This window comes from Dipteris shenzhenensis, chromosome 1, assembly GCF_047967505.1.
Source record: "Dipteris shenzhenensis isolate YYH24624 ecotype China chromosome 1, Dip_SZ_1.0, whole genome shotgun sequence".
In the NCBI taxonomy this organism is placed as follows: Eukaryota; Viridiplantae; Streptophyta; class Polypodiopsida; order Gleicheniales; family Dipteridaceae; genus Dipteris; species Dipteris shenzhenensis.
In genome coordinates, this window is record NC_141596.1 from 46,236,687 (window position 1) to 46,308,775 (window position 72,089).

Consider the following 72,089-nt stretch of genomic DNA (forward strand, 5'->3'; position numbering starts at 1 on the left):
TCAGGTTTCCAAATAAACTGGCTGATCCAATGCTCAAAAGCACTCAGCCATAAAGAGGCATAAACAAGAATATATGCAGCCCAGTAACCTGCCAATGCCTAGCAATCCAAGTAAGAAATGCACTGAACCAAATGAGCAATGCCTGCTCAACCAATGGCAATAGGAGCCCAGCTTAACTATCCATAAACATCAGTGTGGCATCCACCAATGCAAATCCATAATGCATCAAAATGGCATTTACTGCATCACCAATGCATCACCTCAAGCGCGCAATTGTTTGGCAACAAAATCAAGCATTCACCACTTGCCAAATGTGCCAAAGTGACTTGCCAAAATGCCAATAATGCCCTTGGACTGAAGTGAGATCCCAATCACTTTCTGTAATTTACTGTGAGTTCCCAATTCACTGTTGTGCAAGAGAAATCCCTACAACAATACCTCACAGCCACTTTGGGCAAAATAACACGCTGTCCCTGTCTTTGAACAGCGATATCTTTTCACTGAAAGACCTGATGCCAAAGCTGTAAACAGCAAAGTTGTAGCTGGTAGAAAGATCTACAACTTGTCAGTTGACCTCAAGAGCCAAATCCTTCTGGATTCTCAGATATTCTCACTTGAAAAACAGCTTCCTGCACATTGGTCACAAATAGATAGTAGACTGCAACTTTTTGTGGTTTTGCAGAGGCTGTAACTCCTGGAGCTTATACCGGATCAACTTGCTTCCAAAAGCAAAGTTGTAGTATGTTTTGTGAGCTACAACTTTCCAGTTCGGCACAAAGTGCAATTCCACACCAGGAAAGAGATATTCAGTCCTGAAAATGAATGTTCTGTCATTTAAAAAAAAACAGCAGCAACTATTCAATGACCTGTCAGTCAAGAATATCAATCATTTTCTCGTGGGCTTCAAAGCATAACCAGATATTGAACATCTAATTTCTGAGCAAAATACTTGCATATACTGTGGCATCCAATGCATAAACCGCTTTCTGGAAATTGCATACCAGAGAATGCCTTTCAAGAGTCCCCAAAATGCATTTACTGCATGTATATGGCCTCATTATATTGGCATTCAAGTGAACATCAAATTGTATGCATTTGCCACTCACTTATGCATCCAAAATGCATCACCAATGGCATATACCAAGTGACATTTACTGCATCATTTTGCCAAAATGCATCAACTTGCCAAAGTGTATCAACATGTATGCATTTGCCAATATACAGTCTGCAAAATGGCTGTCTGCACACTGATCACGAACTGTCCCTATTTTGGATAGTAAATAACTTTGTACTGTAAACTCGGATGACCGAACTGTCAACAGAGAAAATGTAGCCCTTCCAAAGTTCTCCGACTCCTCTATTGGGCATCGAGCCTAAATCCTTATGGATTTGCAAATACTTGCTGTCGAAAATGGCATTCTGCTCACTTTTACTGTCTGAAATACTGTCAGATTTCCAGACTAAAAATAAAGAACTCACTCTTTTTCTCCAAAGTGGATGTTATTGCTATCACTGGGCTGCTCTTCCTTTGCTCACAGGAGGGATAAGGGTATGGAGAGAAAGAGACTCCTATCTACTCCATCTAAGAGCTCGCAGTGGCTCACGAGCCATCTGCAGCGGTTGCAGCTACAAAGAGCTTCCCTACAGCCCTCTCCAAACAACGCTCTCCAATGAAGGCTCAACCTCAACTCCAGCCTGCAACACACCCCAACGTAGAAACCTCTGCATTGAGCAACTCCTACAATGCCAGTCGCACGGCATCACACCTCTCTAGTCAACGTCTAACAACAACGCATCGCTCAAAGCTCTAGCCGTAGCAGTAGTAGCAAGCCTAAATGACGCTCCTACGATCGGATCTCCGAGTCTCCAAACACTTCACAAGCAAGCCCAAGCCTACGGCCGTCAACGATCTCCAGCAAGTATCTACGAAGCAATGCCTCCATCAACGAGGCAATGAAGCTCCCATGAGACAACGTCAAGACCAACGGACAGCGGTCTCCTTCCAACGCTAGGTTGCTAGAGCACTGGAGCGCTGGAAGATAATCCAAAGTGATTCTTGCAGCTGCATTATAGAGCAAACAGATTTGGATGATGTCTACCCAAAATCTCTCCGTGAATGAGAGAATCAAGCTCTCCAAAGCTCCCGGTAGATCTCTCGAAGCAGTGCCCGTTCTCCTCTCACCGAGCTCCTCGTAGATCGAACGCCATGGGCTCTGATACCAGTTGTGGGAGAGGAGAGCACACACAAAGGGATAGGGAGACACCAAAAGTGGTGGAGCAAAAGCTACTCCAACTTATTCCTCTATCATATATATATGAGTATACATGGGCACTGTACAAGTGGGTGGGCACACTGCCCTTTACCCCAACACAGAATTCATCAAGACCATCCCCCCTGTGGGGGTTAAAGGTCACTGTGCCTTTACCCCAGTTATGTACAATACTCAAACACATATATAAATGAATGAAAAAGAAGATTAGGGTGGTTTTCACCCACCAAAACTTGTGTGGCTCTTTGTCTCTCTCTCTCTCCTTCCGTTCTTGCTTCCGTTGAGAGCACTCTCAACTACTATCAAAGCTCGGGTGATCTAGCTGAGTGTGCGTGAATGCTTGAAGCTCAACAGCTCTGTGGAAGGAAGGAGAAGCTCTATGGGAAGCTCTGTGGGTGACTTTACTTGCATCCGAGTGTGTAGAGACCTTGGAGGAACCTTTGGAAAAGTCACTTTGGTTTTGCGAAGTGGTTTTGAGAGCTTGTTAAGTGTTTTCAAAGAAAAAGTCGTTTTTAAGCTTTTCCCTGTTCCGTTCGATGACAGAGACTCCGTATTGACTTGTAGAGGCAACTATTGCTTGCTTTTGGTGTCCACTTCACTTCAGGAGCTTGGAAACACCTTCATTCTTGAATTTGGGATCATTTCATCGGATTTCTGACTCACTGTGTCAGTTTCTGCGTTTTTTGCCCGAGTGTTGGAACTCAAGTTTGGAGTAACCATTTGCAGATCTGTCAGTTCCGGTGGACTCAGGAGGTCCTAAAACTTCTATGTTGCTCATCATTTGCACTCCGGTGGAGTTTACAAATAGCTCTATTTCCAAAAACATTTTTCAGTCTGTGTGTTGGACCCAGTGATTGAGACCACGGTTTCCAAAACCATCTGTCCCATTGCATTTCGGACACCCAAAACCACCTACCTGTCAGTTCTTGTGCAATTCAGTGGAGGATTTTCAGAGTTATAGATCTCTATGTATTCAATTTCGTCTCTCTATTATGCATTTTTCATTCTAAGGTTTTGAAAACTTAGATTTATGCCACATGGCAGTGGATAAGTGTTGACTCCCATTTCTCACTCATCGGTTGGGATTTTGGAGTTCTGGCAGAAGAGAGATATTTGTAGATTTTCTTGCTGATTCCGATTATGCAATGGCGCCTATGTTTTGAGGCATCTCAGGTTCTATTTTCAGTAGCGGTCATTACCGTGGGACTATGATTTCTTGAGCATACCTTATGCAGATCACTCTGGTTACAGTTTGAGCAGTGTGCGCTCATTTGTGGTATGCATTGGGTTGCAATGGATGATTTATAGGCCATTTGGATGCATTACGGTCCTATTTGGATGCGCTGATAAGCCTAAATTGCCTTGTGGGATGCTATTTTTTATGGACGCTTTGCACATGGATGCTATTTTATGTCGAGGGACAACTTTGACACATTGCAGGTGATGCACTAATAGTGCTATGCTCTCTTGGATGAGATATTATTGATGCATATGTCAGTGGACGGTGTTTATGCTTGAGTCATTTGGCACTTATTAGCATTTTCTTTTGGGCCAGATTTGCTCATATGGATGCATAGTATATGCACATGAGTCAGATGCATCTTTTGATGCTTTGAGCTTTGAGTTTTGGTGATATTTCACTCTATTGTGGCATACACATTTGGGTGCACCTGGTATTTGGTGTGATTCTCTCTTGCAGGCACTAGCATTTGGGATTTTGTTTCATTTGCATCATGGCATCCTCTTCCATGTTTGAAAAGGAGTTTTCAGCATTAAAAAGTTTGATGGGACAAACTTTTCTTTGTGGAAAGAACAAATAAGGGATGTGCTTATTCAAAAGAAGCAGATTAAACCCTTGGCAGGGATTAAAGCTAAGCCTGCAAATATGTCTGAGGATGATTGGAATGAGTTGGATGCATTAGCAAAGTCTACTATTAGACTTCATCTTGCAGAGTCAGTTTATTTCACAGTAGTAAATGAGCAGACTACGGAAGATTTGTGGAAGAAAATGTGTGCCACTTATGAGAAGGAAACTGCCTCTAATAAAGTTTACCTTATGAAGAGGTTGTTTGAGCTGCAGATGAAGGAAGGGGTCTCCATTGCTTCTCACTTGAATGAATTCAATATTATTTTCAGCCAACTTCAAGCTCAGAAGATGAATTTTGATGTATAGACTAAGGCAATATTTCTCTTATGTTCATTGCCATCCTCATGGGATACCTTCCGTATAGCTGTCAGTAAGTCTGCACCTGGTGGAGTACTGAAATTTGATGATGTTGTGAGTAGCTTGTTGGCCGAGGAGATTAGACGGAAGTCTATGGATGGCAACAAGTAGGATGCTGCCTTAAATGTGCAAAGGGACAGATCACAGTTCAGGGGGAAGTCCCAAGAAAGAGGGAAGTCACATAGCAAATCCAAGGCACGAAACATTTAGTGTTACCACTGTGGCAAGAAGGGCCATATGAAAAAGGATTGCTACAAGCTAAAAAGAGAGCAAAAAAATAAGAAAAAGAATGCAAATTTGGGTGCAAATCAAAAGGAAGAGAGTCCAAGGGAGGACAAAGGAAAAGTGAAGATCGAGGAGATCAATGCAGTCACACATGATAGTGACAATGATGTTCTCTTCATGTCTAGTTTATTTGCAGAGTTGCTTACCACTTCAGATGATGCATATTCCCAGGATTGGATTTTGGATTATGGTGCTTCATTCCATGTTACTCCCCATAGGGAATGGTTCTCCACTTATGACAGTGGAAAGACAGGTTGTGTGCATCTTGGAAATGACTATGCATGTGACATAGTGGGAGCAGGTGACATAAAGTTTTCTTTTGCAAATGGGTCTGCATTTGTTTTGAAACATGTCAGACATGCCTAAGCTGACCAAGAGTCTTATTTCAGTGGGTCAGCTAGATGATGCTGGTTTTCACACCAGTTTTGGCTTTCAGAGTTGGAAAATTCAAAAGGGCTCTATGCTTTTGGCCAGGGGTGCCAAGTGTGGGACTTTGTATCCCTTACATGTATCAGGGGTATTTGATCATGTTGTTGCAATAACCAAGCAGCCAAGGACTTCTTTGTGGCATTGCAGGTTGGGGCAGATGAGCCAGAATGGAATGAAACTCTTATGCCGTTTGGATTATGTACCGCTTTTGAGTTTCTCTGATTTTGAATTTTGTGAGCATTGTCTCTATGGGAAGTAGACTAAATCAGCCCATAAAAGAAGGGGAAAGAAAGAGTTTGAAATGCTTGATTTGGTGCATTGAGACGTATGTGGTCCCATGCCTACACGGTCATTAGGCGGGGCTGAATACTATGTGACATTCATCGATGATGCAACTAGGAAAATGTGGGCTTATGCTGTGGGCTTATGCTATAGCTCAAAAGAGTGATGTGTTCCAGGTATTTCAGAACTGGCTGGCCTTGGTTGAGAATCAATCAGGTAGAACACTTAAATGCCTACGGACTGACAATGGTGGAGAGTAGTATAGATGTGGGGCTAATGCACCATAAGAAGTATAGCCCTCATCATTTGGGCATCAAGTGTTGTGGAGATCATCATTCGATAGCACAAAAAGACCTCCAATAAGCTTAGTTGCTAGAAGCAAAGAAGATCATATGCAGCCATGATGTAGTCTTCAATGAGAAAAAAATGCATAAGACACCCATGAGGGATGTGGAAATGAGGAGAATCACTTTCCAGGATGTGAATCCACCTGCATATGTTGATAGACAGCAAGCTATCCATGCACCAAATGTGCAAGAAATGGTACCACCAAGTACTCCCACAGGTATACAATCAAGGGTAGATGATGGATCATCTATCAGTGGAAATGATGAGCCAAATGTGGCTGATATGCAGGTGGGACAGCAAGCTGAAGTGCCCTTGAGAAGATCTTCTAGAGTGTCTAAACCGCCTGATAGGTTTATTCCAGGGGTAGACTATGTGATGCTTACTGATTGCGGGGAGCCTTCTTGCTACAAAGAGGCTATGATGTGCGAGGATTAATGCAAGTGGGAGTATGCTATGCAATCAGAGATGAGTTCACTTATGAAGAATAAGACTTGGGACTTGGTTTCTTTGCCACATGGAAAGAAAGCATTGCCATGTAAATGGGTCTACAAAATGAAGGTCACAGGTGATGATGTGCCTAGGTACAAGGCCTGTTTGGTTGCTAAAGGGTTCAAGCAAGAGAAGGGTGTGGACTTTGATGAGATATTCTCTCCGGTTGTGAAGATGACCACACTTAGATGCATGCTTGGACTAGTGGCAGTAGAGGATATGGAGCTTATGCAGATGGATGTCAAGACAGCTTTCTTGCATGGGGATTTGCATGAGGAAATTTACATGGTGCAGCCGGAAGGCTTTGAAGAAAAGGGCAAAGAGCATTTAGTTTGCAAGCTGAAGAAGAGTCTCTATGGTCTTAAGCAAGTGCCTAGAGAATGGTATCAGAAGTTTGATGCTTTCATTCGGTCCTAGGGTTTTAGAAGGAGTGAAATTGATCACTGCCTCTACACTAAAAGGGCTAAGGATAATAGCCTGATAATCTTGGCACTATATGTGGATGATATGCTATTGGCTAGCAAGAATACTTATGAGCTAGATGCATTAAAGGCCAAGTTGCATGAGGCCTTTGATATGAAGGAATTGGGACTTGCAGGTCATATTCTTGGTATGCGCATCACACGTAATTGGAGTAGAAAACTCCTTTGGCTTTCACAAAAAGAGTATGTTACAAAAGTATTACAGCATTTCAATATGGAGGGGGGGAAGGCAGTGAGTACTCCATTGCCTCCATATGTGAAACCGAGTCATACAGATAGTCCCAAATCAGATGAGGAAAGGGCCATGATGGCCAAGGTTCCTGTATTGATGGGCATTGGATAGTATGCTCACTGGTTGTTCTCCCTTAAAGGCACATTGTCCTTTAAGTGGGAGGTTGTGGGGGTTAAAGGTCACTGTGCCTTTACCCCGGTTATGTACAATACTCAAACACATATATAAATGAATGAAAAAGAAGATTAGGGTGGTTCTGCACCCACCAAAACTTGTGTGGCTCTTTGTCTCTCTCTCTCCTTCTTCCGTTCTTGCTTTCGTTGAGAGCACTCTCACCCCCGGCTCCTTGTTGGCATGAAGGACTGAAAGCCCCATCAAAATACAAAAGAAAAGCTGTTGGTGGTGTTTCTTTTTTATCCTTAATATCCTCCTAACATTTCTTTTCTTCTCCCAGATCCTCCTATCCTATGAACAAATTTGCCATAGTGGACCTAGTGGTATTTTTAGTGACAAAAGAGAAAGAGAACTCCTGAAGCTCTAACAAACATGTTGCAAATCTCCCCCCAGGATTAGGCTTGCAAACTAGATATGCTAATGCAGATTGAGAGGTAAGAAAGAAAAAGGATCGAGGCAATAAATAGGAGCAAAGCAATCTAATTGAAAACACCTAAGAGAGGTCTTGTTGCTCCATTTCTTCATACCTTGTTTCCACATCTATAAGTTGTCAACTGGCATAATAGATGGGTTGCATTCTACTTGCCTCCCCTTTCTATAGCAATACAGCACCAACTGAATGCAAAGATACACTTGGATTTACATAAAAGGCTTGGGACCAATCAAGAAGCTTCAATATTAGGCCCTTACTCATGGCCTCCTTAAGTTGCTGAAAAGACTCTTGTTGCTCCACATCCCTTTGGAAAGAAACTCCTTTCTTGTCAGCAAGTTCATTGGATGCACTCTCTGTGAAATCATCACAAAAGCATTGATAATACTTACTCTTTCATAGAATTCTGCGAACACCAGTCACACTATCAAGAGTTGGCAATGACATGATTGCTTGAACCTTATCAATCCATCTGCAAGCCTTCTTCAGACACAATATGCCCCAACAAAGCTACTTTTGTTTGAGACAAATGACACTTGCTAGGATTTAGACACCCTTTTGCTTCATCAATCTTGATTAAGGACATATTTAACTTCTCCATGTGATCTATGCACCGAGAATAAATGCAAAAACACCCTCATGAACTTTCCTAAGTAAGGCTCAAGCACTTGACTCATGAACCTTTGAAATGTAACTGGTGCATTGGTCAACCCAAATTGCATCACTCCATAAGCAAAGACTTCCCAAGATGTGACAACTGATGTCTTCTTTTGATCTTCCTCTTGAATGCAAATTTGAAAGTATCTAGAATACCCATCACATACAAAATACATCACATGCCTTGCTACTTGGTCTAGTTTTTCATCTTAGAATGGCAAAGGAAAATAATGCCTCTTAGTACAAAGGACAAAAAGTCCACAAAAACCCGCCACTTATTTCCTTTCTTCGGTGTGACAACTACATGAGATATCCATCTGAATCATCAATAGGAAAGATGAATCTAGCCTCAAGTAGTTGTGTTACCTCTTCTTTAGTGCCTCAGCTTGGATCACCCCCAATCGCCTTAAGCGTTTCACGATTGGCTTGCTTTCTAGCTTCAACTCAATCTTATGCTCCATAAGCAAGACTGCTCAAACCTGTGAATAGCTTGTTACAAAGAGATATGGGAAATTATCTAACATATCCAAGTATTGGAGCTTCTCACTACCTGGCTGATAGAGAATCACCAAGAAGCTTTTCATTACGTTAGCATCATTCAGTGTGCTCCACATCCTCCACATGAAGTATCTCTGCAAGATCTTCTTATACCACCACCTTGTTCCCTTTTGACTCCTCCCGATCAGCACTAAGACAAAGACCAAAGACCACTCCTTTCACCTCATTCTCTGAGTTGGACTTCTCAAAGCTATACCCTATCTCTTCTTCTTCATCGGTTAAGTTAGAGCTCGAACTTTTTGATGTTGAAGACTCCTCCTTGACAACTTCCTTTCTGTGTCTTCGGATGTTGTAGCGCACCTTCTTATCTTTCCCCTACAAAATCAATTCCACAATATCCCACTTTTGAACAACCTTCACCTTGCATAGCCAAGGCCTTCCCAGAATCAATGGATAGGCGCATCCATCTAGCTTGGCAGGGATAACCTAAAAAGTAGTTGGCAACAAGTCATAGCTTCCAATGCCTTGTCCTAAAGAAAAGTCTGACTAGCTAATTCTCCTTCTAGATGCCTTCTTTTTCTTACTACAATGTTCCTCTTCCCTATGTCCCTCATCTACTTCTTCCTCACTTCCTTCTTCTTCTTTTACTTTACCATGCCCTCGTTTAGCCATCATTACCTCTCTTTCCTCATCCCTTAAAGAAGCTTATATCAAGGATTCTTCCTTTTCTTCTTTCTTCCTCCATCTAGGACACTCAGGGAAATAGTGACCTTTTCCATTACATTCATAGCAAGTGACCCCACTCTTATCTTGAGTCCTATCCTCATTCTTGGGTGCTCTAGGTTGTCGTGCATTAACCAAATCCAATTTCAAATCAACAAACTCTTCCATCAATTGGGAGATATTATGATCTAACGAGAGGACATTGATACCTGAGGATTTCGCATTACCTCCACCTTTGAAGTTGAAGCTGGTCAAGAAATAAAAGAGGATTCAATATGTAGAGAAGGTTCTTTCTTGGTTGCAATGCGGAGTGCCTCCATGTATGTTGTTGGATCTTTACTCATTACTTTTAAGCGAAGATGAGGCTCCAAAGCCATCACAAATTTGCTCATCTTTAAGTGCTCCATCTCTAAGAAACTTTGAGGGGCTAATGATACAGATGCCATACCATGATCTTTATTCATTACTTTTAAGCGAAGATGAGGCTCCAAAGCCATCACAAATTTGCTCATCTTTAAGTGCTCCATCTCTAAGAAACTTTGAGGGGCTAATGATACAGATGCCATAGCTAGCAAAGATGTCCTTTCATACTTTGTTGACAAAGCTTCATATCAAATTGCCAATGCAAAGACTGTCTCACCCTCTCCTTGATAGAATCATTCCAACTATAACATCAAACCATTTGGGGACTCCACTGCCCCAAATCTTAGCTTCATTGTAGCCACAACTTGATCCCATTCCTCCTTGGTAGAGTCTAGCAAGGCCTCATGCCAACTGAAGGCTATAGCTTCAAAAAAATTAGACAAAATCTCCGCCCAATCCTTCATGGACCATCTAGAAAGCCGGCATCCTCGAACAAAATCCCAAAAAGATGACCAAGCCTCTTAAAATATTGAGAAAGTCGAGAGTCTCCCCACATGGAGCTCATAGGGACCCTCTCTTTTCCATATCTCTTATTCCACACATAAATTCTAGAAGGATTCCTCTTGGCTCCACACTCTTCCATACTCCCCCACATGCCTTCCACATGCTTGGCATGTGATCTCTTTTTCATTATTGGAATACATGGACATGAGACCCACCTCTTTATATGTTTTACTCTTCCTATTTTCTAAAAATCCCATAATATCCCATACACAAACAGCTCTCACCCCATACCAAGTATATCATTCATGCACATGATATTTACAATGATCCATTCCACTCATCCTCTCAATCCCATACAATATCTTAGAAAATGGAAATAAGTGAGAGCCACTAGGCTATCACTTGATAATTACACTCTTATCAAACATAGAGAAAAGCAACACCAATGCCAAATAAAAGATATCTATTTCAGGCATCATAGTACTCAGCCATCTCATAGAGTCTATGTGGAGCTTGTCATCAAGGAAAGCCAAAATAGGCTTAATGCACCAAGTTGCTCACTCTCACCCAAAACTTGGCATGTTCCTCCAGCAGTTGATTTCGGATTAGTTCCTACTGCATGAGCATTAATGGGCATCACATTGTCCTCTTCCTTCTCACTGGGGGGATACTCCTTGTTTGCCCTTTACCTGTGCCCTTGACTTACCTAGCATGTGCGTGAGTCTCTCCTATTGGTTATCCTCCTACTGGCATCGGTTCCATGTTTACTATGTCCTCCTATTGAGCCTCCACCGGTTCCATCTTCACCAGATTTTTGGCAATCCCATTGCTTGTGCCTGAATGGAGTCAATCGTCTTTTGAGGTTCCAACTATATTGGTTCCTCCTTCACGTGGAATGCTAGCAGAACTGATGGTTGCATCCCTAGGTCCTGAAGCAAGAAATCCTCTATTTTCCCTCTACATGTCATCTCCTCTTCTACATTGAAGAGAGCTAGTGGTCATGGCTTGTTATAGCAATCATGTGGCCATGGTCCCATTTGGATAGGGAGTGTAGCAAAAGAACGTGCTCTTAAGGGGATGCTAAAGAATCCGCCTTATGGCTCTTGAGCTACATGCACATAGGAAGGACATGTATGTTCTCCTCCTCTTCCTCCCCAGCTCCCAGAAGGTCTATATCCATAGCACGATGGAGGAGAAAAGAAGTCTTCAGAAGTGACAAACAAAAAGAGATGATAGTCCCTGTCTTTTGCCAATGAGGGGAAAGTTGCCTAGTCTTCTAAATCAATGTTATCATCTAGTAGAGAGAGAGAAAGGAAGAAGGCCCTTGGGCTTTGTGTCCAGTCTTATCTGTGCAGGTAAAAGAACTCCATCCAGTCCGTGTAGTATCTCAGTTTCTAAGAAATCACCCTACACTCCGTACTAGCGGCGGCTAAAACCATTTGGCTGGGGGGAGGGCGAGTAGGAGAGATGCTCATGGAGGATCCTTCCACCTTCTTTCTCACTACACTCTCCATCACCATCCTCCATCTCCTCTAGATGATGAACTATTGTCAAACCATATTGCATGCTGTAACTAGTACTAACAAAAGGCAACTGAAAATGAAGAAATTGCTACGAAACTTGACACTTGGTTCTTCAACTACGACTATCTTTTTCCAATCATCCATATCTTTTGCTAACTCGCAAGGGAAAGAGAGAGGAAAACAAATATCTTGGTTGCAAAATCTTGAATTCAAGAGAACGCCCAAATATACTTCTTATCTGCCTAAAAATTTGACATAGTTGTTGTCCCTCCTATGAGATTTTTTGAAATTTTGATTTTCGCTCCCGTAATGTGCTAATTTTTTAGTCTTCATTCAGCTTCTCTCAATCAATCCACTAGCCAGCTTCTAATGATCTTTCAATGCTGCACAGATTAAATGCACATGACACACCATTTTAAGAATGTCTTGGAATAGTTTCAAACACCATGTTGCTTCCCTCTTTTGTCTTCTCCTTTCCCCTCTCCCTCCCTCCTCAACTTTCCTCTGTCACATCACTCAAATGACTTTTATCTACTCTTTCCTTTGTAGCCACCATGCGCTCTAGAACACAGAGTTCACAAGCCTCTTCCTCTCCAACATCAACTTCATTTTGGAAATATTTCATCTATTCTTTTTTGTAGTTGCTTGTACCTACAAGACAAAAGTTGAGCTCAAACATTTTCACCTTACTGGACACAAAAGTTGCATTGGCCAATGCTAATAGCATATTTGTCTCTACTTGAAATGGAAGCAACCCACTTTGTGGATGGTGAAACATAAATTGGGACCTTCACTAACAGTATCTTCAGATGTTTCCATGATGCCCTTTGACTATGTGTAGTGCTGCACACAATTGAAGCGACGAAAAGCTATTGGGGGGATGGTCTCAACAAACTTGTTAAAATCCTTGACAACAATCTACTAGGTATGTGCCATGGCTCAGCCTCCTCTCAGGTGCTTTTATTAACTAGGTATGTGCCACGGCCCGGCCTCCTCTTAGGTGCTATCATCACCTCCCCTCCTCCTCCAAACCTTGATCCCATGCCCTCCCCACACCCATACCCCCTCACACCCCCACCTCAGCATGGAGTTCAAACAATATAGCCTCCTTTCTGCAAGCTGCTACTACTGCAATGGTAACATTCAAGGACATGTATCCCTTTGAAAGTCAAATATATGTGGACAGTGAAAGTGCGTTTGGGAGAGAAATGTTATACCATGCTTGATTTTTTTGATGAGTATATTAATCTATTCCAAAAGAATATATTTTTGTTCATTGCCTTTGTGGAGCAACTTGCCTCTATTGTTAGGTTTTCCTAACTTCCTCCTGAGGGGTCATATCATGCACTTGTCCTAACTAAGTGTTCTTGTAGAAAGCTTCTTCTCGCTTAGTCACACACACACATGCATGCATGCACGCACACACACACACACACACATCTTAGTCACACACACGCATGCATGTGCGCGCGCACACACACACACAGATCGTATAGCAATTGCAATGAAAATGAAAGAAGCATGGATGTGTTTGTTATGATTTATGAAGCAAGGAACACTTTGGATCATCAATTTGTATGTCCATCATCTAAGACAATTTGTATACTAAAATACATGCTTACAAAAAAGGTAAGATATCATAACATTTTAAAGGAAATATTTTAGATGTTGATCTTTTACGTCCTATTGTATATAGATTGGGTTGCCTAGTTATATTCATCCATGGCATTCATCGCTCATAAGTTGGAATGACAAATGATTTAGACCATTGTATTTATGTATGGAAACTAGGATATGGTGCAACTAGAGCCTATGTGACATTCTTTGATTTATTAATACAAGTTTTATACATATGCATGAACAAGGCTGAATGTTGATAATGCCTTGTCCAAAAATAATTAATAATGGCATAACTAGTCCAAAATAAAACATTCCAAGTAGTAAAAGTCACAAGCTAGCATAATACAAAACTTTTTATCACTACTCTATAACATCCAATGTAGTCACCAAAGAGCCTATCTTATTTTCCTCTTGTTATGGAGTTATTATATATCTTGAGGCATGAGAGACTAGAACCATTTACAAAAAATCCACATATGTCCGTAAAATGTTTTGCAACCTATTCGCTACCGATTAGGCACAAGAAAAATGATAAATAAGTGTCTTGTTTTCTCCCTTATAAAGTGTTGATGTTGAGGGCTCATATATTACCTTGTTATGGGCTTGTTACCAAGTTCACTTCTTCCATAGTATATCTTAAATGCACTTTTAATAGTATCAATAAAGTTAGCATTAGAGGAAACACGATGTGCAATTTTTGCAAAACTAGCATCGTAAACAAATTTGGACCACGAATAGCTACAAGTTTCACTGTAAATTACATTCATTCATTACAAGCATTAAATTTAACATCTTCAACTCTAAAGTGCTACACATAAAACCACAAATTGAAAAATAAACTTCTAGCAACTTTCATGCCATGCAAATATTTAAATGGTTTTTGATGAGATTACAATCATTTAACAAGAGCAAAAATTATCAATGACAATAGAATTCAAGTTATAACCATTTTATTGACCCCATCATTATGATTAGATAGGGCTTAGATTATCATGCATGAGTTCATGGTTGTTTGATTGGATTGAAGATGTCTTTAACTATAGTAATCTTTAGGATATGTCCACTTATTTTATGGAATAAGTTTTTCGATTACAATAAGTTGATGTTATAGTTAAGTAACTGATTTGTTGAATCCACAACTTTAATGATCCACGAGCTTGAATAGTTACATATTTCGCCTTCATTTCCTAAGGAGCAGTCTTTTGATGATGATAATAGTTTCTTAAAGGATCAATAATTTATCATTGTACCTTCTCACACCCTTATCAGAGACATGTGACTTTTGAAGACTTCACACAAATCTCAAAAGCTCAATAAACAAAGTCATAGGAAAAAAAGTGAAGAGCCATCAATGGTATGACATTTGATAGGTAGACATGGTCTGATTTCAAGCACATGCTATAAGATGAAGGGGACATCAACGGTGTGGAGTTTTGATGGTGAGATGTGGTGGCATGTGAAAGGTAATAAGCAATAACATTATATCTCTCCTTTATAACATCGTGTTTGTTTTCTTTTGCCAAGTGACATACATTTTTTTAATGGGCCATTTATATAATTCAAGGACAAAAGCATCAAAAGGTGACAATAATTAGACTTTACTCCCCTTCAACATTTATACCCCCAACTCCTATAAAACTTACTTGTGGAGCGGCACTGGTGGCCAATTTTTTAGACTTGCAAAATAATCAAGGGACCCTTGAAGCGCCATTGGTTTCAGATTTGGCACCTCATTTTTCAGGGGTGCCATTTTGAGCACCAGTGCTCTATTTTTGCTCTAGCCAATGGTATGTTGGCATCTTACAAACTTTGATAGGCTAGCCAATGAAAGATGGCCAACTCTCTCTCACATGCAGAGCTGCCTGAAAGTACTCAGGCACCTATTAAGTGCTTAGAGCTACGTGGTTTATAAAAACGTGTGAACCAAATCACCTACAGCACCAAATGGCGCATTACTTATACTGTGTGCACTAGCCCTTAGTTAATTATATTTTATCTTTTGATAGAAGTTTATGAATTATTAATGGTCACATCAAAGCCCCACAAAAAGAGACTGAGTGAAAGTAGAGGCCTCTTCCTTGTCCATCAACATCCATCTAGTCCAAAGAAATGATTAGTCTACATCATGTGTGGATCAATCTTATTTTGAGGATTTTCGAGACATTTTAGAGGTGTACTATTGGTCAAGGTATGGGGAATTAGGAGTACTAGTAGTGTAGTACACTTGTATGAGATGGACAAAAGGGGGTTCTCAAAGGAGCTCTATTAGAATAGAATTTGAGTACCTACTATTCAAGGGGCACACTCGTTAGGGATCAAAGGAAGCTGACTACCTAGTGTCAAAGGAGAGAGAGTGTGTTGGTTATGGGGAGAAGATATGAATGAATGCCTTTATGGAGCCATATTATTTAATAGGAAAGGCTGATTCAAAGTCTTTTGCATTCGTTAAGGGATCATGGGCGGCGTGAATTAACATGTAGTGACGTGATAGCATTCCTTGCCTTGTAGTGACGAAAGAGCATTTTCCAAGCTTTTGAAAGTGACTACACATTTGTTGGTGACATGTAGGAAAAGAAGATGATGTTTTCTTTCACTGAAAACTATAGAGATCGAGCAGCTAACCACAATTGTTGATAACAATATAATAACGATGGAGAGGGGGGGGCGGGGGGGGGGTTTGTAAGGCTAGGTTTAGACGGGGGTGGACACTGAAGTGTGTCTAGCACCTCCATCCGGCCCACGCACTAGATAGTTGATGGGCAACAAATAAAAAAACTTTGCGCAATGAAGCTGTGAGGATGCCCTACGCTACTAGCAGCCAATGTAAAGCTTCTCCTCGAGCAAAAGACAAATAAATGTGCACATGTGGGCACTGCAGAATGCGCGAACATCACACCATTGGGGTGTCCGTCCTCCGAAAGAGACGGAGCACATCCGAACGCAAGCTGATCCGAACCCAAGCTGCTAACTTGAGTAGTGAGAAGAGAGGTGCATGTGTTCATGTCAAGGTTGGAGGGAAAGTGCTCCGGGAGCACTTTCTCGGGAGGGAAGCCCGAGGAATGCAACGAGCAGCCGTCAGGCCGCGAGCCACTTTTCCGATGGCTTCTCGACCGGGAAAGTGCGACCGGAGCACTTTTTCGACCGTCGAGGGCCGTTGGGAGGGGGTACCACAATAGTAAATGGATTTTATTGGCAATGGGGCGAGTGGGATGGCGGCGCGTCCAGAGAGAGTGTGTGCAGGGCAAGTTGCAAACGGTGCAGATCATCGCAGGGGAAAGATCTAACGGCTGAGTCGAACGAGGGAGCTGCACTATGTAATAGACATGTGGCGATAGAGCGACGTGTGGCCCTGCGACAACATGGCAGCTGCAAGGTAAATGCGCATGATCATCAGATGGTTGAGTTGGCAATCCAAAATCGTGTCAATTGTCATTGTCGGTGTTCGTGAATGTGGGTGTGTCAATTGGAAATCGCCTAACCCAATGAATTTCACTTGATGTACCTTGAGTTGGATGTGGAAGACCCTTTGATCGGAAGGTGGAGATTGATCCTCTACCGACCGAGGCCCTTGAAGGGGATGTGATGATCGATGGGAGACATAAAGGAAAGGAGGGGGGGGGATAAAGTATTTTTTTTCAAAAGGAGGGATCTGGTGTGAAAGGACTTGGGGTCCCCAACCTGCTGATCTATTTGTTTTGGCCTTTTGGGCTCTTGATCCCCTTCGTTGTATCCGCGCGCTGCTTCTCTCTTCATTTCGAGCTCGCTTTCAGGTAAGCTTTCCAGCTCCGCTCCCTTCATCTCTTCTCCTTTCCATGCATTTCTCTCATCCCTTCCCTCCTCCCCTCCCTTCTCCTCACCTCTTCCTCCTCCTCCTCCTCCTTTTGCTTCCTTTAGCTCTTTTTGTTCACCCATCGCCATTCACCGGCATCCACACACACACATATATATATATATATAGTTTTGGAGATTTTCCTGCGTCCTGGAATTTCCCCACAGTGTCGTTTGCACCACCTCGCCTCTAGGACGTAGGCAACGTCCCCTCCCTCTCCTCTTTAGCCAGGATTTTAGCATCGTCCCCGTGGGTTGACGCTTCGTCGTGCTGTTGCATTTCACCGCGGAGTACAGGGCTCTGGAGGAGCCAGCATTGTATTTGTAATTGGGCAGTGGAATCTCGAGGGAATTCAAGGTCCCTTGTACGGCGGTGATAAGCTTGTCCATTTTGCAGGTCGGCCTCCTGGAAGCATTTGCGGATTTTCGCTCGAGTTTTTTTTTTTTTTTGTGGGGGGGGGGGGAATCCGCGAACTGTGAAAGCGTTTTGGTTTTGCATGCGACTAAGTGTCCCGAGATCATGGGCGTTGTCGGCAATTCGTTTATTGCTGGGCTCGTATAGGATTGGTGTGTGTCAGAGTCTTTCGTATATTCTCAAGGGGTCTAAATTGCTACCAAGTTTCTGAGCTTCGTAGGATCTGTATAGTTGGGACGTTGTTTACAAATTGATAAATGGGCGAACATGGAAATGAGCCGCCGGAAGCACAACTGCATATCTAGATCTGTGGGTCGAAGTTCCTGAGCACGCATTTTTTAATACGGCAATAGACTTTGAAGACTTTAAAAATGCACTAATCTCATGCAAGCTTAGAGTCATGCACGCATTTGAATACACCAAATAGAGTTGTGGTTTGAAGAATTAAAAAGTGCACTAGAGTCTTTCTTTTGAATTATAGGAGATTGACAGTGTAGCAACAAATAATTAAGGCCTCTGCCGATTTTTGCAGAAACGAATTCCAGTTTGGCATGGACATAGCATTAGATGTGGAAGAATCTGTGACTTCAAATCCATTATGCCTTGCGAGAACTGTGAGCAATTATATTGACAGTGTGGTATAATTCTTCTCTCTGAATGCACTTTGGGCTTTAAAATTGACAAGGTGAACCCTGAAGCAATTATAATGGTAACTTAAAAAGTTTGGGATTTTCAATTTCTGAGACTTCTAGTGAATTATAAGCTGGCTTTATAAAGGACATTTTTGGTGACTCTGCTGAACCATCATATTTTAAGCATGTCCACGCTGTTCCCAATCAATAGGCGTTGCATTTATACGTTTTTCGTATCCATATTCCCAGTGAGCTTAAGGAACACCTGTGTAAAACGAATTATGATTTTTCCTATTGTTGTGCGTATCATGTGACACGTTTGCTCACGTGCCACAGGTGAGATTGCTATTCAATCCCTATGTCTTAGTTTTCATCCAGCAGCCAAACCCAAAAAAAATCCAACATGAATTAGTGGTAAGCAACTGTTATCGTCATGGTTCCACAATTCCTGATGTCAAACTTTATAGCAATTTAGGCTCTTTTTTTGCTGTCCATAAGTTCTCTCTATGGCAGTTTTGGTCGTCCTGATGTGAACATGGGAGCCGTGGCCACACGCAATTGGTTTCTGTGTGAAGGGAAGCACAACTTTAGAACTGAGCTGAAGGGGAAGTGGATGGTTTTGGAACTATCTCACTGTGTGAGGCTGCAGGCGAGTGTTTCAAATGCTGGAAAATGCTCAATTTTGTGAAGATATGTCTTGGAATATGCCAATCACACAATTTAAGGCTGGCAGCAGAGCTTCGATTTAGGATTGTGTTAAGTAATAAAAATGTGTCCTATGATGATGGTAGATCATTGAACATGTGATTTGATTGGCTTTGCTCTTTGGTCTCTGCCTGTCGTATGGCTGAGTGCCTCTTAGCTCTTGAGAAGCAGTAGAAAATATATTTTGGTCCTATGGATAGCTGTGGTAGAGCACTGTGCATTGCTTACAGACCTCGAGTGGGTAAAATTTAGCTGAGTCTTTGATTCAAACTCCAAAGTAAATGTTGCTGTATTATGTGTCTCCTTTTCTGTGGGGAAATGGCAATCTTGTGTTAAGTTCCATCAATTCAAGATTCTGTTGATTTCGTTTGTATATAGGCAAAGCTTGCCTGTACTGTATTTGGATGTCATGTGGTCCTAGATAGTGTTTTGCTTGGATAAATTCCGCCGCTCTCTTGTTTCCTTGTGTTTGGGCTGGTGTTTCTTTTGTTTTGATAAATCTCAAGGCTTGCCTAGTTTTTCTACTGATATAGGCAAATCTATCCCAACCCTAGTGGGTTTATGTGGACTACTTCATCTTTAAGAAGACTTTGTATGGGTGTGAAGCAAGCAGCTCATTCATTTGGTACTCAAAGATAGACAAACATTTCCATATTGAATTTTTTTTTCATTTGATTAGGATTTCATGCAAAGCATGAGTTTCTGAAATGTTTTGAAACCTAGATGACAGCTTTTGCTTTGATACTGGTGAGAAAGTAAGTGAAGCTTTGCTTACTAAAGTTATTTGTTTTTCTAAATTCTAAGTTTGTTCATGTCCAGAGTGCCAACAGAAACTCAGTACGAAGACTTTTGTCCCTTCATACGTTTGTATGAGGTGAAAATGTTGATTGACCACTGGATGTGGCCGCTTCTGCCTAGAGCTTCTTGAAGTGAGGCAATTTCTTCTTCTTGTGGAGATGCACATGACAATAGAAACAATGGTTGTAGGTCATTTGGGTTGGTGAATTCAAGAAACTGCCGTAGCTGTCGCTATCTTTGGTCGTCCAGTTCTTCTTAGACTGCCCGTTTCTTCCCGTTCCCACCATCACCTGGCGTGGTGAGTCCTGGTACTTCTTTCTTGGGTCCCTGACTCATAGAGTAATGAATTCAACCGCACCCCCCATGCCCCCCCAACCCCCTCTCCCCGCCTGCCCACAACCCATATGTTCCCTCTGTCATATGCCTCAACAGCCTGCCCAGCTACTTTCATCCTCCCCATTGTGATCCCGCCTGAAGGCCAGCCTCTTCCCACGCTACTGATTCCGGGGCCATATGTGGCCCACATGTGCAGCCGCTCCAGCAGTTGTTTCCGCCCCTACCTTGCCTCTGATCAGCCAGCCTATGCCTGGTTCTGTCTGCCCAATGTATGATTTAATCTGAAGCAGTTCTCTCCCCAGAAGCAGTTACGATTACCTGCTGTTCTCCTTCCTCTGGTTCGCCCTGCTTGTGCACCTTTATTACCTGCCATTGGTTATTTGCTGATAAAAGCCTCTGCACTTTGGTCAGAAGCTGCAACAAACCTTTGAATCTGCAAGAATCTTCTGCTAATGACCCTTTACTGAACAGAGCCTCTACATCACGTGCATTCCAGACTTTACTGCAAGTTCAGCCCATAGGAAAACTGCTCTAGAAAATTTATTTTCTTCTTCCTAAAAATGCTTGTTAAACCCCCCCCCCCCCACCCCGTGGGGGAGAGCTGGAAATGGAAGAGTTTCTGCCTGTGCGCTACATGGCCGTGGACTCATGTCATGAATATTCAACCTTGATGAACAGTAGTCAATGACTTTGGCAGTCCATTCATGACTTTGTTCAGTCAATTTTCTTCTGCAAGTGGCACTACAGTGCAGCAACTTTCATCACATGCTGTACACAACCGAGGGAACTCTTCTGAAGTTCTGGTTTTGCATTTTTACCACTCCCATGAAATGCCATTGTTCGCATCATGGCTTCCTAGTGTAGCAGGTCAAGTAGTGAACGGTAGTGAAAAGCATTAGTTATGTTAAAGCTGTGGCCAGTCTCCCCAATATCCTGGTCCTCAATGCTTTGTGATACATTTTCAGGATTAAAGCTGTGGCCAGGCTCCCCAATATTATGTTCCTCAATGTTTTGTGATGCATCTTAAGGAGAAAACTATCACGCATTTCTTGTTTTTGCTGCACAAGCTGCTCTTTGTTGTTCTGTGCAAATTTAGTTTGCCATCCTTTGCTATCACCTTTGTATCTTCTATATTTTCTTGGTTTATGGAGATATGCATTGGTCGATACCCACCTTTTTCTCAAAGACTTGTCCTCAAAGCTGCCATCCTTGAAGTGTCCAAGAGTGAGCACGTTTGATTTAATCTCAAGGTGACTATTGTCATCTGCAGCTTCTGTGCATGCCAATATTGTACCTTGTTTGTGAAGACTTTGATGGGGAGTTCCTTCTCGAAGATATCCATGGCAAGGATTGATGATCTTTGGAGTCCGTTGCATGGTACTTCAATTTTTAGTCTGATAGATTTGAATGCGGCTCATCAGATTGTATCTCGTGCTCAAGGTCTGCACAAAACTGCTTTTAGAAGTAGCTTTGATTGTTATGAGTTTTTGGTAATGTCATTCGGGCTTACCAAGGCTCCAACTACATTTGTCATGCTGATGAGTGATTTACTATGCCCGTATATTGGGAAGTTTTAGTACAAAAGTCTTGCTGAACTTATAGAACAAGATTTGAGAAAAAAGTACAGTACACAAGTCTGTTGTCTCTGTGTGAATAAGAAGAAAACTGTGTTATGCATGGTTAAGCTAGAATATATTTTCTTCATTAAAACTCTGATGGGGTTGAAGATGGCTGTAATTTTGTTGTGGCCAGTACCCAAGAATGTGCGAGCTTTATGGTCCTTCTCTGTTCAGTTTTAGAGAAGACATATCTAAGTGTATTTTGATACGTTCTCTCCATTGACTAAGTTCACGCCAGACAAAGTACCTTGCGTTTGGGGAAAGAATCAACAAGAAAACTTTGATGCAATAAAGAGAGCAGTAGCTCAAGGACCTGTGCTAAGGATTGTTGATCACTAGAAACCGGTTTTCCTAGAAATCAATGCAAGTGGCATTGCGGTAGGAGCATGCTATTGCAAGAAGGGAGGCTAGTGCCTTTAAAAGCAAGAAGCTTTCATCTTCTTAGAAGAATTGGTCAACTCATGAGCAACAGTTGTATGGTGTGGTCCATGCTTTGAAAGCATGGAGACATAATTTATATGGTGCAGAGTTTTATGTTGTCGATTATGATAGTCTGACATATTTTTGTAAACAGCCTTATTCGAGTGGCTGCCAAGCTAGGTGGACAAATTTCTGAAATATTTTTCCAAACAGCCAGATTTGAGTGCTGCCAAGATAGGTGGGCAGAACTCATGCAATTCCATATGGGGATTTGGTACTGAAGGTGGAAGGATAACAAAGTTGCTGATGCATTGTCACGCATTATGTGAGAGTGCAGCAGAAACTGAACAGAAAAGAGACTAAACCAAACAAACTGAATAGAAAGGAAAGATAGAGAGACTGCAAGGGATCTCAGGGAAAAGTCCTCTGCACTACTGGTAAAACCTCCAATGTGAGATACAGCAAGTGAGTGTTTTCTTTTTTGGGGGGGGGGGGGGGGGGGCTATATATATATATATATAGGCTCTACACCTCCCCAAGTCAACTGGTATAACAGGCTGACCAGCGGTCCTAGATGGGCCGACCCCCTCCTGCCATAAGAAGGGCTGCCACGCAGCCATATAGGGGCTCTTAAGTGGCGAACCAGCAGGTCGGTGCACTTCAGCCAGACTTGGGGCCTAGTAACCCGACCAGTCAGGTCAGGTTGGCTGCCCCAAAGGGTGGCGTGCCTGGTCCCCTATAAAGGCGCAGCCTAGGCCCAAAGGGGCTACCACGCGGTAGGAACACGTGCCATGAATGTGCCTCTAAGGTGATCTGTCCGCCTACCCATAGGACCCTGATCCATGCTGTGAATGGAGCCAAACTGGTCCACACAGATTTGGTCCCCCTCTAGCAAAGCACAACACCCTGGTAGAGCCTCTGGTTGGTAGATCTGCTCCGGAAGAGGCGGGATATACCACCTAGGCCAACCCTACTCTACACTAGCCTCACTAGGGGCGGGCACGCCCACAACCAAGGCCCTCACTCTCTACCCTAACTATCGTACATGAACAGATGCTCAACTCTGACACCCCCTCTCATCTCCTAGATGTCACATGATTAATAACTTGAGGAGTACAGTTTAGGAAAATGAAAGACCTTACTCTTGCATTGACATAGTCCTAGAGCTAAGGCATGGTCTCTGCCTCCTCCTATTGTAGGATCCCAAGATTTTCTACGAGGGGTAGGCCTAACAACCCCCACCAATATGAATTGCTAAATCATAGACTGCAAGACGGCGGACTCCATCTTGACCCACCACACACCGTAATTGAGTCCAACCAACTGACAGTTCAAATGGAAGGTGGTAATGTGGAAATTTTCATTTTGCTCTCTACCATCTCAGCCAGGGTATAGCCGTGTCGAAGTGACGAGAGAGTCGAACTAAGAAGAAAGAATGGATGGGAAAGAAGGTAGAGAAGAGGATTGACGGAGAAAGGGAGGACAAGGTTGGAGAAGATAATGAAGAGGCTTGGGGCCTAGGTGCCATCACACCCTCCTTGTTCCATCCCTCAAAGACACCTCCTTTCGAATATGAAAACACCCTTCAAAGACTACGCACCTGCCTTGACACCCAAACTGGCTGCAGCTCCCGCACTCCTCTTGTGACACCTCCAAATAGCAGCCCTAATCTCTACACAGTTTGCTGCTCTAGGCTTCCTCCACGTCTGGTTTCGAGCCTACCTTTGGCTTTGATACGATGTGAGAGTGTAGCGGAAACTGAATAGAAAAGAGAGAGCAAACCAAACCAAACAAACTGAACTGAAAGGAAAGAGAGAGAGACTGCAAGGGATCTTAGGGAAAAGCCCTTTGCACTGTTAGGAATGTATCGGGGATAGACTATCCTCACTCTCTCTCTTGCTCAATGCTAACTGCAACTGCAAGATGATTCACTCAATACACAGTGATGCTGTGGATGTGAGTGAGAAAATCAGAGGGAGAGAATGTAGTGGACCTCCAAAGAGGAAATAGAGACAACTGAATAATGAATGCCCAACGGGTAGAATACAATTGTATGAAGGGGCTGAAACCCTCACCTCAAAACTGGGAAGACTAGACTATCTAGAGGAGGTGAATCCTCACTAGATCCTTGAAGAGGCTGAGACTACCTTGCTTTTTGCTGCAGGGAGGCCTTGCTGCTACTATTCTGATAGTCGAAGTGTCGAAATGTGGGATGAAGAACGAGGGCCAGAGGCTGCCCTATTATACGCTGTTAGGTCAGCTTGGCCGACCTGGTCAACGCAGACCATTGACTAGGTCAATAAAAAAGGCAATGTCCAAAAAAAGTCAAAGCGTTGACTTTTTGACCAAAAAAAGAGTCAACTGTGTGTTTTTACCTGCGATGATGTGGCATTGACTGTCTGTTGACTGTGTGCTGATTGCTGATTGCACAAGGTGGCATGGTTGTATGGATGTCTGCGTGGTAGTTGACCTGGCTGCCTACGTTGGCACCAGCCAGTATGGCCACGTGCTTGTGGATGCGCGCGACAGGCAAAACCTCCAATGTGAGATACATGAGATGAGACAAAAAAGGGTGGCTGGGGGTATATATAGGCTCCACAACTCCCCTAATCGATTGGTACAACAGGCTGACTGGCATGCCTCAAGGGGCCACATGACTTATTTTCAACCAAAGCAATGAAGTGCTTGAAGACCATAAAACTTTTGGAGTTTTCCTTGAGTGGAACCACTCAAGCGAACCTTGAAAAATCATCAATAAATGTGTAGGCGCAGATGTGGGCACCATGTACAGGAGGTCATAAGCCTCGCCCCCTAGCCATGCAAAGAGCCTCTCTCTCCTCCCAAAAAATCCCATGAGGGATGAAAGGAGAGGGCAAATGAGGCCTTTATATCCAAGGCCCCCCAATACACACATTAGCTTATGGGATTACTCCCATTAAATCCACATGTCAGCATGTGGCTGCCCCCCCTTCCATTAAGCCTTTTTTCACGCAAATGAAGGGTGACGAAGTAGAGATGATTCCCCAACGATGGAGTCTTGATGGGGCCGCAAACATTACTATGAATTAGTTACAATTTCTAGCAGCCCGAACAACGTCATCCTTTGGAAAAGAAAATATGTGCATTTTACCAAGAATGCGAGTGGGAGGGGGAGAGGGAGTGTGCGTGCGCGCGCGTGTGTGAGAGAGAGAGAGAGAGAGAGAGAGAGAGAGAGAGAGAGAGAGAGAGAGATTAGAATCTGCAGACGGCCAAAAAAGTTAATGACCAAGAACACTGAAATGATCATGAGAGTACATCCCGCATGTGAAGAACCAGACTTTTCAAGAATGCAATTGTGTGCAATGCTTGCATAATTTGAATGTTGATTGGCCCTCCAATGGGGGAAGAGCGACCTCGTGAGAGTACTTGTTTCTCTTTTTGGCCTACGTGCAAGGTGGGATAGAGATGTTGGATGAATGCAAGGTGAATAGAGAATGCTACATGAGATTCACAATGAAGGGTGATACCCTTTCATTAATGTCCCTTGAGATCACTCAAGTTCCAGTCCCATTTAGGCCTATCCTTAACCGTTGACCCATGCATCTACTTCAATGCACTCTAATGCATTCTCCCCTTTCCTATTGCCTCTAGGATCTCTCAAGTTTTCTCATTTGATACTGGTATTTGTATTTTCTATCTTCAGGTGACTCTTTGCTCTACGGACTCAACTTTTCTTGTGGGTACTCATTCCCATTTATGCTCGTCTTAACCTTTTCTTGTTCTTGAAGTACACATGGAGGTGCTAACTTTTCTTCTTTAGTAACCTTTTCATTCCCAAGAGGTTGAATAGGTGGATTTCCTTTAATTGGCTTCTCATATAGGGATTGCTCTTATGTTTCATTATGGTTTTTAGTTGCATTGCCTCATTGTCGTTTGCGGTCCTTTGGTGTTTGGTAGTCTCTCCGCATCCAGAATTTCCTTGTCCTTTTAAGAGTCTTCTTTTCCCCCCCAATGGTGGCCTAGATGAGGTAGAACTATTGCATTCACCTAGATTGGGTAAAACTTTGCACGTTCCTTCCTTCACCTCCTCCTCGAAATTTGTAGATTTCTTTGCTTGCCGCTGCCTCCTCCCCCCCCGTCTGTCTGTCTCTCCCTCCCCCCCCCTGTCTCTCTCTCCTCCCTGCTCTCTCTCTCTCTCTCTCTCTCTCTCTCCCTTGGATATAAATTGGTGTATAATATAAGTGTTGAAGATGTTTTCTCTTGGATATATTTTTTTAAAGATAATCTTTACATCTTAATAGGTGATTCTTTGTCTCAACAAAGTATAGGAATCCCTATGGGCACTAATTGTGCTGTCGTTTTAGTAAACTTTTATCTTTTCGCTTATGAATTTGAGTTTATGCAAGGTCTTATTTCTATCTATACTTGCCCTATCGTTTTACATAAGCTTAGCCAAGTTAGGCCTTCTATAGATGATTTATTTGCTCAAGATGTTCTTGACTTTCAAGACTTTATGTACAAAGACGCTAGTGCTTTTGGAGAAGGAATCTATCTTCGTGACTCTTGTGAACTTAATTGCACCTTCAAGAGGGGATTCTTGTGTTTTCTTAGATCTTTCTAAACATGCCTAAGGTTAATACACCGAAGATAAAAATCTAAGATTGTGCGAACTTTTTTCACTATTTTTCTTGGATTATACCTCTTGTGTATTAGCAAAGTGATCAAATTACTACATTGAGTGATAAAATACTCCTTAGTTATACTAAGGCGAAAAAATCTATGGAATTGGAAAGAAGTGATTCCATATTTTGCCAAGTTAGACATGTTTGAGTCAATGTGAGGCATTTTTATAATTTGTAACTCACTATATTCAGGTTGTTCACGTTTATCATATATATCAACCTCTAATCCTGTAGTAGATTGAGAGAGTCTATGATTGAACATTTTGGGCATCTGGATACTCTTTCCCTGGGTCGTGCTGCACGTCAGCTTCTTTTGCAGCATATTGATTTGTTGTTTATTTTTGCTCAGTCACCCTCTTCCTTTCTTCTTATTTATTATTTCTTTCTTTTTGGTTTTGTTTTGTGTTGTTTTTTAAATTTATTTTTAGTAAACACTGGGTTTGCCGAAGAGACTACGCGGGTCTTTAGAAACCTGATATGGCTGCTGTAACCAAACCTTAAGATACTTGAAATACTTTAGCAATAAAATCACTGCTATTATGACACTCTTGAGCAGTTTGCAACACACTAAACAGCTTCTGAAATAAATCGCAATATGGCTCCACTTCTTGGAATAGCTTGTAGAGGATCTTGGGCACCCTTAGACCAAATCGCAGCAGTGCTAGGCTCCTTGGAATCAATTTGCAGCAGGTCTGGGTGCTTTCGAGCATCTCTGGGCACCAGGTAGGGATGGAAACCCTAATCGCACCAAGTAGATGATCTTCCGGAAGGACTGGGAACTATATCGCTGCAGCTGCACTCTTTCCGGGCACTTGTACGCGTCAAAGAGTCAAAGGTATGATGCTGGAATGAATTGCAACTCAGCCTAGGAGTAGAAGTGAATCACAGCAATAGAAAGAGGGGTCTGGGAGAGAGAAAGAATACAAGACACCGCACTAGGGCCTACAAATAAGGGCTGGACCCCCCCGAAGGTCTTTATTGCAATAGCATAATCTTTGTACTACTGCTCACGATTTGCACAACTGGCTCACGAAAGAGCATAAGCCTGAGTACAATCTTGAATGAATCTGGGAGGCCAGGGGCCTTTTTTATAGACTAGGCCTAGCAAAAAGCTAGGGCCTTCTTTCTAAAAGCTGCTTTTACAAAAAGCCAAGATTTTAGTCTCTTTTCTTTTAATCTGGTTCTCTGGAGCTTTTAGGTGCCTTTTAATCTTGTGAGCTCTCCTTTTAATGAGGTGCCTCCTTGTCTTTACTTTTTGAGCCTTGTGGGACTTGCTTTTTACACTTTTCTCCCCACTCTTGGGTCCTTTTTGCACTCTCTTAGGTCCTACACATGGCACAAACAAATTCCAACATACCCATTAAAGGTTAGCGAAATGCATGCATTTCTAGTTCTTGAACTAATCCTAGTTCCTTGTGGGCATCCCCACAGTTCTCTTTTACCATTGCAAAGCAAAAGTAGTAAAACTTATTCTAGTGAACCAAAGTCTGTTTTCTTTGATCGTAGTCAATCTGATAAAGACACTTCTTTATTTCTTGGGAGAAATACCAATTGGTGACTTGGCAAGATAACCGTTGATAAACTTGCCTCTAGGTGCTTTTCTTCTTTGTGCAGTACACAATCTGTTCTTGTTGGAGGGTCTCCTCCATCTCTTCCACCTTAAGTGGATCTTGGAATACGGTAATTGCTGGTCATTGGCTTAGATTAGTCTTGTGGCATTCTCTGCTCCTTTTGGCCGACTGGCCTTCCAGGGCACTACGCAACCACACGCCCCTGTTTTTGCATTTAAAACTCTTTCTTTCCACATGGAAGTTCTTGCTTTTCTTTGGCATTTCTTGCTCTTTAAGAGCACTGGGCAGCCATAGGCCCTTCTTTTTCACGCTCTTTAAGAGCACTGGACAGCCATAAGCCCTTTCTCGATCTAGTGCCATTCTCGATCATGTCAATATTCTTGGTCCAAATTCCTTGGAATGACAAAGCTCTTGACATCTTTGTTTTTTAGAATCACCATAATGTCTGTAGATACACTCAGAGAAGTTTCCCATCCAGTACTTATAATGTCCTTCATTCTTGGCAAGTTCATGCCCCTTTCACTTGGAGTTGCCTGCTTCTTCTTTGACTTTCACAAGCTGGACTAGAGATAGTTCTGAAATGATTGCTTCTTCCAAGGGCTCTGTATTCCCCTCGGCTTCTTTGGATGCAACTCCATCTTTAAATCCAAATAAAAAGGAAGCAATAAATCACATGGCCAATATTTGGGCATATCACACTCATTGACTTCTCATTCATGACAGGTGTCTTCCTGAAACAAATTCAAGAAAACAGTCCACTTTTCTCCTTGTATTGCCATACAAGAGTTAGATCTTCATAAGGCAAACCTTATCAACATAAAGAAGATACTTAGCCTTAATAAAACTATTTCTTGGAATCTTTCCATATCCTCTTTCTTTGAGAATACTCTCAAATCTTTCTGAATGAAGTGATAATCTCCATACCGATACTCATGCTGGTCAGACATAAACTTGGAGGGTTCTCAAACTTTCCAAAAGGATATATAACTGACATATGAACTGTAAAATTCTTCGCTTTGGCCATAATAATCCATGAGAAGCCATAAGAGTTTTTGTATAAAACAAATCCCAATGGAAACTATTGAATAATAGAATCCTGAAGAAAATACTGGGTCAATAATGACCATAAAATACTGCCATATTGAGGGCTGGTACTTGAGCATGTCATGCTCCATGACAAGAAAACAACAAAACCAAATATCATAACCGAAACTCCTGCAACTGAGATAATATAACTTGAAACTGAGATACTTGGTCAATAATGACCACATCATACATGGAATTCCACCATAAAGGATCAGATACTTGATCATCTCATCATCCATAAGAACATAACTGATGATCATGACTAGTTATCATAACTCAATTCCCTAATTGAAGATCATAAAATCAGGCGCATGACTATCAACTTGCCAACTTTGAACATACTACCCTCAAATAGGGTCTGATCTTGAATCTATCATGAATCTAACTCTTCAATTCTTAAAAGATATACAAGTAGTCCAAATTCCCTAGTGCCGAGCCTCCAAACAGGAGTGCCCCACCTTCTTGGATGTGTATTAGTTTACAAACATGAGCGCTCCACCTTCTCGAGCAAGAATCATGTCACAGTCGGTGCGCCTCACCCTCCCAACACTTGAACTGATACAAAAACAGGTGTGCCTCACCTTGATTCACAGCTCCGTGCTAGCCTTGGACCGTTTCCACCAAGGAAAATGGAAATTCTATGCTCTAATACACTGTAACCAAACCTTAAGATACTTGAAAATACTTTATAAAATCACTGCTATTATGACACTTTTAAGCAGTTTGCAACACACAAAATAGCTTCTGGAACAAATCGCAATATGGCTCTACTCCTTGGAATAGCTTGTCCAGGATCCTGGGCACCCTTAGACCAAATCACAGCAGTGCTAGGCTTCCTGGAATCAATTCGCAGCAGGTCTGGGTGCTTTGGACTCAATTCGCAGCATCTCTGGGCACCAGGTAGGGCTGAAAACCCAGTCACAGCAAGTAGATGATCTTCCACGAGGGCTGGGAACTGGATCGCTGCAGCTGCACTCTTTCTGGGCACTTGTATGCATCAAAGAGTCGAAGTTATGATGCTGGGATGAATCACAGCTCAACCTGGGAGGAGTAGAAGTGAATCACAACAATAGAAAGAGGGGTTTGGGAGAGAGAAAAACTACAAGACACCACATTAGGGCCCAGAAATAAGGGTTAGACCGTCCCGAAGAATAGCTTGTACAGGATTTTGGGCACCCTTAGACCAAATCGCAGCAGTGCTAGGCTTCTTGGAATCAATTCGCAGCAGGTCCGGGTGTTTTCGCAGCATCTCTGGGTACCAGGTAGGGCTGAAAACCCTAATCGCAGCAAGTAGATGATCTTTCAGGAGGGCTGGGAACTGGATCGCTGCAGCTGCACTCTTTTTGGGCACTTGTACGTATCAAAGAGTCGAAGATATGATGCTGGAATGAATCGCAACTCAGCCTGGGAGGAGTAGAAGTGAATCACAGCAACAGAAAGAGGGGTCTGGGAGAGAGAACAAATACAAGACACCACATTAGGGCCCAGAAATAAGGGTTGGACCCCCCCCTAAGGTCTTTATTGCAATAGAATAATCTTTGTACAACTAGCTCATGAAAGAGCATAAGTCTGCGTACAATCTTGAATGAATCTAGAAGGCCAGTGGCCTTTCTTTTATAGACTAGGCCCAGCAAAAAGCTAGGGCATGTTTTCTAAAAGCTACTTTTACAAAAAGCCAAGCTTTTAGTCTTTTTCCTTCTAAATTTGGTGCTCTGGAGCTTTTAGGCACCTTTTAATCTTGTGGGCCCTCCTTTTAATGAGGCGCCCCCTTGTCTTTAGTATTTACTTTTCTTGGGTCCTTTTTGCACTCTCTTAGGTCCTACACATGGCACAAGCAAATTTCAACACTCTAACCCATTAAAGGTTAGCGAAATGCATGCATTCCTAGTTCTTAGACTAATCCTAGTCCCTTGTGGGCGTCCCCACACTTCTCTTTTACCAATCCAAAGCACAGGTAGTAAAACTTATTCTAGTGAACCAAAGTCAATTTTCTTTGATCATAGTCAATTTGATAAAGACTCTTCTTTACTTTTGGGGAGAAATACGAATTGGTGACAGTTGCTTATGCTTGGGCACTGATGACGACGTAAGTGTTGCTTTGCTTGCTAAGTATGTCTACCTTTTGTTTTTCCCAAAAAATTTGTTACCTCATTTTTCTTCCTTTCATTTTCTCTTTTATTTCTTTGTAGAATTTTGGTGTTTAAAACAACAAAATTCTGAATTTGTAGTCTTACAAAGGTATATAATATAGAATAATGTTCTAATGTCTACTAATCACAAATTAGTGATTTTTCATCATGACACTTCCTCCTACTTGAATCGGCAGATTCCTCTTCTGAATCCTCTCGTCTCTTTCTCTTGCATACACTTTTACTCAGATGATCCACTGCCATAACAATTCGGTTAGTGTCCATCATAAATACAAATACATGCTACACCATTATATTGGCATATAATATATAATAATGTTCTAATGTCTACTAATCACAAATTAGTGATTTCTCTTGTCATGACACCCAATGAGGGGAACTAGAAGCTGATTAAACTAGGACTGCAAAAAAGAAGTCAGGAGGAGTTCCTATCATATCTTCTCATGTGTCATATGCCATTTGTTGGGCATGAGTAACTTGAGCAGCAGCTTGGTGCATTGCAGTGATGGTACCTTGGATGGGGCGTGGTGCTTGCTGGGCTTGTGTTGGAGTCTTCTACTGACCAGGCGTACTTAAAAGTTAAGGTCCTGATACCCACTTTTCCCATCCACTTTTTCTTATATGATGAAGTCGTTTGTGATCTCTAGCTGTTTGGGGCCATGCCTCATGGCAGGTCTCATGAGTCTAGAACTAAGTCAGGGAACCTTGTGTATGAATAGTGCAGCACATCTCTGACCTAGATAGTCAATGACTTTGTTCATATCCGTGTATCCATGGGTAAAAAGGTAGTGATACTCCCTCGTATCTCATAATACCTAGGGTGACACCCTTTGTGACATGTCACAAAGGGTGTAGAGCCTCAAATCTCTATAGTGTCGTATGGCTGTAATCTCGTGACCTGCCTTGATCTTCAATCTATGAGAGGAAGTCCTCTGCTGGCCCATGGTGATCCGGGTGCTCAATTGGAGGAAATGCTCTCTGTAGAAGGCCATCTTGGTGCCGTGTGGTTGCGCAGGAGATACATGTAATTTTTTTGCAAGATGACCTATGTCAAGTCTTTATCCATGTCTTATGGATGTGTACTTACGATACGCATCTGATGAGTGTCCTACTATGTCAGACACAGGGAAGGAACATCTACTAAGTACTAATATGGTGGTAAGTGGTGGATAGACATGTCTGTGATCAGAACCATTTGAAGACTCGTGCATACCAGCAGTGTTTATCTCCCTTAGCTACAATATGTATAGACGATACCTGGCATTTGTGTGGAGGGGTTTCGCAACAAGCTCTGATACAATGATGTCATGTGGAGTACATCTCTTCCCCTGGATCATACGAGATAGCATCATGACCTGTAGTCCTTCAAAATCCGTTCACTCATCCTCTTTGAAGCCAAAAAGCATTTGCACATAAGACCGCTGGTCAAATTAGAGAATCAAAGAGTAGTGATATCATGCTCATGTGCTGGAAATGTGCTTTAAAGCAGTCTCTCGAGTCATGATAAATGATGGCATGCCCTCTGGTCAACATGCATGTGCTGTTGGTTTCATGGTAAACTCGGGACCTGTGAAGCTGAGCATCATTCGTGCTCATTCGTTGAAGATCATAACCTTAGTTTTACTGGGTTGACCTTCATGTCTTGGCTCTCACAAAAGCTTGCAAGGCTGTCAAATGCATCTGTAGCCCCTCTGCTGTGTCTGAGATCAGCAGCACACCGCCTGCATACAGCAGGATATGTATGACAGACTGTGCCAGGGTCAATCCTTGCGTATCCAGAAAAGAGGCCAGCTCATCAATGTAGAGGCTGAAAGAGCGTGGGGGAGGGGACACCCCTGCTTTACCCAATGTTGTTACTTACCTTCTCTGACAACCCCCTGCGGTGTGCACTCTGCCTGTGACCCTCTCATACAAAGCCATAATTGCCCATATAATGTCATGTGCCTATTGCGTAGTCTTTCCACATTTTACCTTTAGCCCACTGTGGTTGCAGAAATGTTCCAAGACTTTCATGAGTTGCTGGGTGGTCCTCCCCCTTCAGGTTTGGCACTTGGGCCTTCCTGTGTGTTTCCAGGAATTGGTCTGCATGCTTCCTGCTGTGCAGGTGTGAGGCCCCTACGTAAAGGGGAGTGAGATGTGTTCTTCTGTTTGCAAGGATGATATCCCTTTTCTACGTAATCCAATTGGCGAATTGTATCATAGTGTAGTTCTTACTACTACTATTTATAAACAAGGACGGTCTCATGGAGTGATAACATTGCGATATTAATGTCAAGGCCACTTGAATTAGGACCATAATGAAAGTAAAATTCAAGCAGAAAGAATTGTGTAGTGGATCTTTCAGGTGGTGATACATATTACAACAGAAAGCACAGCAAAGGGACATGTTATGGATTCCTACTTTCTCATGCAATTAAACTTCATCTTGATGTAAGTAGGGGTGAATGCTCAATTGTGTGGGTCCGTGTGGATATGTGTAAGAGCGTATGTTTATACTATGGTTTACACTGTTGGGCACTGATGATGTTGGTGACAGAGTTTGTGGTTTTCAACCTTGTGGGTCACTGTCACTGTAGTATATTTATGGCCTCCCTAGTTCTTTGCAAGGGCTCTGTTTTGACCTGTTTCCATAACTCAGTGGCTGGGTTGAGCTTATCATCTTCCTTTGGGTTTTTGGTTGCTCTAAGTTTGAATGGGATTCTGTTGCCTTGAAAATAACTCCAGTGGATATGTTCTTGTCTTCTTTAAGTGAATTATGTGGGAAGGTACAATCTACGCTACCTCCACTTTAGTGTGATACCAATTCTCTGAGTTGCAGGTTCCCTCTCCTCAAAGAAAAAGTGCAGATATACGACTTCTTGGACATGACCCTGAGGTTTATGAGCCTTGTGATGACTCTTTTGCACTTGTTGATGCTCTCCTTGCTGATAGAGCTCATTTGAGAGATCTTCAACCAAGTATATGTTTGGAGGTGGGATGTGGCAGTGGCTATGTTATCACTTCTCTTGCACTGATTCTTGGTGATGATAAAGACAAGGTGCAGTTTTTGGCTACTGATATCAGTGAGGCAGCAGTAAAGGTCACAACTTGTACCCTTACAGCCCACCATATAGATGCTGATGTCATTGTCACAGATCTTGTGTCAGGACTTGAGAAACGCTTAAGTGGGGCAGTTGATGTGCTTGTGTTCAACCCTCCTTATGTGCCGACTCCAGAAGAAGACGTGGGGCTAGATGGGATCATTTCTACATGGGCTGGTGGGGATCGTGGTCGTACAGTGATTGATCGCATGCTGGCAGTTGTAGACTCACTCTTGTCAAGCAAGGGGTGGTTCTATCTTGTTACTGTAGCAGCAAACAACCCTGGAGAAATCTGCCAGATTATGAGGCGAAAGGGTTTTGCATCACGGATTGCTATCCAGCGTTACACAGAGGAGGAGAGCCTGCATGTGTTGAAATTTTGGAGAGAGGCTTTGAGGGATTCGTCAGATTTTGGAGGACCTACATCCCCTTATTCTCGCACATCCTTTCCGCAGATCTCTCTGTCTCGACGGTTTTCACGTCTAGTATCATTCAAATAATGCTATTTAAGATTTGTCGTACAAGCTCCTTTTGGACCTGAAGCTACATTTTGGCGAGTGTCACACGACGATTGATTTACCTTTGTATGATAACTACATTTTGGCAAGTGTCACACGACGATTGATTTACCTTTGTATGATAACAAGTGATGCTTAGGCATTATATGTAAAAATGTTCCTATCATTTGGGCACAACTGGGAGACCATTTTGTAAAAATCATGGCCACTGTTGGATGTATCATGCAGTTCTTCTGACGGGACATACTGTTGGCAATCTATGCTTGATGGCAAGACTAATTGGAACCCTTTTTATAATACTGTTTCTGCTGAGAAGAAAAATGTCTGTTTTTCAGTTTGACAATTAGCTATCATGTGATAAATACTTTATGTACATGGCTGCTTTTGTAGGGGGCTCTTGTTCTTAGATTGAGGGGCTCACCATTTACGATGTGACCTCTTGCTGTATGGATCTTCCTTTTGTATATAAAACAAGGCGCAAAGCTACCAAACATAAGAGCATCTGTAATCTTTGCATTGTAGTTTTTAGTTGGAACTTGGAGAAACTGTGCTGGGGAGCTCAGGTTAACCCTTTTTTCCTTTGTGTGCGGATCTGGGGGGCAGAGAAGAAAATGCAGGACGGTTGAAAATCAAGATCTATAGAGCTATTGTGTCCCATGTACACAGTACAAGAGAGGGAGAGATTTTTCATTGGACTAACCATGTAACCAGAATTAGGGTTAAGGCCATTAGAACGTAGGACTGGCATTTAGGAGTAGTCTAACCTGAGGTTGGTACTAGCCAGGGCTGAAAAGGTCAAACCTAACTTTGGCCCAAACTAAGGGTTGGAGAGCAGTCTAATCAAGGGTTAGACATAATCTAGCATTGGTCAGGTTGGAGCTAGCCTGGAGAGCCTTGGAAAGTGCTGTTCCAAGAAAAGTGAATAATTTGAGGAAAATGGGCATTGTGTGGAAAATAGGCCATTTAGGGCATAGCTCTTATAATTTAAGATAGCAAAGGTGTAAGGCTAGGCTTATAAAGACAAGCCAAGGGCTCATTGCTCAGGACATCTCGTGGGAGGTGGTTCCCAAGCATGTGGACTCGGTCAATACTAGCAGCTTGGTGGAACGGGCATGTGGTATGGGGCACGTGCATTGTCAACAAGTGGACTAGCTTTCTATTTGACCTAGACCTCAAGCTTGGGGGTGGTTGGAGGTACCAAAATAGTGGCTAGGAGGGGAGCACGCTAGCTCAATCCTTGGGGGCTTGGTCACCTATGCTCAATGTATGTACTCTTCACTATGGTTTGATAGATCAACATATTGAAACTCAAGGCATTTGCCTTAGGCATGGGAATAATATTGGTGCCTTGATTTGGTTACTTGAATCATTTGATAGTCCATATATCAAGTAATACTCGTTCTACTCAATTGCAATTTGTAAGCGTTTTGATCTTAGGTTTATTATCCACACCCAAGAGAGCATGAAGCAGAGTCAAATTACCATTGTAATATGAAATTGCAAATTTAGGCAATAAGTTGATAATATGGACTAGAAGGACACTATCTTGGTTTGGTGAAATTTGTAGCCAATGCTCTAGATTGTGAAGTGAAAGAGGACTAATATGGCTTGATGGAGATTATCTTAGCAACTTGGGTGTGTTTGTTGGTGACTATTGGTGAAGCATGGAGATTATATTAGCCTAAGTTCGATCATTGGATCTAATAACGACAAAGCAATACAACAAGATATAACTTGATGGCAAAACACAAGGCCGATGGAACTATGCTGCTAGCCTAAACATTCTGCAATCAAAATTGATTTTAGAGAAGTTTTGGATCGACATTATGAGGCAAACAAATGCAGTGCGATGCTACGAGAGTAGGAGGAGATATCCCACATGAGGACAACATGGATTAAGGGAAGAGAAGGCATGGAGTGTTGGAGTGAGAGACTGTCCGGAGACCACACGCTATGGAGATGTTGACCAAAGCATACATGATAGAGGTTCAACCCATCCCAGCTCTACTTAGAGGGGAATGTTTGAGCCACAAGGCTTCACTCTTGATATGGCCGATTGGATATATAGATCACAAAACTATGCCCCCCGCCACAGTGAGAGAGGACCTAACAAACACAAATATGAGATTTCTTTGTAGCTCACTGGAGAGCCACTATGGCACCTGGCTATGTATTTTGAGTACTAGTCCACTAGATACAGAGATCACAGAACTACGCCCCTTGCAAGTTGCCACAGTGAGAAATGACTCGACAAACATAGATATGAGATGTCTTCGCAGCTCACAAGAGAGCCACCATGGCACATGGCTATGTATTTTGAGTACTACTTTTGAGTTTGAGTTTAGCACCCAGCAAAGGGCGCTAGCGAGCTTTTTGCCTCAGCCCACAGTGGCTTGTATGAGTTACCCTTGGATTCTAATTTGTCTCATAGGCCCGCGAGCCCTTCCAAAGACATTAATAAATCTTTCTTCTTAATTCTCTCTCTCTCTCTCTCTCTCTCTCTTTCTCTCTCTCTCTCTCTCTCTCTCTCCCCAAATGATCTTCTCCCATCTATCCTCACCTCTTATGGAGGTCACCTCTCCTCTGGTCCCTCTTCTTTTCTCCATTGGTGGTGTGGAACTCAAATTCAACATCAATAAACCTTTTCCCTAATATCTTCTTGAAATTATCTAGGCCCTTTTATCGTGTTTCTTGATCTCCATATTTTTATGACTCTAGGTCTTTTATTGCTTTACTTTCTTCACAAAAGATTCAAGTGGGAAGAAGAAAGGTTGTCTCACTCTTGTCTCACCTCTTAGGCTCTCCTTAGGCCCAAATAGGGATTTGATGCCAAAGCCTCATAATATACCACTCAAACAATACAAATGTACATCTACTCAAGAAACAAAACTTTTATACATCTACTCAACAAACAAAACTTTTGTACTTTTTTAAATTTAAGTGTTGTTCTTTCTTGTTTATAAAAAATTTTGTTAGTCCATATGTGCTAATAATTATATGCTAGCATATTTGTTAGCATTGGTTTAATGTTAGCACGTATGTGTTAATGATCGTTTGCATGCTTAATTTAATGGGTTGCTTTGATGGATTTGTTTCAATCACAATGGGTTTGCTTGGTGAATGATTATATACGTAACTTGAAAGAAGTATTTTAAAGAGTCAAGTACATACAACTTACATTAAATATTAAACTATTAAGAACAAGTTAATATATGAACAAGTACATGAAGATGTTATGCATTCAAATAACTTCCAATTACAAGGACATTCATCTTATAGAGGTTAAGAATCTGGAGCCATTAGCTATTGTGGGAGCATCAAATTGCCAATCCCAAAATCATATATAGAAAACATGGAAACTCAGCCCGCTACCCAACAAAGTGGACATAACCTACGTGCTTACATGGCTTGTAGCAAGAAGAAACCTATGGCTACAAGGTGTAACATAGAACCCGCTAGATGCATCAAAAACTACCCGACACACTAGACATAGTAATGCATCTTTGATGCCTTCAATAAGGGACCCCATCGAGCAAGATGGTGACAAACACTACCTGCAAAGAGGCTCAGTGCTCCATTCACTCTTGTCATAGACACACGTTCAATTTCTTTAAGCTTACCAATTGTACTAAGAGCCATCACAGTCTTCTGGGCCACTTCATCTATTATTTGTCTTTTCAAGCGTTGGCTCTCATCAAAATGAGCTTCGTTTTCCTCACTTTCGCTTAAAAGCTGCCTGAATCTCATTGGCATGCTGCTCTTCTTCTTCAATCTCTTCTCATGTTTATGGTCTCTTATGTGTTCTTTTACTTCTCGATGTGGCTCCTTTCCTGACATTGGAAACGGTAGAAGGTGTTGTGTGAAGTTAGAAGGTGGATGCTGTGTGAAGATATTGGTTGATGCAAGCAAAATAATATGCATGCATAGATTCAAGCACAAGGCGCAAGCATGCAATGATATAGATTGCATGTGTGTTTGTTGTTTTGATAGTTAGCTTACAATTTTCATGCATGCAACACAAAAAATGACATGCATTCAAATTAAAAAATGACAAAAACCACCCCTCTCTTTGAGATTTTACCTCTTGAATGAAAATCATTGCAAAATGAAGCAGCGGTATCCTTATATACTTAAGGCAATACTAGTACCATGCTACACAAGACTATACCATTGGTACATCTCTAATATCGATGGTAGTTATCACACTATTGGCAGTATCACACAATATACCATCAATAAATGTAAGATTACAACCGGTGGAATTTGTGCCTGGTTTCGCCAACGATGCATTTCTCTTATTGGTGCACGAGGATATTTAACAATTATGATATTTATCAATGATAAACATCTTTGTATCGGCAGTACAATGTGCTAGTACCACCAATAAAGGTCATAATATTGGTGGCGATTGCCAATTTCTTATTTTTCTTGACCGGGAAGGTTTTGTCATCATCGTGTGTGTGAATTTGTGAAAAGGGAGTTCACGAATACAAATCATAGAAAAATTTACATGATTACATGAATATCCCATCCCTTTTCTCACAACCCCATAAACACCTTACAAGGTCAAAAACCAAATATTTTGGCCCAGGTGTAAAAAAAGGATGGTAAAAGAGGCCCCCTACTGCCATCCATCTAGCTAAATTGTGTATGATATTATCACATCCTCCTCCATGAACATTTGGGAGATTTTTTTAATCAAATACATTTTATAGGTAGGTGAAACGTTTCCAAGGTAGAGAAGAAAAGAAGAGCATTTTCCTTATAAAGACATAGTTGGTTGTTGCTGTTCAACTCTTTCCTAAAATATAATCCTAAAATTCCCTTAAATATAATTTAAAATTTTATAAGGTAAAGAACATATTTTGGGAAATTTTTCATTCAACTTTTGTATAGAGAGTTATGACACTAAGGTATCAAGGAAAACAAGACCATGTTCAATGAAGTCCTAATTGGCTATTGGCAGCCATGTCTTCTCTAAAATGTCAACTAAGTTTAAAGAATAAGGGGGAAAGCACGAAGGCTAATACAGTTTGGTAAATTTAGCATTTGAATAGAAGTAATGGCTTTTGTAAGGGGGTTCTAAGACATCTCTCTCTCTCTCTCTCTCTCTCTCTCTCTCTCTCTCTCAAATATATATATATATTATTTTCTTGTCCTCACATAATAGAAATCGATTACATAGCCAAACTTAACTTCTTGTTATGCAGAAGTCACCCTATTTCATGCCAAAAAAACATTTAGAACCCCCACCTCCCCTTTGCCTCCTCTTCCATTTGAGAGAATTATATGTCAGCCCTTTTAAAGAATGGTATGAGTTGAGTATGAAACTTATGGACATCAGGCTCCCCTTTTAGGCCCAAAAGTGCAACAAGCTTCTAGATTGCCCTCTAGGTTCGCCCTTTCCATGACTTTGGTACTAGTAAGGAAAAGTCATTTTGTCTTGTACATGCTCATAGAGGAGAAATAACTATTTTTATTTGTAGAAGGTAAAGAAATAAGGAATGTCTTTTGTTTTGTCTACATAACATTGTCAAGAAAAAGTGCATGCGACAATATCCAAAAAGATAGACTCCTTTAGTAAGACCCTATTAAGGTTACTTTCCTTTCTACACTCCTTGTAATCAATATGGTAGCTTTTTCTATTATGTGGGCCAATGAATGAAGGAAAGTGACTACTATGAAGGAAATTATCCACCTCACCAATTGGCCATTTAGGTGTATTGAAGTAGGGGTACCAGCAAAAAGCCAACAAGGACAAGGTATGAAAAAGCAACATGAATTACTTGAAATTTATTTTCCTAGAGCCTTGGGCCCTTGGTCTAAGTCTTTTAAATAAATGGCCCATCATATATAGGGCAATGCTTGACATTATAAAATTATTTCTTGTAAGTTTCTATTAATGTATTGTCTATGATAGCAAAATGACTCATTTACCAATCTATTGGTGAAAGAAAAGAGCGTCACACCCATAGCATGGGCACTTTGCCACAATTTGTAAGACTTCTCTCACAAGACATAAGGAAAACTAATGTTGTTCTATATTTTATATAAGTGTTACTTGTGTGTTTTGTTATAGCAACAAAATTGTTTCCTTCCATGGCTATAAACATGAATTTGCCAAGGAGAATATGAGCAAGTTCAAATTGTCAAGTTATCATCACACACCTTTTGAAAATGTTGTTTTGCTTACCCACACGACTTACTATACATTGCATACTCTTGTTATGTGAGCATTAGGCCCCTTAAAAGAGGGCAAACCAATCTCTAAGAATATGAGCAAGTTCAAATTGTCAAGTTATCATCACACACCTTTTGAAAATTTTGTTCTGCTTGCCCACACGACTTACTATACATTGCATACTCTTGTTATGTGAGCATTAGGCCTCTTAAAAGAGGGCAAACCAATCTCTAAGAGCAATGGCCATCCCCACCTATCACCCAACTAGATGTTAACACCACACAATAAGAGAGAGAGAGAGAGAGAGAGAGAGAGAGAGAGAGAGAGAGAGAGAGAGAGAGAGAGAGAGAGAGAGAGAGGTGCCTTTTGGTCCATTGATTCCTATAGAAATCTTCACTACCAAACTAATGAGTTGTTGTGGTCCTTAACTTGCCATCTTTGTAGAAAAGCCCATTCAATGCTTCAAGCATCACAAGTAGGACAATGCTTTTGACATCATAGACTTATAAATTTCTTTCTTGAAAATTTCCACTAATTTCTTGTCTATAAAGATGAGATGACTCATTAACAAATCTATTGCGAATAAAAAGAGAGTCACACCTTGTCATAGGCCCTTTGTTGTTAAATTGTAAGACTTTTCACACATGAAATGAGGACACCTAATGTTATTCTATCCTTAACATAGGAATTCCTTGTGTAGTTTGTTATAACTTGAAAATTGTGTCCTTCCATAGCTTCAAAGCCACTATATGAACATGCCAAGGAGAGAATTCTCAAAATTAGATTATTGATTTACATAATATATCTTCTCATAATTTAACTATTTCAATTGTTTTCACTTGCCCATAGGGCTTACCATCACTTGGACACTATTGTTGCTTGAGTATTAGGGCTCTTAAAAGAAGGCAAGCTAATTTCTTAAGAGCAAGGATCATCCCCACGAATCCCCAAGGTGAACATTGATGTGACACACAGTTTGTGTGTGTGTGTGCGCACATGTGCACGCCGTGCGTGCGTGCGTGAGAGAGAGAGAGAGAGAGAGAGAGAGAGAGAGAGAGAGAGAGAGAGAGAGAGAGAGAGAGAGCTTTATCAAGATTAGCATGTTGCTTTTTGGTCCATTGACTTCTATAGGAATCTTTACTACCAAACTAAAGAGACTAGAGATGAACCCATGCCACAAATGAGACTACTGAGTGCTCATGTGCATGTGGTTGTTCTCATTGGGGCTTAGATAATAAAGCACAATGGAAGCTAAAAAGATGTGGCCGGGGGATGTGATGTGGGTTAGTTTTGAACAATATGAAGTCCCATTTTGGTTGATCTATGTGCGCAAGAGTAAGCTCTTAGTGAGGCTTGGCTAAATTTTTTTTGGTAAGGAAAACATCATAGGGACTGTTTTTGTGATGCAAATGCATTTTCATTTTCGTGTAGGATAAGAGCAAAGGGCAAGGCTATGCAAGGGTTGCAAGGTGGCATGAATGAGGTGGTGCCCGAGGCTATGCAAGTGTTGCAAGGTGGTATGAATAGGAGAATGAGACGGTGTGAATGTAGATCGTGTGCAGTCGACAATATCAATGGTGAGGTGGGACACTCCTTGTTATGCCGGTGGCGTGGCGATACACTCCTTGTTATGCGATGGCGTGGCGATACAATGATTTTGAGCTTGTTGATCCATTTGTCCTAGGATTGATCTATCAACTTGACTTTAGGACTTAGAGGTGACCCAATGCAAGGACCCATGAGGGTTACAGAGCATTCATGACTCTTCAAAGCTCATTTTAAACTATTTGCTATGCTGCAAGAAGGCAAGCATTCATGTGACGTAGATGGTGAGCTGGCATGTATCTTTGAGGCATGTTGTTGGTGTTAAATCTCTCTCTCTCTCTCTCCCCCTTTTTTGAGTTGCAATAGATACTAGTGGAGCATAGGTGGATTCTTTACTATATCTTGTAAAGATGCACTTGGTGTGGACTACGAGGAGAGAGTTTGCAGAGGATAGGTGTGGAGGAGAATCATTGATGATGTTGTCGTATCGTACGTCGGGCACATGTGTGGTTCGGATTGCAGTCCATCAAGCTAAGGTTTGTCGGACCCTATTGGAGTAAGGGGGCACATGTTAGTAACTTTCTTCATTTCCATTGGATACCCCCTCTCCTTCCAACCGTGGCATGTTGCATCAGCCAGGCGGATCCGATCCTTGCCAAAAGAGGTGAGAGAGGAGAGCCGGATTTTTAGCACGGGCGAGAATTGAATCATGACGTGGATAGGTGACGTGGATGGTCATTGAGCAACAACATCATCATCATGATGATGGGCTTGATTCATCATCGTCGACTTCCTCTCCTGTTCACGCGATGCTGCGCTTGCTCAATTCAGGGAAATTCGATGAGCTCCTGGGTCAATCGGTCCCGTGCAACTCTCAAATTTGATTTCCTGAACAACCCATCTCCTATCTTCTCTCTTGTTGGTTCGCGCGTCCCCGAACAACGACCGGGCTTTCTTCATGGGTCTAGAATGGAGGAACCCATTTCGGTTTTGTTTTCTGAATTCCTTCATCATAGCTCTCCATGCCATTTCTGCCGTCCCACAGCCCAAGTTCGTCGTCAGATTTTGACTTTTAGAAGGCTTCTGGAATTTTCCGAGCCCTGTGTGCTGCTAAAGTCTGTCCTGATTATCTCCACGCTTGTCGTTGCCAGGTTCTATACCTGAAGAATTATGTCTACGGACTCTCTCTCCTGAGAAGAGTTTGGCTGGACATGGGCAGTCCTTGCCAGTTTCTATACCTGAAGAATTATGTCTAAGGACTCTCTCTCCTGAGAAGAGTTTGGCTGGACATGGGCAGAGTTATTTCCAGCTGTTGTTATGACATTAAGCAAAGTCCACACGTTGCCGAAAATGAAAATAATGTCAAATTTTGATAGACTTCCTGATGGAGTCGTATGCTTGATCTTTTCCAAGCTAAACCTTGCCCAAACTGTGGCTCAATGTTCCACAGTCTGCCAACGTTGGAAGGCTTTATGCCGAACCGTCGACAGTCTTACCTTTGAATCTTTTCAACTCTTTGAAAACAGGGCGGAAACTAAGCGGAAGGCATCTTGTATCGAAGCTATTGTGACTGGAATGCTTTTGAAGACCAGTGGCATCCGGAACTTAAAAATAACATATCATCCAGTAGTGTGGCCATGGATTCCAGACGACTATTTTTCTGAAGGCAAAGTGTGTGAATGGCTTGAACATGTCAAGAGCTCTTTGGAGAACCTCACACTTGTTGACCCTAATTTAGTGAAACCTGCGTCAGACAGGTTGATACATTTATCTGATTGCCGCAAGTTACAATGGCTGAATCTTTGCTATGGCTCGATTCCTGAAATACCTGTACAATGCCGTCGCTTTGAGCTTTTGAAGTCTTGTTTTTTAGACTTGGTTGTTATTAGTGATATTGCACTAGAGGCTTTTGTCGAGTTATGCCCTCTATTGGAACATTTGAAGTTAAACTCTTGCAGGGGTTTAGTTAGTCCACTTATGAGGGCCCCAAGTCTTAAATGTCTGGAGATTTTAAATGACTTGGATGGATGCGTGGAATCGATTCAGAGGGTGTATGCAAATGCACCCAAGCTTGTAAAGGTCTCTATAAGCTATGCCAAAGAACTGATCGCTGAAGGACAAGGTCTTTTGGAGCTGGAATTGTTGTGTCATGTAAAGCCTCAGATACAGGCTTTGCCCGCTGTTAAGAGTCTTTATATGAATGGGCACACCTGGGAACTGGATAGCATATCTGAATTTGTGCGACTCGGAACAACAGTGAGAACTTTGTATATTGACGTCAAACTCAAGGAAAAGAATCCTGTGCGCCTTGATTACTTCTTGGGGCATCTGCAGGATTTGAATTCACTATACATCAGTTCTGATTTCTTTCAGGTTTGCTTCTAAACGAATGACTTTCACCTTTTCTGCAGCTAGACTCAATGCACTTGCTAATGAATACTTAGTGAAGGTGACTGTCTATCCTCTCCTCGTAGCTAATGCATTTTATGTTGTCTAACAAGTCCTCAATGTACTTTTGATTGGAATGCCCAAGTCGTTTAGAGACTTTAGGTCATGTGAAAAAGTCATCATAAAATAAGGTTTGTTTCACACAGACAATTAATGGGTTATGTGGATTCAGTGCCTGCAGGCTGGTGCCAAGTTCATCTCTGCTTTCCAGTGGATGAGCTTACCACAGTTGGAGGACATCACAATTGCTGTGACTTGTGGCAATGAGCATTGCATCACGGTTCTTGGAATACTTCTGAAGTGCTCTAGTTCCTTGAAAACACTCCGGATCAATGTAGAGCCACTGGAAAACAGCACTGAAAATGTGGCATTTTTTAGTGGCGTGTTGGCATTGCAGAGAAGTTATCCTCATGTTGAGATCACATTTGGCCTGTCCTGATAGATCGGTTATCTCTAATCAAGGGATTTCTCCTGACTGTACATCTTATGGCTAGAGCTCTGTATATGGGGACAAGAAGCCACGTCTCCAAGCTGATCTTTTGTACATAGTGCATGCCATTATTACTGACAAGCTGGTGAAAGTTAAGAATAAAGAAATCTTCATTTAGCTGAGACCCTTCATACTTTTTCTCTTGTTTCCAAGTAACCTATTCCATCTTCTGTGCTTGTTATATGCTGTGAATTTCTGCTTGTTTAAACATGGTTGTCTTGAAAAGCTGTCTCTGATGGAAACATCTATCGGTAGCTGAGTCTCCTGCATCAGAATACGTAGTACATGTTAGACATTGGCAACACCTGTGCACACATCTGCTGGTAACGAGTTCCGGAAGTGGCAAATACTCCTTGCAGAAGAGGTAATTTTTCATTGGTGGCTCTTTTTTGAAGCAGGCAAGAGTTTCTCATATGTGGTCTTTATAAGAGCAAGATTGTGGGCAGCAAGCACATGAGGCTGTGTACTGGATAAGGAGCGCTGAAATCAGGTGTGTCACGGGTGCAAGTTTGTAGAAACAAGTGGCCATGATCTTTACTACCATTGAGGTCTTAAGAGATGGCAAGAGATTAAAATAGTTCTTTGGGAACAGCAATTGAAAAATAATTATCATGTAACATCAAGTAGAAAGAAAATTTGGAAAGAAGAACCTAGGCTTGAGGACTGAGATGACCGATCAAGTCAATGTGATACTAAGTAACAATTGGGGACAACAAAGTTCAGATTCTAATATTCTTCTTTTTTTCTAAACAAATAATACTAAAATGCTGAACATGATGGCAAAATAAATTTGAAAAAGGCTCAAAGAATAATGTTTCAACAACAGTTTCCAGTCTGGAAAACCTGCAGTCAAACTTGGTAATGTCCACCATTGCCTTATCTAAAGAAAGGGCTGATATTCACTTCATCTCTGCCCAAAATGAGGAGAGAAGTGGTCCCAATCTTGTGCACAAAGCCCAACAATGAGTAGTCTGTTGTCTGTTAAAATCCTCTCAACACTGAGTAGAATGTTAGTTTTTTTTTTCTTTTGAGTAGAGTTTTAGTTATAGAGAGCACCTTTTGAAATAAGTTGAGCAGGCTCGGGAAATAAGAAGGGGGGAACACCCAGTGACTGCAGAAAAATATACTATGAGATAGAAGAATATGTGATAGCCTAGGGAGCTACAATAAAAGTATTAGAGCGGCAAGCATATGCAGAGGAGCTTCCAATATATATGTATTTTGCACATATGTATAGGTGAAAAGGAAAGTCGTTTGGCAGTCGGGAGAGAGTGAGTTTTGATTTTTAAGAGAAGCGTGTGGTGGGCAGGTGGCAACAGAAATTAAAATCAGAAGGAATTTGGCATGGAAAAGGTGTGGTTAACTTGGAGTAGCAAGAAGTGAAATGACATGCAGGGATGAGTTGATGAAGTTAATGCAGAAGGGTTTTATGAAGATGTGATTGATATCCTGCTTGTGCCAGCCAAATCAGGTATTGAAGATGAGCAAGGCTCCAGGGCAGCCCCAAGTTTCATGAATGTATCCATACAGGGTAGAGGTAAGTTGGTCGTCATAGAAACAATTCTTTGTGCTAGTCACTGAGTTTCCTACAATCCTTTCCATGCAAAATATCTGCATGAGGCCTGTTTTTCCAGCAATGTTTCCCTTCTATGTTGACAAACGTTGTCAAATGTAGCAGCTAGGCAATGATAAGAGATGTAGGCATTCCCGCAAGAGAACATTGGAGTGCATCCTGGAAATGTCAATATTGTCACGGTGGTCAGCTGTTTCACCTGCACTCTTCCATCATCGAGCAGTGTCACATCCATGCCCTCATTGCTACACCAAGAAGGTCTACAAGGGTTTTATATCCCGGAATAGACAAAACGATGTATTGTAGTTATATTTTCCCTCGGCAAGGAATTGTTCACACTATATTGGATTATGTGGCAAGGTCCTTTGCTTTTAGGAAAGATGACTGCTACAAGTTGAAAGATTCACATTAGATGTTCTATAGAAGATAAGGCTGTGTTTTTAAGCTCCTTGCATTGACTTATGGTGTCACCTCTGTGACAAAATGCATGGAGAATTGTAACAAAGGACTACCTTGGTTCCTGCAAACTCCAATATATTTTCGACTATCCATCCAAATTTAATTCTAGCTGAAAATCGTATGCATGTTTTTCTTGGACGTCTAGAACGCCTAAAAATAGCAAGTTAAATAATTTTTGGTAACTCTTCCTAGGTAGTAATGAGATGTGGCAGAAGTACCCCATTTTAGCATTCCACATGACATCACTGACATAAGTGAGCAGTGCCATGTGTCAGCTTAACATGTGGCATCCATGCATCTTGGGCAGCCTCATGGACCCTTGTTAAAAGGATGGGAGAAGAGAGAGAGCTCACCCGGTCTGTGGTGCAGCTCCCTTGGGCTGCCCTATACGTGTCTTGCAACACTCGATCAAGCTGAAAATAACCACTTGTCTCAAACTCTTGTACATGATTCATCTAACCATTCTTCCCATTCTAAAGCGGAGTTCACAGCCTCCTCTTTGTGAGAAGGGGAGGCCCAAAGGGATGTTTCCCACTCCCCTGCAAACTTCTATAGGGCATTCCCACGCTCCCACTTGTTGGCTACCTTCTCCGAGAGCTCTCTCTTACTGGCTAACCTCTCTATAGAGCTCCCCCTTGCTGGCTGTTCACTCGTGAGCACTCCAGTCCTCATCTTATCTCAAGTTCCTGAACAGCTCGTCCCTTGAGAAGATTCCTATATATAAGCATGAGTCAATATGCCAAAGAGGTAACTATATAGTTACATTAGTATATGGCAGGAAGATCCTAATCTCAAGAAAGAAATCTCAGATTAAGGACTTTTCTTTTCTAGTACTAACCTAGTAAAACTTTGTTTTAAAAGATTTTCTTTTAGTAAGAAAGCCTCAAAGGGTGCTCATTTGGGCACAAGCATGACATAGAAGGAAGTAGGAGACGATTTGCTATATCAAAACCTGAAGATTTAGCAAGCGAGGGCTTGTTAAATCAAAGCCCAAAGTAGGAGAGGATCTACTTAATCAAAACTTGAAGCAGCAGCTGGAGAAGATCTACTATGTTAAGTAGAAAAATAGGCTAAGAGAGAGAGCAGCCGGCACAATGTAGTTTATTGTATACTACTATTTGTGGCTGATTGTATACTGCTATTTGTTGGGATTATGTTTGAAACACCATAATATGCATGTGCTCATTACACAGTTAGGTCCCCAAGTGCCATATACCCAGGTTCCTTTATGGGACATGCACTACAATGGTGTAATTTACATCTTCCAACATCCCCTCTTAATTTACAATGGATAACTAGAGGGTGCTTTATGGGTCACACATGAAATCTTGGGGGGCAGAAAAAGAGTGAGTTTTGTTGAAGATAAGGTCGCAACTGGCTGCTTTTTGCTTTGCCATGATAAATCTACTAATCTAAGACTAAATGAATCTTTACGGCATTTTTGCCATCAACATTCTCGGTGGAATTTGAATCACCTTATCCAAAGTAAGCTAGATTAATATCTATCATATTTTAAGCCATAGTTCCATGTGCTTTTAAAGTATTTGAGTATTCTTTGGCTACTTGAATATGATTTTTTTTGGAATTTATACAAGCTCACCTGAAAATGCCAATTGCATCTGTAAAATATCTAGCCTTATAATTATCAAATAGGTCAAGCTTAAAATGAGCTTTCTATATCGATATGGATCTATATCAAAAAAAATTATCATGAGCTAATAACTCGGGATTTGTCTCTATTAGAGTAGGGAGTGGCTTATAATCATGCAAATGAAATTGCTTCAACCTTTTGGGTGTACTTTTCCTATGTAAGAATAATTCCATTTTCACCTCTCAAAATTTATATTCTTGAAAAATAATGATCTCCCATGTCTTTCATATGAGATTCTACTATGAGATTTGACATGCTCTCAAATAAGCTAACCATGATAACCTAACATAAAAGTGTAATCATCAACATATAAAACCAAAAATCCGATCCTGTTTTTTTATGTGAAGTGGAGGATCTAAATTTGATTATAAAAACACATGGTGATAAAGTGATTGTGCATTCTGGCATTCCATGCTTGTGGTTGCGTGCTTTAGTCCATACAATGGTTTTCACAATTTACAATGTTCTTCTCTAAACCTTTGAAAACCAACCATTGGCTATGTCATTTAGAATTTTTGATCTAAATACCATTGAGAAAACATTTTTAATGGGTTATGAAGGCCAAAAAAACATGTTATGGAGAAAATTTTTAAACAAAATTTCCTTCATAACCTATTCCATAAGTTTGTGCACTACTTGACAACTTATATAGCTTTGAATTGATGTGTATGCGTGTGTGTCCATGCATGTTTTGTGTGTGTGTGCACAGGCATGCATGTGTGCTCGCATGCTTTGTGTGTGTGTGTGTGTACGCGTGCAAATTGATATTGCCAAAGCCTTTGATACTGTTCAGTGGGATTTTATTTCATCGACTATGCAAGCATTGGGTTTTGGCACAAAAATGCAGCAACTCATTACTTGGCTATATCAAGATAGTGAAGCTGCCTGTATACTCTCAGGAGATATTTCCCCATCCTGGACTCTTGCTTGCTCTGTCAGGCAAGGATGTCCCCTGAGTGCTTTACTTTTTGCTATAGCCACCCATCCACTGCTTCAATATTTGGATCACCTTTTGGACACTGATCAGTTGCATGGTTTGGAGATTCTTGGTAGTCGCAGCATGATTGCTCAGGCATATGCTGATGATTCATTCTTTACTCCAAAAAATACTCGGGCTGATTTGTCCATGATTATGCATGCTCTTTCCACATATGGTTTGGCTGCTGGCCTTCGGGTAAATTTTCAGAAATCAAAATTGCTGCCATTACATGCACAGGAATGGCACAACCTTCTGTGGCCTGGGGAAATTGTCCCCGCTTCTCATTTTATTCGACATCTTGGTTATCCTCTAGGCTGGGGACTCACCCGCTCACAACAAACTGATTGGGTGCTAGCAAAGTTAAGGGCAAAACTTGAATATTGGAAGCTTGCAACTTGGCCATTACATGTTCGCCTGCGAATCACACAATCCATTTTGATAGCATACATACAATTTTATCTACCTCTCACTATGTTCACTAAGGCAGATCTGGTTTCATTTATGTCAGCTATCATGGAAATTTTCTGGCGTTCAAAACATGGCAAGAAAAGTCTCAGATTACTCTCTATGCATCGTCTCTGTTCTCCCAAGATGCACGGAGGTCTGAACATTCTCGATATTCAAATGCATTTACTTGCTCACATAGGGAAAATGATGATACAGTTTATGCAAGGAGATCAGCCTTGGGCTTTCATGATCCGCTCTCTCTTATTACATCTTCATATATCTGCCTTTGGGCATTGGCAGCTTACTCAGTGGGATTTTTTATTTGGCTCTATCCAAGGCAAGATCAGAGGATGCCCTTTTGTCTCTCGTCTGCTTCTTGATTGGAAACATATTCTATCCCATTTGGAATGGCATGGCAGGGACTCTCTCTCGGGCAACTCTTTGAGGTTAGAGAATATTTTTTGGTCTAAAGTTTTCCACCCCCCTTTGGCCATACAAGAACCCCGACGTTCTTATTTTCTCTCCTTCAAAGGCATTTCATCTGTGGCGGATGCACTTCAGGATGATGGCACAATCTTATCTTTTTCTATGGCTGCTCGCAAATATGGCTTGGGAGCTCATTATCGTCCTTCATGGCATCGAATTTCAGCAATGCTCCAACCGTACTTGCCGGTACTCCATTTGGAACTTCAGAATCGGCTTGAGGATTGGATCTTACGCTCTCCTTCCTTATATGCCCGTCCTCTGAAGCTCTCACATATCACAGTGTCATCACTGTATAAAGTATTATTACCTCCGCCTTGGATTTCCCACAAAGCAAATACTGTTTGGCATATGGATCGCCCAATGAAGTGGTGGAGAAAAAGGCTGCGTCTCCTTTGGCATTACAAAGTCCCTCTACGATAACAGCTTTTCTTATGGCGAGTTCTTCTTGGCATTTTTCCATCCGGACAGTTACTCGCACACAGACATATTGCTTCAGCTGTTTGTCACCGATGTCAGCACTCTACTGAATCAGTGTTTCATATCTTTTGGTCTTGTCCAAACACTTCTGATCTCATTGCTCTCATCAGACAAAGGCTTCAACAGCTATTTCCTACTGTTACTTTTGAGAGATTTTTCTGGTTGTTTGGCTTTCATCCACAGGGATTTGATTTATTTTTTGTATGGGTGCGCTATTGGACCCTATGGACTTTATGGATGGACAGAAATCATAGAGTCTTTGGTGATCCACTATTTTCATCTTTTCTTTTTTTCAAACGATCTCTGCAACAATCATTTTATGATTGTCTTCAGACTCGTTTGATTGATCAGGATGTATATACAGCTTATACTGAGATCTTCAGTTGAGTAGTAGTTACTTCGTTTTTTTGAAGTAACTATGAATGTAATTATTCTACAGTAATAAAAGATTTCTTCCCACCAAAAAAAAAAAAGTGTGTGTACGCGTGCGTGCGTGCATGCGTGTGTATGTGTGTGTCTAGAGTTTTTGTCCCTCCGTTTGCAAGTGCAAGAACCTCGCCGCTCGTTAAAGGCATCCATTTAGTGGCAAATGTCATTCAAGATGATGGGTTTCCTCTTTCTTTTCCATTGGCTGTTGCAAAATTTGCCTTTTCATCCCATTCCACCATTGGAGCTTCAAGAACGCCTTCATGATGGGATTATTACTTCTCCAGGATCTCGTTCTTGAAACCATTACAGCTGTCACATATTACTGTCTCTTCATTATACAAGGTCCTTTTACCCCCACCATGGGTTTCTCATAAGCTCAATCAGCTTTGGCAAATGAATCGCACAGCAAAGTGGTGGCACAAAATACTATGCCAAATTGATGAAAGCAGAGGTCAACCAATTGCTCAAGGTAGCGTTCATCTACCAAGCCAATCACAGTAATTGGTTGTTTCCAATCACTATTGTGTTGAAGAAGAATGGAAAGAAAGCCAAAATTATTTGGATCATAAGCTATAGGCCACACTCTGGGCCTACTGAACGGCATTCAAGGTCACAATGATTCATACCCCATTCCAACTAGCATTCAGTCTTTGAGGAAATTGTTGAGAAGTCCTTTGTTGATTTAGATCACTTTAATTCTTCATCAAATCCCACATTGAGCTCTTTGATTGTTGACCCTTTGGCAATCTGTCGACTGTGCCTAACTTGGTTGATTCAATCCAATGGCTATTCTTGGACTTTTCTTTCTTCTTTGTCTTTGGTGAAGCCTTTTGGAAAGCTGTGTGTAGCTCTTCTACTTTTGGAATCGTTTTGGCTACTATCCATAGTATGGCAATCGTTGCAACTCGCAATCAACATGATTTTGAGCATGAGCATCTTCTCTAGGCATATCCTTCTTCCACCTATAGACATTTGGGCTTGCAATCTTTCTTTACCATGGTGTTTTCCATTGGTATTTGCACATCCTTCCCTTTTCGGCAATTATGAGGGTCTCCCCTCCCACAGTCATAAGTATCTTGGCACCCTTCAGCCATGGTGTCCCAAGAGCAATGGGTACCCTCCTTTTTTCTCCCTCTTGACCACGATGAATATGCTTATGAAGTAAAGTCCAATAATCTTGATGCAAATGTCTTCTGATATGCTAGTAGGCATCACCAATCTCTAATCTAAAATCCAAATTTTGAACAATGATGGCTTCAATATTTTCAGCTTCATCTTTTTTCTAAACTTTATGAGAGATGATGTTCTCTCCCATGACTCCATCAATGAGCACTTCCTTCACTGTGTGATTTCAGAATTTAATGTCAATTATGGGTATGTTTTTGCCTTAGATCATCATCTCGGCCACTTTTATCATTGACATAAGGGGTGTGGCTATGACTCATTGGTCCATGATGGGAATTTTACATAGTGTGGTGTGAGTTCCATCAATTGATTGATCTAAATCATCAAATTTAGTTCTCACAGCTTCTCTTAGGCAGAGTTGATTTGCATGTGCTCCACTTGTCATTCAAGTTCATCTTCACTCTTGGTCTCATTATCCTCCTTCATTTATTCATTTGCTCCCATCAGTCGATCCTTCAACTGTTGCAATCTATTCCTCAAGGCAAGAGAGCTCAGTTTCTACATTCACCACCTAGTGAGAGCTCTAACTCTTTTGTCTCCAGAGCTTTTGGTCACCCATATCCAAGCCAATTATAGATCTTGAGGGCTGAAAGAGGAGAATTGACTACTACAAGCATGGCCCATGAGGTGATAAAGCAATCAGAGTAGCATCGCTATGCAAAAAAGTAAAGAAACTAAAGAACCAAAATCAATGTAGGAATATACAGGAAAAGGATGTTCAAACCCACTATGATTTGGCCGATAGGGAAAATATTGAATTGAAGATGGGAAATGCAAAAAGGCTCGCGAACAAGATCCACTCGAAGCCAAGGTTTATAGAAGTCTAGGCCAAGCTTACGAAGTCTCCAAATTATTCAAAGGGATTTTACAACAATGGGATGACTCCAACGATAGGTAAGAGAACTCTTATAGCTACTCACCCAACCCTATGACCCCAAAAATCCCAAGCCCAAAAGGATGGCAACTACAAAGGAGAAAATGGTGCAGGAGCCACAAGAACATCGGCCTCCACCACACCAAGATCTTCAAAACCAATGACCCTTCTATAAAATATGACAAGTGAGAAATCCTAAAGGGAGGGAGTCAAGAAAATCAAAGGGTCAAGCTGAGGGAAACCAAGAAAAAAAGGAAAAGTAGAGGGCCGACGAGTGCCAAATTTTTAAGTAAGAGAAGACCCGAGTGGTCAAAGAACTAATCAAGCCTACAGCCATGAAGAAGTGAATAAAGATGCTGAGAAGGAAAACAAAGCATGTGGCTAACAAGACCAAAGGTCAAAGCACTAAGACACTGAAGGAATAGGTTGCAACTGAAGAAAAAATTCAAGGTTTAAGAAGCCAATAGTGGCCCACCCTAAAAAGGCAAGTAGATGAAATAGAAAGAAAGTGAGCCAAGGAAGTCATTGAGGCACAAGTAGCTTGAAAGGCAAAGGAACACCTAGCCAAAGTTTCCATTCACATGGCTTGGTTGAGACCATGCAACGAGATATGCATAAGCTGTGCAAAAGCGCATTGTAGAGCTACAAGATCAATAATGAGCAAGGGTGTCACCAAAAGGAGGATCCCATCAATTTAGATGTAGAGGATCACACAATTTTGATGACCCCACTAAGTACTTGCTAATAAACAATGCATGAAGCAAGTCAAGCGAGAAGGATTGGAGCACAAGGGGGGTCGTCTCTTCCATACAAGTGGCCATCTCACTCAATAGAGAACAACCATGGAGACGAGTCATCAAGCTGAGGCTTGATAGGGAAAAGAAGACCCAAGAGGTGGTGGCGAGTTTAAAATGTCTTTACTTGACTTATGTCCACTCTCCAATTGCTCTGAGCAAAACTGACTTGATCGTGGGCCTAAACATGGGGGGAAATCTAAAGCATGACACACAAGGTTGTTGAGTTGGCCTTGCATCAGGTCTCAAAGTAAAATCGTGTACCACTTCCAATGCGTGGACTCTTTTGAGGTCTCAATAGATTCATGCAAACACAACAAACGAATTCCTTCATTGTTCATGTAGGCTGAAAATTGAGATGCACTGCTACTTGGATATTCTTACCCCCTCAGGAGTTCCTGATAGTTCTTATATTGGCCTCTCTTACTATGCGATCCTTCTCATTTGGGGCATTAAAATTCATTCATCACCCAACTCGGATTCACTTGTAGTAGACTCTATGTCATCATCCATAATTGAAGGGTAGCCCATCTCAAATAATTTTACACGTTCTACGAGTGGAGCTTTATGATGAACATTGATTATTATTCAATTTTTACTTCATCCTGCCATTCAAGGCACATGAAAAGTGCACATCATGACTACTCTAGACAATCCCATGAGAATTTGGTACAACATTCCTTCTAAAATGGCAATCAAATTAATTTCCATTTAAAGGGTCTTAAAGGCTTGACTTGTAATTCAAGACATAACTTTTTGTAAAGACCCGAAATTCATGACATTCATCACTAATATAGCATCTAGTATAACATCTACTATAGTTTGACCCTTATTTTCTATACAAATATGGGGGAAATTTTTCTCTACAGCCATATCTTGAGGAGTTGTTACTTTCTATGGTGGATATGTATCGATGATGTGCTTCACTTCTTTGAACAATGTCCTCACTATCCGATGCATGTCTGCAAACAACATCATGGCTTGAAGCATTAACATGGCAACAAGACATAGATAAATGTCTACCCTTTTTCTCATTTCAGTCTACCACTACATATTTTAAATTTCTCTTTCTTAGCTATTGATCCACAATCTTTTCCACTCAAAAGGGGTTTCTCATTACCAAGTTTGAGCAAACGTCTACACTAGGTTCACCATTTGTGTATATCTTCAAAAATTTATGCATAGTGCATATGCATTCAAACACTTTTGAGTCCAAATGAGGATCTTCCCCTACAATAACATGAAAATTAGGGAAACGAAAAACCAAATCATTGGGTAATGGGGGCATCACACATGGAAAAAAATGTGGAACTTGAGGTACAACCATCGTGTGTGGAACCATAGGTCAAGGAGGTAGTAATCCTATTCCACTGGGTATTGCAATCAAACCTACCGTTACGAGAGGGGAAGAAGTTGTAATACAAACAGATGTTTGAGAAAATTTTGTATGCGATAAAGATTTTCCCACCTTCTTCTTCTTCTCCTTCCTATCCTTTAGATGATCTAACTACTAAGAAATCTTATGTATGGTTTAGGAAGAGGTATGAGACTATATATTCACCTATTTCAAGATATATACCTGTCAATCAATCCAAACTCAAGTCTCTCAAAAATTGAGGATCTGCTCTCTACCATTCTCTCCAAATTCTGCATTGCATTTGAGGGTCTATCTCGTCATCACTCATCCCCTCTTCTTTAGCCTATGATTGCTTATAGGAGAGCCTTAAAAGCCATCTGGGATTGGTAAGTCCAAGTGAATCATTGTACAAAGTATATATGATTTATACTTTTCAAGTATTGGCTTCTATCAAGGGTAAAATGTGCATGCCCGATCTTTGGTGAGGTTATACCTTTCCCCAAGGAGGGAAGGAACCCCGTTGCTAGTTCAACCCCCATGAAGTGAAGGGTTTAGCTCTCTCCACACTGGGGCTGCATAAAAGCAAACCATCCCTTTGAAAATTGTTACATACTCTCTCTCTCTCTCTCTCTCTCTCTCTCTCTCTCTCTCTCTCTCAGTACCCCCTATAGAATTCACATATTGCAACTTGCGTGCAAATTTGGAGCTTGAGCTTTCTCTGAAGTTGCCAAGTATATATCTAGATGAATCCAAGAACATATCCAAACATGCAATTTCAATCTCTAAAAACATGGAAAAGGGACGTGGTCCCTAAAAACACAATGCGGTGTAGTTTTAATCTCTAAAGACATTAACAAGGGAAGTGGTCACCATAAAAGACCTCAATTCAAATAGGAGCTTGTTCTATGAGAGACAAACACAACACAATAGAAAAAACACAAGACCAAGGTAAAGGACTATGATAAGCAAGCTAGACTAATTTAGAGACATGGGACCCATGTTAGTGGTACACTTGGAAACCATCTCAAATATTGCACAGTAGTAATTATCTTATTGTTATTATCAGTGGGTGCCTAACGTCTTCTCTTGGGAAGTACGTGCGTTGAAAGGATATGATCTTTGCCTTGTCCCAAAAATGTTATACCACTGGCAAATTTTTGATGTGGAGAATCCCATAAAGATTACATTTGAGTTCATATCAATCATTCTCTTCAAGGAAGTATTCCTAAGGTAAACTCATAGTTGAGACCATTAGCTACTCCAATACTTTGCCATGCTAATTTTCGGGAGATAGAACCTAGCAATATCATCAATCATCATATTACTTGTATAGAGTGGAGCATTTCACATCTAAAACATTTGAAGTTTAAAATGGATGTAGCTGGACGTGTAAGCTTCCTACTAATTGACAAAGAATATGCATCATTTGATAGTGCAATGGAAAAGGAAGCAAATCACAAGATCTTTTGTTAGAGCTTCCCTATTGGATACCCGTGTAGAGGCATGAATTCTTCCAAAGATGATGTCATCTCCACTCTTGGAAATCACCACAAGATCTTTCCCTAGAACTCCCCTATTGGATGCCCTATGAAGCAACAAGTTTTTTCCCCTTCTATTTTTGGCAATATAGATATCTGAGCACACATCATGTGTTGCAAGGTGCATCAAATGAATATGGTATCACTTGGAGATTCAAGTACACCCATTACAAGTCCTTTGTGTGCTCCATAAAGTTGTCATTCTTGAGGTCACCTTGGAGATTGCAGCTTGGAGAGCAAGTGTCCACTGTGAAGACCACGAAGATTCAGTAGGAAAGGTTGGAGCTGAGTGTTGGGAGAGAGTGGCTTGAAAAGATCTTTTCCCACACTTTCTTTAGAAATTTGGATGTTGGCCTTTATTTAAAGGTCTTGAAGCTGCTAGAAGAAAAGCTTGAGCTTTTAAAAAAGCCTTGTGCAAGGCTACCAAGTGGCTTCATGAGGGTTGAGAAAACCCAAAACCCTCTATAGGCTAACTTGCATAAAGAACACAAAGGGAAGACCCAGTTTTGGGATGAATCCCTGTGCTTTGAAGTGGTTGAGAGAGAAATAATTCTTAAAGAACAAAGAATTTGTGTGCTAGAAAGTCAATTGGTTGACCTTAAAGAGGAATTGACTAGGGAGATTGAGCAATTAAAGAAGAACTTGGGCCATGTCCAAGTTGAGTTGTGGGCCTCCAAGTCCAAAGGCAAGGATGTGGAGGTGATCACAATTTAGCGATAGAGGTGATATAGGAGAAAAACTATGTTGGCGATTGAGAAAGAGTGAGGTATGAGTTTGACTAACGAACTCTAGAGGAGAGTGACAAAATATGAAGAGGGGAGAGGAGAAGAGTGGAGATGAGGAGAGAGGGCACAACTAGAGAGCACACCACAAATGACTAACTGTACACTAGAATTAGTTGAAAAAATAGAATATATACAAACCCTTTTAGGGTTAGGGTTAGGGGATCTAACCCTTTCCTTTATAGCACTCTATAAGGTTAGTGCTATGCACATATGATCACGTGATGGTGCTATGCACACATGATCACATGATGTTGAGCGTGAACTCTCAACACCTTCCCTCAAGATCAACATCATGAAGTAGGCCTTCCCTCAAGATGATGATTCTGGGGAATCGAAGAAGGACTGAGCATTACATTCCATCACACCCCTTTAATGGGAATGTCCTTCCTCTGCATCAAACCAAGAGCTAGTTGGTGTTTCTCGAATAGCTCTTTACTGAGTGGTTTGGTAAAGATGTCTGCAACATTTTCTTTGCTATCACAATGCTGCAGTGTGATGTCACCAAGTAACACTCTTTCTCTGATGAAGTGCTCTCTGACATCAATGTGCTTTGTTCTGGAGTGATATACTGGATTTTTGGCCAATGCTTGAGCCGATTGATTATCACAGTATATTGTTGTTGGCTTTGACTCATCAAAGTAATTTGTTTCTGACAATAGTCTTCTGAGCCATGTAGCCTCACATGCACCTGTAGTGAGTGCTCTATATTCTGCTTCAGTCGAAGACAAAGAAACAGTTGGCTGTTTGTTTGACAACCATGATATAGCACCTTGACCAAGGAAAAATGCATATCCCTATGTCGATCTCCTGGTCTCATGATCTCCAGCATAGTCACTGTCACAGTATCCATGCAACCATGGATGACTTCCTCTGTATTCTATCCCAAATTGTCTTGTACCTCTGATGTATCTCAAGACTCTTTTGGCTGCATTCCAGTGAGACTGTTTTGGATTTGCCATAAACTGTGCTAGTGAGCTTACTGCATAACAAATATCTGGCCGTGTGATTGTCAGATATATAAGAGATCCAATGAGTTGCCTGTAGTATCTGTCATTGATTGTAGGCTTTTCTGAATCTTTAGTAAGTTTCAAACTCTGTTCCATGGGAGTGGCTGCAATCTTGCAATCTGCCATATGAAACTTCTTCAGGAGATTGTCAACATATTTGAGCTGACTCATGAATGTGCTATCTGAATCTCTCCAGAACTCAATTCCAAGACAATAGTGCATAAGTCCAAGATCTTTCATGTCAAACTCTGCAAATAAGTCTTGTTTTAGTTTTCTGATGAAGCTATCCTTGCTTCGTGTCACAATCAGATCATCTACGTACAAAAGTGCAATAGTAATATCTTCCCCTTGAACTTTGTAGTAGAGAGTATGATCTGCATTGGACTTCATGTATCCCAGATCAGCAAAATACTTGTCAATTCTGCTGGTTGTTGCATGTAGACTTCCTCGTCTAGATAACCATTGAGAAATGCATTCTTGACATCGAGCTGATACACATTCCATTTACTGAGTGTTGCTAGTGATATCAAGAACCGTATGGAATCCATCTTTGCTACTGGAGCATAAGTCTCATCATAATCTTGACCATATTGTTGTGCAAATCCTTTTGCAACTAATCTGGCTTTGTATCTCTGAATACTGCCATCTGGATTGTACTTCACTTTGTATACCCATTTGTTGGCTATGGCCTTCTTTCTTGGTGGAAGGTCGCATAATTCCCAAGCGTTATTTTTATACAAAGCATCCATTTCTTCATTCATAGCAGTTTGCCATTCTGGCTTGTCTACTGTGTCTTCGAAGTACACTGGCTCTTCTGTAGCCATGATGGTAGTCATAAGAGCATAGTTGGTGGTTTCCACCTGAATTGCTTTGCCTTTCTGAGCATATGTCAATCTGGCTGGTGGTCTGCTTTCCCTAGTAGACCGTCTGAGCTGCTGTGGCACTGATTGGGGTGTTGTTGGGAATTCTTGCTCTTCTTCATCAACCTGTTCTGTAGGTGACTGTGAAGTCGATTCTTCTATCTCCTGTGTAGGTGAGGTTTTCCATTCTGATTCCTCATCGAAGATTACATCTCTGGAGATAATGACTTTGCGGTTGATGGGATCATACAATTTGTATGCTTTGCTTTCTTCACTGTAGCCAACCATGATGCATTTGCATGACTTCGCATCCAATTTCCTGCGATGATCATCATGTATGTGGGCATATGCTATGCAACCAAATATGCGGAGATGCCCAATGTGTGGCTTGTGTCCAGTGAATGCTTCATAAGGAGTCATACCTTGTATTGGTTCGGTAGGAAGCCGATTAAGCAAGTAGTTAGCTGTAGCTATTGCTTCTGCCCAATACTGATTCGGAAGATGCTTTTCACTAAGCATTGCTCTAGCACTGTCTGCTAAAGTTCCATTCTTCCTTTCAGCTCTTGCATTTTGCTGAGGAGTATCTGCACATGTGAATTGTCTTCGAATGCCGTGATTTTTGCAAAAGTTCATGAATGCTGAAGACATGTATTCACCTCCTCTGTCTGATCTCATGACCTTAATCTTTCTGCCTGTTTGGTTTTCTACCATGGCTTTGAATTCTTGAAATCTGGCAAACACTTCAGATTTCTCTTTCAGAAAGTAGACCCAACAATATCTTCTGTAGTCGTCGATGAAGGTCAAGTAATAAAGTGAACCATTGATGCTGCGGGTCTGGGCATAACCCCATACATCTATATGAATCAAATCAAGAATACCTCGTGCACGAGAGGTACTTCTGACAAAGTTGGTTCGCTTTTGTTTGCCGAAGCAGCATGCTTCACAAACTTTTCCAAGAAACTGTAGCTTCGGAATCCCAATTGCCATATTCTGATTCCTTAGATCTAACAAGTACTTGAAGTTGACATGACCATATCTCTTGTGCCATTTTGCAGATAGTGGCATCTGTTGCATTTGAGCTGACAAGGCATGCTTATCTGGTACTGTAGCTAGCATCCTGTATAAGCGTCCTTCCTTGACACCTTTTGCTACTAGCTGACCTCTTTTGGATTTGTCTCTGATAGTGCATTCATCACCGTCAAAGATGACTTTGTAGTTGTGTTCCGTCATTTGACCTACTGACAAAAGGTTCTTGCTGAGCTTCGGAACATAGAGCACATCTTTGACTAATCCTTTTGTACCAGTGAAATTGTTCATAGGGATAACCCCTGTCCCTTGAACCGGATTCGGTGTATTGTCTGCTGTGTAGATGACATTCTTTTGTCCTTCTAATGGCTTCATTTCTATGAACCATTCCTGATGATTTGTCATATGAGATGATGCACCGCTGTCGATGTACCAAGGATCCTGTTCCACTTGGTCGACTTGATAGCTGAAATCCTCTTTGGGATTGAAATCAGTGTCTAGGTGCATTGTATCAGTCTGATGCAATTCCTCACTTGCAAGAAACATATTGCCATGTTCATTTGCAAAATGACTGTGACTAGAATGTCCACCACGATGATTTCCTCTTCCTCGGGAATTCCCTCGATTACTGCTGGATTGACCGCCTTGGTCGTACTGCTTCTTGCGGCAATCTCTTTCATAGTGTCCAAACTTGTGACAGTAATTGCACTGGATGTTTGACACATTGGTGGATGCATTCCCTCATCCTTGGAATCTTCCTCGGTTGGAATGATTTCCTCTTTGCTGATTTTGATGTTGCTGAGGATGGTGCTAATGTTGATGCTGATTCTGACTTTGATTTTGTTGATGATGACCACTTTTCTGATATGATCTACCTCTGTTTCTACCTTTGCCTCTGCTTCTGTCTGAAGCTGTGAATGCCTGATCATTAGAATGACCTTTACGTGCTTGAATGGCCTGAGTCCTGAGTTCTTCACCAAGTAGAACTGACTGAAGTTCTTCCAGTGTTGGAATTTGCCGTTGGATGGCAATACTATGGACTAGATTCTCATATCCTTCTCCTAGTCCATTCAGGATTACTTGAACCATTTCTACGGGATTCATAGTCTCTCCTGCTGCTGCAAGTTAATTGTTGTAGTCTTTGATGCGGAGTACATAAGCATGACCGGTTTCATTGCTGTTGCGGAAACTCTAGTTGATCTGGTTTCTCAGGGTGAGAATCCTAGATGTGTTCTTGGACTCGTAGAGAGCTGTGAACATATCCCATGCTTCTTTTGATGTCTTGACTGTGTTGAGCTGTCCTAGCATGACATCTTGCACATTCTGCTTGATCAGGTGATAGGCATACTTGTCTTTCTTATCCCATTCTGCTTGAGCTCAGGCAATGGCAGGATCTGCTACTACTGGTGCGGAAACTGTTTGTGTAGATGTAGATCCTGTTGCTGGTACTGTGACAACAGATGGAGTAGAGCTACTGGTGGCTGGATCGGCCAATGGTCTAGGTATAGATCCATCGACATACTCCCATTTGTCCTGAAGCACAAGAATGGTCTCCATTCGGTATTTCCATGTACCGTAATTGGAGTTGTCTAACTTAGCAGATGCCTCCAGATTGAGGTTGCTAGTCGACATGGTGCAAACAATGTACTCAAAAGTGTCCTGAAAAAACTCTGTATGAATCAACTGCAAATACACTGAAGATGCCAAGTGAAATCTCTGTACCGTCGATGAAGATAGAACTGCAGTATATAAGATCTGATCTGTGTTACAAGGCTTGTGGCAATGATGCCGAGAATAGCTAAGAGGCTTTACAAGGCTAAAAAATGATGTGCACGATGCCATGAGATAGCCGAATAGGCTTTACAATGGTGCCATGTGTGTGTGAAATCAAGTGCTATCTACCCACTGAACCAATCTGCAATGCCTCTGAACTCTGAAGTCTGCTCACTGAACTGATAAACGTAAGGTTTCAGGTAATGTAATGATGTGAAATCGGATGTGAGCGTATGGACTGACTCCGAGTAGATACTAGTCGGGAATTTTGGGCATGGCTTAGATTGGCAACTTGGGGAATTCAAAGCATCCCCTCTATGGCGATCTAGTCTACTCTGATCTAGATCTAAACCAACCATCGATCGATGAAAGAGTAGCAAATAATTCCTTTTCTTTTGTTCTTTTTAAGTGCTGGGTCAGATGCGTCGATGTAGAGGCAAATGTGCGTGAAGGAAGTGGTTTTGTCGGCGAGGCTCAAATGTGAGTGTAACTTGCACCGAAATGTGCGCGTGATGTAACGAGCGCATAGAGCACAAAAAAACGAGCGACTTTCCTTTTTGGAGTACCCTCAAATTCTTCCTGGATCAAGAGATATGACTTGATCTAGGTGGAGGGGCAAAAGGAGTGCAAATGGTGCTCAATGATGATGTGTCACTGTGAGTCACATGCAGTGATGATGTGGCATTGTGCTTAGCAAGAGGTGTGCCAGTGAAGCTCTGTGCTGAGGTGGCAGGAGTGTGCACATGCAGTGTGTGCACAGTGTGCCTGGCAAGGGACTGTGTCTGCAGAGGGTTAGTGCTGACTGGACTGCTGAGGTGGCAGTGCTGAGGTGGCACTGATGATGTCAGCAAGGTGACGTGGCAATGCTGACGTGGCACTGATGACATGGCATAGGTGATGTGGCACTATGGATAAGGTTGCCACGTGGTAGCCCTTTGACCACACCTGTGTGTGTGGTGACCTTGGGTGGATAAGGTCTATGCCAGGTGTCAATTTTGTGGCCAGCCCCTAGGTGCTTCCTATCTGCCACGTGTAGGAAGATTGGAGGTCGGAATCTTCGAGGTTCCGACGGAATCTCTCAAAGATTTCGTTAATGGACATTGCCGGTTTGGCGAGATGGTCGCACAAGAGGTGGCGTGGGCGCAAGAGCTATCAAGAGATACCAGCTTGAGGGAGCCATTGTTCCCTGTTGCAGAAGAGCCGCTCTTGTTTGATGGTGGATGAAACCCGGAGTCGCTGGAGACAAGCCGCTCAGGGACTAGCGTCGACGTCGAATGGAGAGCTGGAGTCTACAGAGGTTGGAGCCATCGCTATGGCAGAGCTTTGGGCTTGTTTGGCTATGGCGCTGTTCAATATGCTTAGAGATTCGTTGGTCATTGCTGGATGGCATCCGTAGTCTAGCGGAGATGGCAAATAGCTTTAGTCAGCGAGGTCGCCTTGGAAGCTGTCGGTTACGTTGATGGAGGAGCTAGTATTGAGTAAGGAGCTTTGTGCGTGCTGGTCGATGCAGAGTTTGGAGATGTTGCTCATTGACTGAAGCTCGTGAAGCTGTTATGAGGCATCGTGCATTTGGAAAGGACCGCATCGGCCGCTTCACGCCGACAGAGTAACTGTATGCGTGATGATAACTTCTGCTCAGACAGCATGACTGCTGTCGAGTCTGATCTCGTTAACCAGATGCTAGGAAACATCAAGTTTCTTTCGAGATGCAGAACTGCTGCATTAGCTGCCTTGGAGGCGGGCCTCTATTCCAAATCGGTTCGGCATTTCTCCAAAATTGTGGAGGGTAGGAAAGGCACTCCTCAAGGTTTCATTGCGGATTGCTACCTTCACAGAGCTATAGCATACCAGGTGGCGGGAAACGTCGTAGACGCCATAGCAGATTGTAACCGAACTCTTGTGCTGGACCCCCATTGTACGAGAGCGCTAAGCGCTAGAGCTTCGCTATACGAGATGGTGAGATGCTTTTCGGAGTGTTTGCTCGATTTGCAATAGCTAAAGATGATTTACGAAGCTGCACTTCGTTATCGAATGGTACGGGAGCCCCGTTGGTCCATCCGTCAACAGACAACAGCAGACATCGACTTTGCTGGTGGCTTGGACTACATTAACAGCAAAATGTGGACGGAGTTGGTTGCCTCTCTCTCTCAAAGCCTTAGTAAGAAACTGGTCTCTCTTCAACTCAAAGAATTCACCATCTCTTGCTCTAAGAAGAAGAAGAACAAATCCTCACAGATCTGTCTCACAAAATGAATTGAAATCCTCACAAGGAAACTCAAGAAATGAACAGAAATCTCTTAAGGAATGACGGAAATTTTCTCTCAAATGGACAGATGAAGATCTCTCATCGAAAGTGGACTCTCACGGAGAACACTCAAGAGAACTCTCAATCTCACAATCTCTCTCACACTCTCAAGAATCACAATGCCTCAGCGGAAGACAAGGAAGCTCTGATACCATGACAAAATATGAAGAGGGGAGAGGAGAAGAGTGGAGATGAGGAGAGAGGGCACAGCTAGAGAGCACACCACAAATGACTAACTGTACACTAGAATTAGTTGAAAATATAGAATATATACAAACCCTTTTAGGGTTAGGGTTAGGGGATCTAACCCTTTCCTTTATAGCACTCTATAAGGTTAGTGCTATGCACATATGATCACGTGATGGTGCTATGCACACATGATCACATGATGTTGAGCGTGAACTCTCAACAGAGAGAGCTCTCATGCACCTCTTCAAATGCAACTGGAATCAATTTGTTCTAAAAGGAATGAATTGAAAACAAAAATGGAAACACTAAAGCAATAGCTTCAATGACCTTGAGTGTATTTGGAGTGGTCTATTTTCTTTTAATGTAAAGCATCCTATTCTTTTGAGACTCTAGAGAAATAGGTGTCAACTCATGTGAATCTAACTCAATACTTTGACTAAATAACATTGAAGAAAGTCGAGGCTAGGGTAATGAATGAGACCCAACATCTCAATAATCATTGAGGTTCCTCATGTATGTGAAAAAAAAGTTTCACCCTTTTGGCTGTTCAATTTGATTCTAAAGACTAGTTTGCAACAAAACCTTTTCCAACATCTAGTATGTCTGCTAGAATTGCAAATGTAGCAATCTTGTCAATGATGGATACACTCTTAGTCCATTCATCTTTGGGTCGGCGTATTGTGTCATTTCTTATTTTATTTTTTCTTTTTTCTATTTATTTGCCATAAGTTTCTAATGCTATCCTCTATCATAGATTTGAAGATCAAGAACCAGAGATCATCGACCTTGTCTCACAACACTTGCTTAGCACACTCTCACCATGTGACAAACATTCGAAACGGTAATCTAGTTCCCTGAAGTATTACACTAGCTTAATGATTCAAAACCAATGGACCGATGGGTCATTACACCGATATTTTATAGCTATCAGAGCGGAAGCACACCACCTATCCAACCACAATATGTGTGGCTATATTATATTATATTAGATCATATTATATATATATATATATATTATTTAATACTAAGAAATTGCACTCAAATATCCAATCTCAACTCTATCTTATATTGATTAACTTTTTCTTGCTTAAGGATGCATCTTAGTATAAAAGAGGTACTCCATTATGGCTATCTCTAAAGATCAAACATCAAACATCCAAAACATAGCAAAAGTCTTCTTCTATTGCCAACTTTTAAATTACATGCTATCCCTGATCCGGTTGTGGATATAGGGTACTAGAAATTCAAACCATGCCTTACACGACACTAGTTAGCCTATTTTTCTTGTGTTTCAACCTATTGCAACTGAGCCTATTGGCTTCTCATTGCAAAAACCTTCTTGGTTTGTTTGAGACAATCCTCTCTATGGCCTTTTGCATTGATTTTTGCTTCCCAATAGATATCTCAAACCTACAAACCAATGCTTTAGACTTGTCAATGAGTGTGGCCCACATTCTTCAAGCTATCAAGCTCTTTCATCGTACTCCTCCTGAATGGATTCACTCCACTTCATCATATCCATTTTCTCCTTGAAACTATACCCATGGTCTTGTTTGTTTGATTTATCCTTGTTATCATCGTCTTCCATTTCCTCATATTTAAACAACTCCTTGGGAGGTACTCCTGTATATTGTTGAGGGGGAAAGGGATTCTAAAGCAAATATACCCTTGGTCTTGTTTGTTTGATTTACCTTCATAACTTCCTTATAGAATTCAGAGAATGTTGTAAGACTTCTCCGTAATGTCGAGGTAATCTCTAGGCGAATTGACTTCAAGACAAATTTCAACAAAAGTAATGTCACTAAATCTACCAATTGTCATGCTTTGATTCTGGGATTTTTGACTCAAACCCCATGATTTTAAACCATTGAGGGACTGACACGTGTTATTTTATAGATTTTATAAACCTCTTGATACTAAATCTTGTTTGAGAGATGCTTTTGATTGGTCGAAACATTTTCAACAATAGGCAATTATGGCTCTCCCACCACCTACCAATGTACGGGAGGTAAGGGGGACTTTGAGTAAAACAAAGTATTACCAATGCTTTGTTGACATATTTTTGGAAAGATGTACAAAAGATTTCCTATAAATATGTTGATAAAGAAAAATGTTTCCTTCCAATCACGACTAGATCAAACTCAAGCCTTTTCTTTGCTTAAGGAATGCATGAGTTAGAGTCTAATTATCTAGCCTCTTAGATGGGAGGGTGATTTCTATGTGAACCAAAGTGTATCATCCTTACAAAAGGGAGAGCAATGATGCATGCAAATAGTGTATTATGCAAGTCAACTACCACGTGATGCTCAAAAGAGGTATACTGTGATGGAGAAAGAAGGTTTGTCTCTTGTTTTTGTAGTAAAGAAGTTTAGATCATACTTGGTGCCTCCCCTTTTTCTTCCTAACATATCATACTTGGTGCCTTCCCCTTTTTCTTCCTTACATATCATCCTTATTTACAATTCTTGTTTCATAGACCCAATCCTCCAAGAAATTTTGCAAAGTGGCTTTGTGAGACTTAAGAATTCTCTTTTAATTTTATTACAAAAAATACCATGAGGGCCTCCCTTGCAAGTTTTCTTGTATGTAAGGAGAAGAAGAAGGAATAGGGACAAAGAAAGAAGTATGTGAAGATTTAGACACTCTACTAATTGTTTTCATTTGGACACTCTACTACTAATTGTTTTCACTATGCATTTTGATGGATAATTTAAGCCATGTAGGCAATGTAGGATCTAAAAGGAAAAGAGGTATGGGCCAAGGGAAGAGAATTTCCAAAATCTATACCAATGTTGTTGAGTACAATGCATTAATTTGTTGGATTAGAGAAATTCTTGAGGGAGGGAGTCAAAAAGGTTGGAGTTAAAGGAGGCTCTCAAGAAAATGAAAATGGAGTACATGGCAAGGAGTCCTAATTTATATAAAGATAATTGGAGCTAAATAAAAGGTTGGAGTTAAAGGAGGCTCTCAAGAAAATGAAAATGGAGTACAAGGCAAGGAGTCCTAATTTGTCGGATTTACATAAAGAGAATTCGAGCTAAATAAGCTTTTGAGTTCTACAAAATTTGAGCATGTTAACAAGAAGGATAATCAAAAGACTAATGAGTAGGATACTAAAACTCTTCCTACATTCAAAGTGGCTACTCTTCTGCTAAGCAAAGATGGCCTCTCATTGATGCTATTCTAAATCTTCCAAGTCAGTGTTGGTATGCATGAGTATCTAGATAGTTTCAATTATAGGGTATGCCTATTAGTCAATACTTAGTATTCATTAGGGTGTTATAAGGTATGTTTATTGGTCAATACCAATATTCACTAAATGCTTGACTCAATAGGAGACCCATCAGATCATACAGGATGACCTATGGTATGTATATGTCCATAGGAGATGGATATCCTCCTTGTAGCTACACATGACCAAGTTGGCTTTCTACAAATCACACTTCCTTCACTGAACCAAGGATGGTTTCATCCAAGATTTAGGGTACATATAGATCCATCTTTAGGATACCTACTTATCCATGCAATGCAAATCATCATGGGATAGCTTAGGACCTGATCCCACCAATTCTAGATCAAGGTAGGATGTGAATTTCCTGTGTACACTATGCAAGGTCTCATTTGGAGCCACCTCCTCAAATTTTTAAATTTTAATTGTTTTCCTCTCCTACAATATTCCTCTCTAGATCATACCCAAAGTTACACAATGGAGGAATGGTGGATGAGAATGAGTATTCCTAGTTAATCAATGTGAGCAAAACTTGTAGAAGTGCACAAAAAAATAAGTCAAAGTTAAGATAAGGCACTTGTTTTGAACCGTTGTAAAAGAAATATGGTTGTGAAATTGACATGTTGAGTTCTCCTTAACAATTCTCCTATTCAAAGGCCCTTGCATGTGGTAGTATTTTGAATGCCTTTACATTCTAATTTCTATGCTACGTCAAAGTAAGTACTTTCCAATAGCATTCAACTGCCATGAAATACACAGTTAGTCTTGACACTCAGATCGCTATCACAACGCTATAACATTTGTCTCATAGTGGGTGGTATCTAGGTATGAAGTATTGTAGGACTTTTTTGAGTTTTTGGGAAATACTTTTAATTGATATTTTGGACTAAGCAAAGCCTAGTGTGTGTTGCCTTTTTGTCATAGAGAAGTTACCTCTGATACTATAGTCTAAAATAAAAAGCAAGCCCTAATAAGTTGCCAAGTTTGTGAACAATCTGATTTGTACATTTTATGTTGGCACTATACTTTCATCGTCAACATCCAAAAAGCAAAAATACTTTTATTTAAATCCAAGATTCAGAAAAACATTCATCACTTAGAAGACTTAGTAAAGCCATCAAATAGCTATAATTTGTATAACTAAACACCTTGAATGTTTGCATTGCAATAGGGCTCATAATGGACAAAGGCTTGTTGGGATGACACATACATGAGAGGATGCCTCTTCTAAGTAATTCTATGTGCATGCTTGCATGCATGTAGATATTTCATCATTGATCTACTTTTTTGTGATGGTAGGATTCTAATGTTTTGTATAATATATTGCTTTGAAGATAGAAGATGAAAAACGAATCTTATGGAAATTGTTTAGAGTCAAAGTCATAAAAGGTTAGAGGATGAGAGAGATGTGTGATAGCACAAAAGATAGGATGACTTAAATGTCCTAATATTTAGAGCATAATTTATACAATGGGGGACTTCTAAAGTACCACAAAAATGTATGAAGGGGGTCATATTACAAGTCTTAATTCAAGATGATAGGAGAATTCCTCAAAGCATGATTGCTATACTTTACTCCATGCCAGGTCCACCAGCATTCTAGCAAGTACCACGATGTCAGACCACTCACCAGCAATTCTCCATGTGGAGCAGCCCCATTGTGGACTCCTCGAAAAGGGATTCCACAGTCTCTTACAGGAGGAGAACATTCAGCAGGTGTTGGTAAAGATTTGGAGTCATCCCGTGGACAGTCCCATTGAGGGGTGGGTGGCAAGGGTAGTTGAGCGAATACAACAGAGCAGTCAAGAGCTATAGATCTAGGCATTGAGATGGCGAGCTGTCCTTTAGGAGCAGGAGCAAGAGCCAGCTCTACATTAAGATCTTATGTCCATTGAGAGACTTAGGGAGCAGGACCTAGGGTCCCCATGGCTTCGACACTGTCTCGAGTACATATGCTTGGAGCTACATGACTTGGAAGTCTGTAGAGCAAAGTTTTCTTACCACTCCTCTAGGGCCACAGATGGGTCTAATAGGGGGATAGAATGATCGACCAGTTTTAACAGACCATAGTCAGCAAGGATCTAGCTACAACGTCTTGGGGACTTCTAGAGGACAAATACACTCAGACCCACAGAACATGCTCGAGATGACTACATCCTTCTATATCCAGCTTTTCTAGCCAGAGGAGGCCTCGGTTACAATTCTAATCGAACAAAGGCATGTGTGTGTCTGTGTGTGCATGTGTGTGTGTGTGTGTGTGTGTGTATGTGTGTGTGTGTGTGTGTGAGAGAGAGAGAGAGAGAGAGAGAGAGAGCTAGAGAGCCAGAGAGTTGTTTTGGTAGATGTGGAAAAACAGAAACTTCTAATTGATCAAAGGTAGCAATATTTTTCACCTTATAGATATTCAAGTTATCATCACATCCATCCGTCATTTTATTTTATTTTGTTAATCTTTGGAGATGTGTTCTTTTGTCATAGTTTCAATGCTTGAAGACTTATACATAAAATGCCCTATCATGCCACGTTTTTTCTTTGTCCTATCGACAACTCTCACAAAAAAATCTGACTTTTAAGGCAAGGCCACGTGGGGATTGAACTAATGGTGATGCTAGTTTGTCAATGCACAGATACTAATTATTTGCCCTTTAAA

The 72,089-nt window shown here is 41.4% G+C and overlaps 2 protein-coding genes across 3 annotated transcripts; both read left to right on the forward strand.

The window, feature by feature from the left end:
• The first annotated feature begins 17,219 nt into the window (after nucleotides 1-17,219).
• Nucleotides 17,220-35,656, forward strand: LOC147905936 (uncharacterized). The gene is made up of 3 exons (XM_087382356.1): nucleotides 17,220-17,303; nucleotides 18,309-18,414; nucleotides 34,573-35,656. The coding sequence occupies exons 2-3, from the start codon at nucleotides 18,328-18,330 to the stop codon at nucleotides 35,332-35,334; spliced, it is 849 nt and encodes a 282-aa protein (XP_087238482.1). The 5' UTR covers nucleotides 17,220-17,303; nucleotides 18,309-18,327; the 3' UTR covers nucleotides 35,335-35,656.
• An 8,124-nt stretch (nucleotides 35,657-43,780) lies between these two features.
• Nucleotides 43,781-46,098, forward strand: LOC147905937 (uncharacterized). Of its 2 annotated transcripts, none has more exons than XM_087375716.1 (2): nucleotides 43,781-45,451; nucleotides 45,708-46,098. In XM_087375716.1, the coding sequence occupies exons 1-2, from the start codon at nucleotides 44,396-44,398 to the stop codon at nucleotides 45,963-45,965; spliced, it is 1,314 nt and encodes a 437-aa protein (XP_087231842.1). In that variant the 5' UTR covers nucleotides 43,781-44,395; the 3' UTR covers nucleotides 45,966-46,098. The 2 variants fall into 2 exon arrangements, with proteins under 2 accessions (XP_087231842.1, XP_087231835.1); XM_087375709.1 differs by having other exon boundaries at nucleotides 43,783-45,451; nucleotides 45,699-46,098.
• The last annotated feature ends 25,991 nt before the right edge of the window (nucleotides 46,099-72,089 follow it).

What these genes read in the sequence shown, in the direction of transcription:
- LOC147905936 (XM_087382356.1), top strand. Translation starts at nt 18,328, where the DNA reads ATGGACATAGCATTAGATGTGGAAGAATCTGTGACTTCAAATCCATTA. An exon ending in GCAATTATATTGACAGTGTG is followed by an intron (nt 18,415 to 34,572) that starts GTATAATTCTTC and finishes TCTGAGTTGCAG; the next exon opens with GTTCCCTCTCCTCAAAGAAA.
- LOC147905937 (XM_087375709.1), top strand. Translation starts at nt 44,396, where the DNA reads ATGACATTAAGCAAAGTCCACACGTTGCCGAAAATGAAAATAATGTCA. An exon ending in TCAGTTCTGATTTCTTTCAG is followed by an intron (nt 45,452 to 45,698) that starts GTTTGCTTCTAA and finishes ATGTGGATTCAG; the next exon opens with TGCCTGCAGGCTGGTGCCAA.